This window comes from Nesoenas mayeri (genome assembly GCF_963082525.1).
Source record: "Nesoenas mayeri genome assembly, contig: SCAFFOLD_155, whole genome shotgun sequence".
Lineage (NCBI taxonomy): Eukaryota > Metazoa > Chordata > Aves > Columbiformes > Columbidae > Nesoenas > Nesoenas mayeri.
Genome location: NW_027659948.1, coordinates 1 through 57164, shown reverse-complemented (window position 1 = coordinate 57164; position 57164 = coordinate 1). Strand labels below are relative to the sequence as shown.

The 57164-nt window shown below is 63.4% G+C and overlaps 3 protein-coding genes and 2 long non-coding RNA genes across 6 annotated transcripts; all 5 read right to left on the bottom strand.

Annotated features, from left to right (window-relative positions):
* Positions 1-239: 239 nt before the first annotated feature.
* SCYL1 (SCY1 like pseudokinase 1) lies at positions 240-5753 on the bottom strand (the record flags this gene model as incomplete). The annotated part of the gene is made up of 5 exons (XM_080364703.1): positions 5473-5753; positions 3641-3781; positions 2547-2669; positions 1810-2015; positions 240-330 (listed from the first exon to the last, which is right to left on the bottom strand). Coding segments are annotated over exons 1-5 (702 nt in total), but the record flags the coding sequence as incomplete, so codon positions are not given.
* Positions 5754-8701: 2948 nt separating this feature from the next.
* Positions 8702-13528, bottom strand: LOC308052645. Its single transcript, XR_013923569.1, has 2 exons — positions 10714-13528; positions 8702-10623 (listed from the first exon to the last, which is right to left on the bottom strand). It is a non-coding gene; the product is annotated as an uncharacterized lncRNA (long non-coding RNA).
* Positions 13529-15424: 1896 nt separating this feature from the next.
* On the bottom strand, positions 15425-30236 carry FRMD8 (FERM domain containing 8). 2 transcript variants are annotated; one of them, XM_080364701.1, is made up of 10 exons: positions 30110-30236; positions 28883-29050; positions 26798-26899; positions 25011-25069; positions 23536-23702; positions 21075-21272; positions 20093-20213; positions 18639-18842; positions 17224-17434; positions 15425-15673 (listed from the first exon to the last, which is right to left on the bottom strand). In XM_080364701.1, the coding sequence occupies exons 1-10, from the start codon at positions 30153-30155 to the stop codon at positions 15573-15575; spliced, it is 1377 nt and encodes a 458-aa protein (XP_080220827.1). In that variant the 5' UTR covers positions 30156-30236; the 3' UTR covers positions 15425-15572. The 2 variants fall into 2 exon arrangements, with proteins under 2 accessions (XP_080220827.1, XP_080220828.1); XM_080364702.1 differs by lacking the exon at positions 26798-26899.
* A 1132-nt stretch (positions 30237-31368) lies between these two features.
* On the bottom strand, positions 31369-51669 carry LOC308052643 (neurexin-1-beta-like; the record flags this gene model as incomplete). The annotated part of the gene is made up of 7 exons (XM_080364700.1): positions 31369-31703; positions 36351-36429; positions 37098-37417; positions 39684-39773; positions 44121-44289; positions 47039-47220; positions 51600-51669. Coding segments are annotated over 7 exons (1245 nt in total), but the record flags the coding sequence as incomplete, so codon positions are not given.
* On the bottom strand, positions 32281-32874 carry LOC308052647. Its single transcript, XR_013923570.1, has 3 exons — positions 32828-32874; positions 32769-32797; positions 32281-32632 (listed from the first exon to the last, which is right to left on the bottom strand). It is a non-coding gene; the product is annotated as an uncharacterized lncRNA (long non-coding RNA).
* Positions 51670-57164: the final 5495 nt, after the last annotated feature.

The following is a 57164-nucleotide window of genomic DNA, read 5'->3' as shown; positions in this document are numbered from 1 at the left end:
TCCCTGACCTGGCGGGGGTCCCGGGGGGGGTTGGGGGGTATTGGGGGGGGTATTGGGGTCCCTGACCTGGCGGGGGTCCCGGGGGGGTTGGGGGGTATTGGGGGGGGTATTGGGGTCCCTGACCTGGCGGGGGTCCCGGGGGGGTTGGGGGGTATTGGGGGGGGTATTGGGGTCCCTGACCTGGCGGGGGGTCCCGGGGGGGGTTGGGGGGTATTGGGGGGGGTATTGGGGTCCCTGACCTGGCGGGGGTCCCTGAGCGCCGCGGGCCGGGGGAGGGGCCCGTTGAAGATCTCCCAGATGAGGCAGCCGAGGCGCCACATGTCGCCCGCCCTGCCCCCACACTCAGACCCACGGCTCGGGGGCACGGACCCACGGACCCATGGACCCACGGACCCATGGACCCACAGACCTGCCCCATAGACCCGCCCCACGGACCCACGGACCCGCCCCATAGACCCACAGACCCACCCCATAGACCCACCCCATAGACCCGCCCCATAGACCCGCCCCACGGACCCATGGGCCCGCCCCATAGACCCACAGACCCACCCCATAGACCCACCCCATAGACCCGCCCCATAGACCCGCCCCACGGACCCATGGGCCCGCCCCATAGACCCACAGACCCACCCCATAGACCCACCCCATAGACCCGCCCCACGGACCACGGACCCGCCCCATAGACCCACAGACCCACCCCATAGACCCACCCCATAGACCCGCCCCACGGACCCATGGGCCCGCCCCATAGACCCACAGACCCACCCCATAGACCCACCCCATAGACCCGCCCCACGGACCCACGGGCCCATAGACCCACCCCATAGACCCGCCTCATAGACCCGCCCCATGGACCCACAGACCCGCCCCATAGACCCACGGACCCAGAGACACACAGACCCATATCCCCCCATGTCCCCATTGTCCTCCCATGCCCCCCACTGTCCCCATATCCCCCATGTCCCCATGACCCCCCCCATATCTCCATATCCCCCCATATCCCCATGACCCCCAATGTCCCCCCCATGTCCCCCAATATCCCCCCATCCCCCCACACCCCCCCATGTCCCCCACTGTCCCCACAGCCCCCCATGTCCCCATGACCCCCATATCCCCCCATGTCCCCATTGTCCTCCCATGTCCCCCCATATCCTCCTACCCCCCCATATCCCCCATTGTCCCCATATCCCCACACTCCCCATGTCCCCATATCCCCCCATGTCCCCCATTGTCCCCCCATATCCCCATACCCCCCCCATGTCCCCATATCCCCCATTGTGCCCCATATCCCCATTGTCCCCATATCCCCATGTCCCCCATATCCCCATGTCCCCCCATATCCCCATTGTTCCCCCATATCCCCATATCCCCATGTCCCCCCCTATTCCCCTACCCCCCCATGTCCCCATATCCCCCCACTGTCCCAATGTCCCCCCATGTCTCCCCATCCCCCCATGTCCCCCATATCCCCTTTGTCCCCCCATATCCCCAATACCCCCCCATGTCCCCCATTGTCCCTCCATGCCCCCCCATGTCCCCATGTCCCCCCACATCCCCATGTCCCCCCATATCCCCATGACCCCCCACATCCCCCAATGTCCCCATTGTCCCCCCATATCCCCACACCCCCCATGTCCCCATATCCCCCATTGTCCCCCCATGTCCCCCATTGTCCCCATATCCCCCTGTCCCCCAATGTCCCCCCATCAATATGTCCCCCCCATGTCCTCCATTGTCTCTCCATGCCCCCCACACCCCCCCCATATCCCCCATGACCCCCCCCGCCCCCCCCGCCCCCCCCCCACTCACCAGGGCTCCCCGCGGCCCCGCGCGGGGTCCGCGCTCTCGGGTGGGTGGTGCGTGCGGGGGGGCGCGGGCGGCCCCGCCCCCTCCCCGGCGGGCGCCACGCGCTCCAGCCCCCCCAGCTTCCAGTCCCCGCCCGGGGCCACGAACACGGCGTCCAACCCCAGCGCGCCATGGGCCAGCCCGGAGCCAATCAGGAACTGCAGCGCCGTCTGGGGGCGGGGCCTCTGAGCGCGGGGCGCCCGCGCGCCTGGGTCCCTCCCGGACACCTGGGTCCCCTCCCGAACGCCTGGGTCCCCCTCTGAACGCCTGGGTCCCCCTGAAATCCTGAGTTCCCCTGGACACCTGGGACCCCTCCCGAACTCCTGGGTCCCTCCGCACTCCCGGGTCCCTCCCGCACTCCTGGGTCCCTCCCGCACTCCTGGGTCCCTCCCGAACTCCTGGGTCCCTCCCGAACTCCTGGGTCCCTCCTGGACGCCTGGGTCCCCCCCTGCACTCCTGGGTCCCCCTGAACTCCTGGGTCCCTCCCGAACTCCTGAGTCCCCCCGGACGCCTGGGTCCTCACCAGCAGCTGGTGCAGCCCCCAGGCCACCTCCTGCTGCCCCGTGTCCCCCCGCACTCCTGGGTCCCCCCGCACTCCTGGGTCCCCCCGGACGCCTGGGGTCCCCCCCGCACTCCTGGGTCCCCCCCGCACTCCTGGGTCCCCCCGGACGCCTGGGTCCCCCGGACGCCTGGGTCCTCACCAGCAGCTGGTGCAGCCCCCAGGCCACCTCCTGCTGCCCCGTGTCCCCCGCGGGCGGGCGCAGCCTCAGGTGGCTCCGCAGCGGCATCACCTCCTCGGTCACCACGTACAGACTCTGCTCCGTCTGGGGACAGCGGGGTCACAGGGGTCACAGGGGTCCCCAGTGTCCCCCCAGTTTACCCCGCATATCCCCCCATATCCCCAAGTCCCTCCCATTGCCCCCAATGTCCTCAATGTCCCCATTGTCCTCATTGTCCCCAATGTCCCCATTGCCCCCAATGTCCCCAATGTCCCCAATGTCCCCAATGTCCCCAATGCCCCCCATGTCCCCAATGCCCCCCATGTCCCCATTGCCCCCAATGTCCCCAATGTCCCCTGTCACCTCCAGGCTGTCCAGGAAGGTCAGCACGTTGGGGTGTCCCCATGTCCCCAATGCCCCCATCGCCCCCATTGCCCTCAATGTCCCCATTGCCGCCCATGTCCCCATTGTCCCCAATGTCCCCATTGCCCCCATTGCCCCCAATGTCCCCATTGCCCCCAATGTCCCCATCGCCCCCAATGTCCCCATTGCCCCCAATGTCCCCATTGCCCCCATTGTCCCCAATGTCCCCATTGCCCCCAATGTCCCCATTGCCCCCATTGTCCCCAATGTCCTCATTGCCCCCAATGTCCCCATTGCCCCCAATGCCCCCATTGCCCCCAATGCCCCCATCGCCCCCATTGCCCCCAATGTCCCCATCGCCCCCAATGTCCCCAATGTCCCCGTGTCCCGTGTCACCTCCAGGCTGTCCAGGAAGGCCAGCACGTTGGGGTGTCCCCAATGTCCCCATTGCCCCCAATGTCCCCATTGTCCCCAATGTCCCCATTGCCCCCATTGCCCCCAATGCCCCCAATGCCCCCATCGCCCCCAATGTCCCCAATGTCCCCGTGTCCCGTGTCACCTCCAGGCTGTCCAGGAAGGCCAGCACGTTGGGGTGTCCCCAATGTCCCCATTGCCCCCAATGTCCCCAATGTCCCCATTGCCCCCAATGTCCCCAATGCCCCCAATGCCCCCAATGTCCCCAATGTCCCCAATGTCCCCGTGTCCCGTGTCACCTCCAGGCTGTCCAGGAAGGCCAGCACGTTGGGGTGCCGCAGGCTCCGCAGCCGTTTCAGCGCCGCCCGGGCCAGCGCGGTGGCCTCGCTGTCCCCTGTCCCCAAACTGTGCACGAACACCGAGACCGGGACCCCGTCCGCCTGGACAAGGGACAGTGGGGACAGGGGGACAGTGGGACAGTGGGGGGATGGGGATGCGGGGACAGTGTGGGGACAGTGGGGACAGTGGGGACAGTGGGGACAATGGGGACATGGGGGACAGTGGGGACAGTGTGGGGACAGTGTGGGGACAGTGTGGGGACAGTGTGGGGACAGTGTGGGGATGGGGGGGCACAGGGGGACAACGGGGGGATGGGGTGCAGGGGACATAAGGGGACATAGGAGGGATTGGGGACACTGGGGGACATGGAGGGACATGGGGACATTGGGGGACATGGGGGGGGATTGGGGGACACTGGGGGGGACATGGGGGGATTGGGGGACATGGGGACATTGGGACATTGGGGGACATGGGGACATTGGGGACATGGGGGGGATTAGGGGACACTGGGATGTGGGGACAGGGGGACAGGGGGACACAGACACGGGGGGACACAGGGATGAGGGGACACAGGGGAACAGGGAGACACGGACACGGGGGGACAATGACATGGGGGGACATGGGGGGACAGAGGGACACAAGGATGAGGGGACACGGGGAGATGGGGGGACACAGGGATGAGGGGACATGGACACAGGGGGACAGGGACACGGGGGGACAATAACACGGGGGGACACGGACATGGGGGGACAGGAGGACACAGGGATGGGGGAACATGGACACATGGGGACAGGGACACGGGGGGACACAGGGATGGGGGGACACAGGGGGACAGGGACACGGGGGGACACGGGGGGACAATAACACAGGGGGACAATAACACGGGGGGACACAGGGGAACATGGACACGGGGGGACATGGACACGGGGGGGACAGGGACATGGGGGAATGGTGGGACACAAGGATGGGGGGACACGGGGAGATGGGGGACACGGGGATGAGGGGACATGGACACAGGGGGATAGGGACACGAGGGGACACGGGGGGACAATAACACGGGGGGACACGGACATGGGGGGACAGGAGGACACAGGGATGGGGGAACACGGACACAGGGGGACAGGGACACGGGGGGACACGGGGATGGGGGGACACGGGGGGGACAGGGACACGGGGGGGACAATAACATGGGGGGACAATAACATGGGGGGACAATAACACGGGGGGACACGGGGGAACATGGACACGGGGGGACAGGGACATGGGGGGACAGGGACATGGGGGAATGGTGGAACACAAGGATGGGGGGACACGGGGGGACACAGGGATGAGGGGACATGGACACAGGGGGACAGGGACACGGGGGGACAATAACACGGGGGGACACGGACATGGTGGGACAGGAGGACACAGGGATGGGGGAACACGGACACAGGGGGACAGGGACATGAGGGGACACAGGGATGGGGGGACACGGGGGGGCAGGGACATGGGGGGGACAATAACATGGGGGGACAATAACACGGGGGGACACGGGGGAACATGGACACGGGGGGACAGGGACACGGGGGGACAGGGACACGGGGGGGGCACAGGGATGGGGGGACATGGGTATGAGGGAACACGGGGGGACACGGACACGGGGGGACAGGGGGACACAAGGATGAGGGGACACGGGAACACGGGGGGACACGGACACGGGGGATGGGGGGACACGAGGGGACATGGACACGGGGGGACACAGGGGACACGGACACGGGGGACCCGCCCCGCCCCCCCCGCGCTGTCTCACCTTGCGGCGCCCCCGCAGCTGCCGCCAGAGCGGGGCCGGGGCCGGTTCCGCCGGGGCCGGTTCGGCCGGGTCGGGGTCGGGCTCGGGCGGGCCCAGCTCGAACGGGAAATCCCGGACCGGGTCCCGGGAGAACAGCCACATGGCGGGGCCGGGCGGGGCCCGGGGGGGCCGGGTCGGGTCCCGGGGTCCCCGGTTCGAGTCCCGGGGGGGCCGGTTCGGGTCCCGGGTTCGGGTCCCGGGGTCCCGGAGGCGGCGGCGCCGGGCGGGAGGATCCGCTGACGGACCGGGGGGCGGAGCCTGGGGAGGGGGCGTGGCCTGAAAAGGGGGAGGAGTCTGGGGCGGGGCTGGAGAACGGGGGGTGGGGTTGTGGGCGTGGCCTCGCGGGAAGCGGGGGAGCGAGAGGCGGGAAAGGGGGGTGGGGTTGGGGGCGTGGCCTCGCGGGAAGGGGGGAGCGAGGGGCGTGGCCGGGGGAAGGGGGGCGGAGCCGAAGGGGAGGATGAGGCGGTGGCGCCGCGGAGGGGGCGGGGCCGAGGTTGATGGGCGGAGCGAGGGGCGGGGCTGGGGGAGAGGGCGCCAGGCTGGCCGGAAGCGGTAGTGACGTCGCGGTGGGCGGTGGGAGCGGGGGGTGGAGCCTTCAAGCGGCGGAGCGAGAATGTGGGGCGAGAAAAGGAAGAAACGGGACTGGGGGGGCACATGGGGACACAGGGGGACAGGGGGGGGACATGGGGGGACAGGAGGACATGGGGGGGACAGGACATGGGGGATATGGGGGTGACAGGACATGGGGGGACAGGAGGACATGGGGGAATATGGGGGGACATGGGGGGGACAGGAGGGACATGGGAGGGACAGGGGAATATGGGGGTGACAGGACATGGGGGGACAAGAGGGACATGGGGGACAGGGGGACATGGGGGGATATGGGGGGACATGGGGGACAGGAGGACATGGGAGGGACAGGGGGACATGGGGGGACATGGCGGGGACAGGAGGACATGGGGGGGACATGTGGGATATGGGGGGTGACAGGACATGGGAGGACATGGGGGGATATGGGGGGACAGGGGGACATGAGGGACATGGGGGGACAGGAGGACATGGGGGGACAGGACATGGGGGGACATGTGGGATATGGGGGTGACAGGACATGGGGGGGACAGGGGGACATGGGGGGGACATGTGGGATATGGGGGTGACAGGACATGGGGGGGACATGGGGAGATATGGGGGACATGGGGGGACAGGAGGACATGGAGGACATGATGGGACAGGGGGACATGGCGGGACAGGACATAGAGGGGACAGGAGGACATAGGGGGACAGGAGGACATGATGGACATGGGGGACATGGGGGACGGGGAGGACATGGGGGGGACAGGGGGGACATGGGGGGGACAGGATATGGGGGGATATGGGGGTGACAGGACATGGGGGGGACAGGATGGGGGGGGGACATGGGGGGTACATGGGGGATATGGGGGGACATGGGAGGACATGGGGTGACAGGGGGATATGGGGGTGACATGGGGGGATATGGGGGTGACACCCACGGGTGACAGGGGGTCCCCACCCCCCCCAAGTAGGAACCACACGACACCGCTCAGGATTCGGGGGGTTTATTGGTCACGGGGTCCCCCGTCATGACTCGGGGTCCCCTGTCACAATGGGGGGTCCGGCACGACACGGGGTCCATCACGACACGGGGTCCCCGTCACAACTCGGGGTCCCTTGTTCCATTGTGTGTCCCATTGTTCTATTGTGTGTCGCATTGTTAATGGGGTCCCTATTGCGATATGGGGTCCCTATTGCGATATGTGGGTCCCATGGGGGTCCCCAATGCGATACGGGGGTCTCTGTCACGATATGGGGGTCGCGATACAAGGGTCCCTGTCACAATACTGGGGTCTCTGTCACGATATGGTGGTCGCGATACAGGGGTGGTGATATGGGGGTCCCCGTCATGATATGGGGGTCGCGATATGGGGATGGTGGTCGCGATACAGGGGTGGTGATATGGGGGTCCCCGTCATGATATGGGGGTCGCGATATGGGGGTCCCTGTCACGATATGGAGGTGGTGATACGGGGGTCCCTGTCACAACAGGGGGGGTCACAATATGGGGGTCGCGATACAGGGGTCCCCGTCACGATACCGGGGTTGTGATACGGGGGTCCCCGTCACGATATGGGGGTCACAATATGGGGGTCCCTGTCGTGATACGGGGGTCTTTGTCACGATACAGGGGTTGTGATACGGGGGTCCCAGTCATGATATGGGGGTCACGATACGGGGCTCCCTGTTGCAATATGGGGGTGGTGATTCAGGGGTCCCCGTCGCGATACGGGGGTCATGATACAGGGGACCCAGTCACGATATGGGGGTCGCAATATGGGGGGGTCCCCATCGCGATACAGGGGTGGTGATACAGGGGTCCCTGTCGCAATATGGGGGTCCCTGTCACGGTAACAGAGCTGGTGATATGGGGGTCCCTGTCACGATAGGGGGGTCACAATATGGGGGTCCTCGTCGCAATACTGGGGTCCCCATCGCAATATGGGGGTCCCCGTCACGATATTGGGGTCCCTGTCGCGATACGGGGGTCACAATATGGGGGTCCCGGTTGCGATACGTGGGTCGCGATATGGGCGTCCCTGTCACAATACGGGGGTCACGATGGGGGTCCCTGTCGCGATATGGGGGGGTCACAATATGGGGGTCCCTGTCACGATACGGGGGTCGTGATACGGGGGTCCCGGTCACGATACGGGGGTCGCGATATGGGGGTCCCCGTCGCGATACGGGGGTCACAATACAGGGGTCCCTGTCGCGATATGGGGGTCACGATGGGGGTCCCTGTCATGATATTGGGGTCCCTGTCGCGATATGGGGGTCGCGATACGGGGGTCCCTGTCGCGATATGGGGGTCCCTGTCACGATATGGGGGTCCCAGGCCGCGGGCGCCGCGGGGGCTCGAACCCCGCCCCGGGCGGGGGGTGCGTGTCCCCTCCCCCACCCGGAGGTGCCGCCACCGGCGCCTTTTGCTTTTTTTTTGGCCTTTTTTGGGTCCCCAGGAGAAAAAAGCAAAACCTGGGACGGCAGCGCCCCAGGAAAAGAAAAAACCTGCGCCCAAAACACCCAAAAACGCCCCAAACCACCCCAAAAAACGCCCCAAACACCACCGGGCTGGAACGGCCCCAAAAATGGCCGTTCTGGTGGTTCAAACTGCTGGAAAACGCCCCAAAAACGGCCAGAAACGGCCCCAAAAACGGCCGGGCCAGGGGTCCCGAACCGCCCCAAAACCAGCCCCAAAAACGGTCGGAAAACGCCCCAAAAACGGCTGGGCCAGGGGTCCAGAACTGCCCCAAAATGGCCGGAAACCACCCCAAAAACGGCTGAAAACGCCCCAAAACCAGCCAGGCTGGGGGTCCAGAACTGCCCCAAAACGGCCGGAAACCACCCCAAAAACAGCCCCAAAAGCAGCCGGAAAATGCCCCCCAAAACGGCCCCAAAACAGCCAGAAACCGCCCCAAAAACGGCCCCTAAACGGCCAGAAAAGGCCCCAAAATGGCCGGAAATGGCCCCAAAAGTGGCCGGGCCGGGGGTTCCAGAACCACTGGAAACTGCCCCAAAAATGGGGGTTTTCACTTCAAAAATGGGGATTTTGGGTCAGAGTCGTGTCCCGAGTGTGAAATGGGTTGAGAAATGGGGATTTTGGGTCAGAGTCGCGTCCTGAGTGCAAAATGGGTTAAGAAATGGGGATTTTGGGTCAGATTGTGTCCTGAGTGCAAAACGGGCTCAGAAATGGGGATTTTGGGTCAGAGTCGCGTCCCGAGCGCGAAATGGGTTAAGAAATGGGGATTTTGGGTCAGAGTTGCATCCCGAGTGCGAAACGGGCTCAGAAATGGGGATTTTGGGTCAGTCGCGTCCCAAGCGCAAAACGGGCTCAGAAATGGGGATTTTGGGTCAGAGTCGCGTCCCGAGTGCGAAACGGGCTCAGAAATGGGGATTTTGGGTCGGCCGGTACTTACTCCGCTCGCTCACCTTTCCTGCCTCACATTTTGGGGGTTTTTCCTACTTTTGAGCCATTTTGAGCCGCCAAATTGTCCATTTTTGGCACTGTGGGGGGGGGTGGGGGGAGGGGAGAGACCCCCCCGAGCCCCAAAACCGGCGTTTCTTGCCCCAAAATCGCGGCTGCTCCTCAACGCTGAGCGTTTTGGGGATAAAACCTGGGAAAAAGGTTAAAAGCCCCTCCCCCCAACCCCCTTGGGGGGAAATTTGGGTCGTTTTAACTCATTTTGACTCGTTTTCCCTTAAAACGGCAGCGGGGCGGGGGAGGGGCAGCAGCACCCACTGGGCCCTTTAGGGGGATTTTTGGGGTTAAATTGGGGGTTTTTGGGGGGAAAGTGGCACCGCCCCCTCCCCCCCCCCACCAAACCGACCCATTTTGGGTGAAAACAAGCAAAAATACCCAATTTCTCCATCCCTACGTGTTTCCGCAGCCCCAATTTCGGGGGGTTTTGCCCCAATCTGGTGGGTCGAGTCCGGGCGGGAAAACCTGCGAGACACAGCCCCTCCCCCCCCCCGGCCACTTTTTGGGGTGAAATCGCCCCAAAACGGTTGTCGCAATAATCACTGTTTTTGGCAATAATCACCGTTTCTCGCAATAATCGCCGTTTTTCGCCCGTTGTGGGGGAGGGTTGGGGGGGGGAGGGGCGAACGCGCCACATTCCGGGGCCCCCGCGCTCCCCTCCCCCACCCCCAAAACCGGCCGAATTCACCCCAAATCTGTGACCCCTCCCCCCACCCAACCCGCGCTGGGGGGAGGGGGGGGATGAGGTGGGGGGGAGGGGGACCCGTCACGACCCCATTTTGGGGCTTTTTCACCTAAAATCGCGTCCGGCCCCTCCCCCCACATTCTTCCACTTACGGCTCCTTTTTGGGGGGAAAAAGCCTAAATTTAAGTATCCTGCTGCTGTTTTGGGGAAAAAACCTGAAAACTGGTTATTCTCCCCCCTCCCCCCTCCGCGATTTGGGGGAATTTGGGGTTGTTTTTACATTTTTTTGGCTGTTTTCTTGAGATTCTTCAGCTTCGCTTTTTTGGGGTAAAAAAAGCCGGTTTTGGGGTCGGAATCCGCGCGGCCGCCGAAAAAGCTGCAAACGGCCCCAAAACACATCGCCCCCCCCACCCCCAAAACCAGCACAAACACCCCCAAAAATCCCTCAAATTCAAGAAAATCTTACGTCTGGCGATTTTAACCAAACCGGGGGGTTTTCTCCTCAAAATGTGACTTTTTTGAGCGTAGATTTGCCTTTTTTGGTTAAATCCTGCGATTCTCAGCAGTTTTGCCCGTTTTTGGCCGTTTTTGCTGCTTCTCTGAGGGGGAAAAAAACTCAAGACCCCCCAACCCCCCCAAAAGCACCAAAAACCATCATTTTCCCCCCATTTCCGCAACATTTCAACCCCCCCCCCCGGCCCATTTTTGGGTGAAAAAGCCGCGATTTGGTCACTTACTCAACGGCGACGCCAGGGGGGTGGGAAATGGGGTCATTTCACCGTTTTTGGCCGTTTTCGAGGCCAAAAAAGGCGGGAAAAGCCGCGGCGGCGGCGCCTGCAACGACAAGACCCCCCAAAACGCCCCAAAACCGCCCAAAATGCCCCAAATCCGCCCAAAATCGGGGCGGGAGGGGCCTCACCGGCTCCAAAGGCGCCGAATCCAACGCTTTTCCTGCCTTTTTTGGCCGTTCGGGCTTCGCCGCCTCAATTTTTCATCATTTTCCTCAATTCTTCCTCATTTTCCTCAATTCTTCCTCAATTTTCCTCAGTTTTCCTCAATTTTTCCACAATTTTCCTCATTTTTTCTTCAATTTTCCCAAATTCTCCTCATTTTGGCCTCGTGGTTCTCGGGCCCAAATTCCCCATTTCTGCCCCATTTTCTTCACCTTTTTTCCTCCGATTTTCCACCTTTTCCTCATGTATCCATTTTTCCGGGATGATTTTTGCCCGTTTCTGCCGCTTTTTGCCCCATTTTGGCTCCTCGGGCGCCATTTTTTCTCTTCTCCAATTTCCAGACGATTTTTCTCTATTTTCTGCTTTTTTTTTTTTCAATTTTTTATTTTTAAATTTCCTTTTTTCACCTTTTTTCTCTATTTTCTTTCTTTTTTCTATTTTCCTTCTTCTATTTTTTCCTCTTTTTCTATTTTCTTCTTTTCTGTTTCTTTTCTATTTTCTTGTTTCTATTTTCTCGTTTTTTGTTTTATTTTCTATTTTATTTTCCTTGGTTTTTCTATTTTCTTTGATTTTTTCCCCTTTTTTCCTATTTTTTTTTCTTCTGTTTTTCTATTTTTTTCTATTTTTTCCTATTTTCTCTTTTTTTCTATTTTCTTTTTTCCATTTTTTCTTTTTTTCTATTTTCTCTTTTTTCCATTTTTTTTTCTATTTTCTTTTTTTCCATTTTTTCCTTTTTCAACCTTTAATTTTTTCCTTTTTCTTTTATTTTTTGTTTTTTTTTCCTATTTTCTTTTTTTCCTCTTTTCTATTTTTCTTCTATTTTTTCTATTTTCTTTTATAAATTTTCTCTATTTTCTCCTTTTTTCATTTTTTTCTATTTTCTTATTTTTTCCATTTTCTATTTAATCTTCTATTTTCCTTTTTTTTCTATTTTCTCTTTTCCATTTTCTCCTTTTTTTCCATTTTTTCCTATTTTCTCATTTTCCATTTTCTCTTTTTTTTCCCATTTTCTCTTTATTTTCCATTTTCTTTTTTTTTGCATTTTTTCCTATTTTCTCGTTTTCCATTTTCTCTTTAATTTCCAATTTATCTTCAATTTTCTTCCTTTCATCCCATTTTCTCCTTTTCCCGTTTTGCCCAAAACCGCCGCTTTTCACCCCAAAATCAACTTCAAGAGCCTCAAACCCCCAATTTGGACCCAATTCGGGCCCTTTTGGAGCCGCCGCACCACTTTCAAAAATCGCTATTTTTCAAAGCGGCTTTTTGCGCCGTTTCCCCCTTTTTTGTCCTCAATCCCGCCGCTTTAGGAGCATTTTTGAGGTCAATTCCGCAGCTTTAGGAGCATTTTGGGGGAAAATCCAGCACTTCTGGGAGCATTTTGGTTACAAAACCTCCCGGGCCCGCCCGAGCGCCCAAATCGCCCCATTTCACCACTAAAACCACGAGAAAACGCCCTTAAGAGCTTCGTTTTCTCCACAAGAAGCGGCTTTTACACCTTTTTCCCTTAAATAAAGCGCATTATTAAAAAATAAAGCCATCAAATAGCATTTTAAAGAACAAAGCGGCTTTAAGAGCCTTTTTTCCGGCATCAAGCGGCTTTAAGAGCATTTTTTAAGGAACAAAGCGGCTTTAAGAGCGTTTTAAAACGAACCAGCAGCTCCCAGGCTCCGTTTTTTAGCCCAAAATGCGCCTTTTCCAGCAGTTTCGCCGCCGCTTGAGTCGACTCGGGGCCGTTCCGGGCGGTTCTGGGGCCGCTGCGGCCGCGGCGCCGCCTTTTAAAGGCGCGTGAAGCGACCGCGGAGATTCCTCCGCCAGGGAAAATAGTCCCTATAGACCCGCCCAGTAAAAGGGCGAAACTCCTCCGCCGGGAAAATAGTCCCGAAAATAGTCCCGCAAAGAGTCTCTCAGAACCACCAACAAAAAGCGAGACGCCTCCGCCAAGAAAAATAGTCCCTAAAAAAACCACCAAAAAAGGCGAAACGCCCCCAAAATTCGGCCCGTGCAGCGTGTAAAAAACCGCTCTTTCCTCCCTTTTTATGACTTTTTCCCTTTATTTGCCTTTTTTACCTCATAAATCGTTAGCAGCCCCCCCCCCCCCCCACCCCGGTGTGTTTTAATGTGAAAAGTGTTAAATTCAACACCCATTTTTGCCCCATTCTGGACACCCAACCCCCAACCTTCACCATTTTGGGTGAATTTAAAGCATTTTAATCGTTTATTTCATAGAATTATCAACGTTTTTGGCACTTGCTGAGTCACAGCACCAGGAACTGACAGAAAAGTCCCTTTTCACCCCAAAATTCCTGCGATTTTGGGCAAAAACCTCAACAATTCTTCACTTGACACCCCAAAAACCCCATTTCCCCCCTTTTTTCCCCATTTTCCCCCTTTTTTCCCTCATTTCCACCCAAACTGAATCATTTCAACACTTATTCAACCCTTCCCCAGCAAAACCTTTAAAGCACCATTTTTATTCACTTAAAAAACCCCCAAACGACCCGTTTTTCAAGGAAAATGCCCCCAAATCGCCGCTTTTCGCCACATTTTGGGGCCCCGCTGAGTCATTATTTTTAAACCCACAATTTTTGGGGCTTTTCCAGCAGGAAATTCCTCATCAAAGCAGCTTGTTCATTAAATCGCTGACGAAGCGAATTAACCCGAAACCTTTTTGTCCCAAAAACCCCTTTTCCGCTTATTTTTAATCATTTTCTTGCCTTTTCCCGCCGCATTTTTGGGGCGAAATCCCCCAAACCAAACCGCTGATTTTTGCCCCTTTCTGCCCATTTTAAAAGCCCTTTTAGGGCAATTTCAGCCGCTTTAGGACCCTCCACTCCAAGCAGCTTAAAAACCTCAATTTTCAGCTCTTTTTTAACCAAAAAGCCGCTTTTTGAGCCCAAAGGAGGCAGCTCCCCCCCCCCACTCTCCACGCGGTTTTGGGGTGAAACCCCCGAATTTCTGCCCTTTTTGAACCCATTTTTTATGAAAACGGCGCCTTTTGAGCTTTATTTCGCATTAAATCACCTCAGCGACGGCGGGGGGGGGGGGGAGGGACTATTTTACCGCCCCCTCCCCCCACCCAGCGCCCCCAAACCGCCGTTAAACGGCACAAAACCCTCCCTCCCCCACTTAAACGTCACCTTTGTTCGCTTTCCACGCCCATTTACGGCAAAAATAAGTTTAAAAATAGAGAATTTTGGGGCGTTCCCGGCGGGCGGAGGGATACGCGGCAGGCGGGGGCGGTGCTGCGGCCCGTGAGCCGGTTCTAAGCGGCGCAGGGACTGCGGGTGGCGCAGCGCGGAGCTGCGCATGCGCACGGTTGGCCACGCCCCCAACACCGCGTTTCTCCCCCACCCCCAGGAATGTCCCATTGTCCCCCGTGGGGGGGGACGACACACAAAACGCCCAAATATTGACTTTAATCAACGCCGTTTGCCAAAATATTGACTTTTGTCCCTAAATATCCACATTCCCCCCCGTTTCCAGCTGTGAACTCGCTCGGTTTCCCCGTGATATTCACCTAAAGCCGCGATAGGACTTGTAAACCCCCCCCCCACCTCCCCCCCAAATGAAGTTACTTGGGGCCGAGGCGGTTTTGCCGCAGAGCGTGGGGGGGGGGGCGGTATTTTTAACAAAAATGCGGCAAATTTGGTTAAAAACGGCGCCTGGATGGGTGTGGAAATGGGGTTAAAAAGCGCAGGAGCCGCCCGACCCGAACCCGCCTGGATTCGATCCAAAAAGGAGGCGCGGGGGCTCATTAGCGCTAATGAGGGGAGGCCATGCCCCCGGCATTGCCAACTATGGGAGGCCACGCCCCCGGCATTACCAACTATGGGAGGCCACGCCCCGCATTCCCAAATATGGGAAAGCGCCCCCGGCGCTGCCATCTATGGGAGGCCACGCCCACCATTTATCCATATATGGGAGGCCACGCCCCCGCATTCCCAAATATGGGAAAGCGCCCCGGCGCTGCCATCGCTGGGAGGCCACGCCCCCATTTATCCATATATGGGAGGGCAAATATGAGCGGTCACGCCCTCTATTTATCCAAATATGGGAGGCCACGCCCCCCGTAGAGCCAAATATGAGCGGCCACGCCCCTCCACAAAATGGCCGCCGTCACGTGGTGCCGCCATTTCGCAGCGGCCCCAAAAATGACCCAAAGTGCCCCGAATAGCCCCAAAAATGACCCAAATTGGCCCGAATCAGCCCCAAAACGAGGGGGGGGGACAGGGGGGGGGTGTGACGCTCACACCCGCGTCCCCATGCGGTTTATTAGTGTCTGTGGGTGGGTCCGGGGGGGGGTGCCCGGACGCCTGGGTCCCCGGGGTGGGGGGGTCCCGGACGCCTGGGTCCCCGGGGGGGTCCGAGGGGGTCAGCCCCGCTCCCCCCCCGGCACGGGCGCGGAGGAGCCGCCCCCCCGCGCGAAGAACGAGGCGGAGCGCCGGGGCGGCCTCACGCGCCGCAGCTGCTGCCCTGGGGGGGCACAGGGGTCAGTGGGGACCCCCCGGCCATTGGGGACAATGGGGACCCCCCCCCGTCATTGGGGACAATGGGACCTCCCTGTCATTGGGGACAATGGGGACCCCCCGGTTAATAGGGATATGGGGACCCCCCCGGTCATTGGGGACAATGGGACCCCCCGGTTAATAGGGATATGGGGAGCCCCCCGTCATTGGGGACATGGGGACCCCCCCAGTCATAGGGACATGGGGACCCCCCTGATTAATAGGGATATGGGGACCCCCCCTGGTCATTGGGGACAATGGGACCCCCCTTGGGTCATAGGGACAATGGGGACCCCCCCCAGTCATAGGAGACAATGGGACCCCCCCGGTCATAGGGACATGGGGACCCCCCCCGTCATAGAGGACAATGGGACTCCCCTGGTTAATAGGGATATGGGGACCCCCCCGTCATTGGGGACAATGGGGACCCCCCCGGTCATAGGGGACAATGGGACCCCCCCCTGGTCATAGGGACATGGGGACCCCCCCGGTCATAGGGGACATGGGGACCCCCGTGTCATAGGGGACAATGGGACCCCCCTGGTTAATAGGGACATGGGGACCCCCCCGGTCATTGGGGACAATGGGGACCCCCTGGTCATTGGGACAATGGGACCCCCCTGTTATTGGGGACAATGGGACCCCCCTGGTTAATAGGGATATGGGGACCCCCCCTGGTCATTGGGGACAATGGGAACCCCCTTGGTTAATAGGGACATGGGGACCCCCCCCAGTCATAGGGGACAATGGGAACCCCCCTGTGGTCATGGGGACATGGGGACCCACATGTCCCCCTGTACCCCCCATCCCCCATGTCCCCCCATGTCCCCCCATGTCCTGTCCCCCTGTCCCCCCATGTCCCCCATATCCCCGCCATGTCCGCTGTCCCCCCATGTCCCCCTGTCCCCCTGTCTCCCCATGTCCCCCTGTCCCCCCAATATCCCCCTATATCCCCCATGTCTCCCTGCCCCCTCATGTCCCCCCATCTCCCCCCATCTCCCCCATGTCCCCCATATCCCCCCATGTGCCCCTGTCCCCCCCATATCCCCCTATCCCCCCATATCCCTCATATCCCCCTGTCCCCCCCATATCCCCCATATCCCCCTATCCCCCCATATCCCTCATGTCCCCCTGTCCCCCCATATCCCTCATGTCCCCCCATGTCCTCATGTCCCCCTGTCCCCCCAATATCCCCCATGTCCCCCTGTCCCCCCCATATCCCCCATGTCCCCCTGTCCCCTCATGTCCTCATGTCCCCCCATGTCCCCCTGACCCCCATGTCCCCCCATCCCCCATATCCCCCATGTCCCCCTGTCCCCCCATGTCCTCATGTCCCCCCATGTCCCCCTGTTCCCCCATGTCCCCCTATGTCTCCATGTCCCCCATATCCCCCATGTCCCCCTGTCCCCCCATGTCCTCATGTCCCCCCATGTCCCCCTGTCCCCCCCATATCCCCTATGTCTCCATGTCCCCCATATCCCCCATGTCCCCCTGTCCCCCCATATACCCCCCCCGCACCGTCGCACACGTAGTCGATCGTGGCCAATCGCTGCGGGCGCGCGCGGGCGCCGCTCTCGTGCCGCCGCGCGGGGGGCGGGGCCTCGGCAGAGGGCGTGGTCTCATCGCGGGGCGGGTCCTCGTCGGTGGGCGTGGCCTCGTCCGGGGGTGGAGCCGGGGAGGCCCCGCCCAGCTCGATGCAGCACTCGATGAGCGCGCTCATCAGCTCCGCCTGGGGGCGGAGTCAGCGGCCGAGCGCGCGCCGAGACCCCAGCCCGGCCCCCCACGTGACCCCCAAGTGTGACCCCCAAGTGTGACCCCCAAGTGACCCCAGGGCCCCCAGAGACCCCCAAATGTGACCCCCAAGTGTGACCCCCAAGTGACTCAGGGCCCCCAGAGACCCCCAAGTGACCCCAAGTGTGACCCCCAAGTGTGACCCCCAAGTGACCCCAAGTGTGACCCCCCAAGTGTGACCCCCAAGTGACCCCTGTGACCCCCAAGTGTGACCCCCAAGTGACCCAGGGCCCCCAGAGACCCCCAAGTGTGACCCTCAACCACCTCCTGTGACCCCCAAGTGTGACCCCCAAGTGACCCCAGGGCCCCCAGAGACCCCCAAATGTGACCCCCAAGCGTGACCCCCAAGTGACCCCGGAGACCCCCAAGTGTGACCCCCAACCAACCCCAGTGCCCCCCAAGTAACCCCCAAGTGTGACCCCCAACCAACCCCAGTGACCCCCAAGTGTGACCCACAAGTGACCCCCAACTACCCCCAGTGACCCCCAAGTGTGACCCCCAAGTGACTCAGGGCCCCCAGAGACCCCCAAGTGTGACCCACAAGTGACCTCCAACTACCCCCAGTGACCCCAAGTGTGACCCCCAAGTGTGACCCCAGTGCCCCCAGCAACCCCCAAGTGACCCCCAACCAGCCCCAGTGACCCCCAAGTGTGACCCCCAACCACCCCCAGTGCCCCCCAAGTGACCCCCAAGTGTGACCCCCATAACCAACCCCAGTGACCCCCAAGTGACACCAGGGACCCCAGAGACCCCCAAGTGTGACCCCCAACCACCCCCAGTGCCCCCCAACCAACCCCAATGACCCCCAAGTGTGACCCCCAACCAACCCCTGTGACCCCCAACTGTGACCCCCAACCAACCCCTGTGACCCCCAAGTGTGACCCCCAACCACCCCCAGTGCCCCCCAACCAACCCCAATGACCCCCAAGTGTGACCCCCAACCAACCCCTGTGACCCCCAACTGTGATCCCCAACCAACCCCTGTGACCCCCAAGTGTGACCTCCAACCACTCCCAGTGCCCCCCAACCAACCCAAATGACCCCCAAGTGCGACCCCCAACCAACCCCTGTGACCCCCAAGTGACCCCAGTGCCCCCCAAGTGTGCCCCCCAACTCCCCCCCCCCGTGTCCGTGGGTCTGACCTGTGGGGAGAAGACCCTGAGCAGCCGGTTCACGGGCGCCCCCTCGTGCTCCCCATCGAACTCCAGCCAGAGCTGGGGGGGCTCCTGCCCCACAGCCCCGTCCTGCCCCACAGCGGCCCCATCCTGCCCCACGGCGCCGTCCTGCCCCACGGCGCCCACCAGCTCCCAGCACAGCTCGGGGTACGTCAGGCTCAGCAGCACTTGCTGGGGGACACGGGGGTCAGACCCACAGCGCCCCCCGCCCCACGGCTGCCCCACAGCGACCCCTGCCCCACAGCGACCCCTGCTCCACAGTGTCCCCATGGGCCCAATCCTGCCCCACAGCGCCCCCTGTCCCACAGCGCCCCCTGCCCCACATCGTCCCCATGGGCCCGATCCTGCCCCACAGCGCCCCCTTGCCCCACAGCAGCCCCATGGGCCCGATTCTGCCCCCCCTGCCCCACGGCTGCCCCATAACTGCCCCTTGGGCCCGATTCTGCCTCACAGCGCCCCCTGCCCCACAGCGCCCCCATGGGCCCGATCCTGCCCCACAGCATTACCCTGCTCCACAGCGTCCCCATGGGCCCGATCCTGCCCCCCAGTGCCCCCATGGGCCCCATCCTGCCCCAGAGCGCCCCCTGCCCCATGGCTGCCCCACAGTGTCCCCATAGGCGCGATTCTGCCCCACAGCGCCCCCTGCCCCACAGCGACCCCATGTGCGCGATCCTGCCCCACAGCATCCCCCTGCCCCACACTGCCCCCATGGGCCCGATTCTGCCCCCCCTGCCCCATGGCTGCCCCACAGCGCCCCCCTGCCCCACAGCGCCCCCTGCCCCACAGCGCCCCTATGGGCCCGATTCTGCCCCCCCTGCCCCACAGCTGCCCCATTACTGCCCCTTGGGCCCGATTCTGCCCCACAGTGTCCCCTGCCCCACAGTGCCTCCATGGGCCCGATCCTGCCCCCCCTGCCCTACAGCATCCCCATGGGCCCGATTCTGCCCCACAGCTCCCCCTGCCCCACAGCGCCCCCTGCCCCACAGCGCCCCCATGGGCCTGATCCTGCCCCACAGCGCCCCCCTGCCCCACAGCGTCCCCATGGGCCCGATTCTGCCTCACAGCTCCCCCTGCCCCACAGCGCCCCCTGCCCCACAGCGCCCCCATGGGCCCGATCCTGCCCCACAGCGCCCCCCTGCCCCACAGTGTCCCCATGGGCCTGATCCTGCCCCACAGCGTTTCCCTGCCCCACAGCGCCCCCATGGGCCCGATCCTGCCCCACAATATCCCCATGGGCCCAATCCTGCCCCACAGCAGCCCCATGGGCCCGATCCTGCCCCCCCGCCCCACGGCTGCCCCACAGCATCCCCTGCCCCACAGCGTCCCTGTGGGCCCGATCCTGCCCCACAGCGCCCCCTGCCCCACAGCTCCCCTGCCCCACGGCTGCCCCACGGCTGCCCCACAGCGCCCCCCCCCCTCACCTGCTGGCGGGGGTCGATGATGGTGACGCCGTCCAGCCCCACGGCCACGCGCACGGGGCGCAGCCCCCGGCCCAGCAGCCCCGCGGGGGGGCGCTCGATGGCGCCCGCGAAGAACGCGCAGCTGCGGACCGGACGCCTGGGTCCCCGGACGCCTGGGTCCCTCCCGGACGCCTGGGTCCCCATCCCGAACTCCTGGGTCCCTCCCACACTCCTGGGTACCCATCCCGAACACCTGGGTCCCTCCCGGACGCCTGGGTCCCTTGGGGCACTCCTGGGTCCCTTGGGGCACTCCTGGGTCCCCTCCCAAACACCTGGGTCCCTTGGGCACTCCTGGGTCCCTCCCGCACTCCCAGTTCCCTCCGAGGTCCCTTGGGGCACTCCTGGGTCCCCGCCTTGGGGCACTCCTGGGTCCCGGGGCACTCCTGGGTCCCTTGGGGCACTCCAGGGTCCCTCCTGGGTGCCCCCCTTGGGGCACTCCTGGGTCCTCCCACGCTCCCAAGTCCCTTGGGGCACTGCCGGGTCCCTTGGGGCACTCCTGGGTCCCGGGGCACTCCTGGGTCCCCCCACACTCCTGGGTCCGTCCCAGTCCCTTGGGGCACTCCTGGGTCCCCCTCTTGGGGCACTCCCGGGTCCCGGGGCACTCCTGGGTCCCCGGGGCACTCCTGGGTCCTCCCACGCTCCCAAGTCCCTTGGGGCACTCCTGGGTCCCGGGGCACTCCTGGGTCCACGGGGCACTCCTGGGTCCCTCTTGGGGCACTCCTGGGTCCCTTGGGGCACTCCTGGGTCCCTGGGGCACTCCTGGGTCCCTCTTGGGGCATTCCTGGGTCCCTTGGGGCACTCCTGGGTCACTCCCTTGGGGCACTCCTGGGTCCTGGGGCACTCCTGGGTCCCTCTTGGGGCACTCCTGGGTCACTCCCTTGGGGCACTCCTGGGTCCCTTGGGGCACTCCTGGGTCCCTCCTGGGGCACTCCTGGGTCCTCACCCGTAGCAGGGCAGGCGGTGGCAGCTCCGCAGGAAGTCCCGGCAGAGGCGCGCGGGGGGGGCGGGGCCGGGCGGGGTCCGCGCGAACGCCGCGCGCAGCTGCTCCTCGGGGGCGGGGCCGCGCGCGCCCCGGCGCAGCAGCGCCCCCCAGCGGCCCCCCCGCGCCCGCGCGCGCGGCAGCAGCGCCCCCAGCAGCGGCCTGGGGGCGGGGCCAACGTCAGACCGCGGGGCGGGGCCGGGGGCGGGGCCTCCGTCAGACCGCGGGGCGGGGCCGGGGGCGGGGCCTCCGTCAGACCGCGGGGCGGGGCCGGGGGCGGGGCCAACGTCAGACCGCAGGGTGGGGCTGGGGGCGGGGCCAACGTCAGACCGCAGGGCGGGGCTGGGGGCGGGGCCAACGTCAGACCGCGGAGCTGGGCCGGGGGCGGGGCCAACGTCAGACCGCGGGGCGGGGCCGGGGGCGGGGCCTCCGTCAGACCGCGGGGCGGGGCTGAGGGCGGGGCCAACGTCAGACCGCGGGGCGGGGCTGGGGGCGGGGATAGGGGGCGGGGCCACAGTCAGATGGCGGGGCGGGGCTGAGGGGCGGGGCCACAAGTCAGGCTGCAGGGCGGGGCTAGGGGGCGGAGCCACAGTCAGACCGTGGGGCGGCGCTGGGGGCGGGGCTAGGGGGCGGGGCCACCGTCAGACCGCGGGGCGGGGCTGGGGGGCGGGGATAGGGGGGCTAGGGGGCGGAGCCACAGTCAGCGGGTGGAGCAGGGCTAGGGGGCGGGGCTAGGGGGCAGAGCTAGGGGGTGGGGCTAGGGGGCGGAGTCACGCGGCAGCCGGCGGGGTGGGGCTAGGGGGCGGGGCTAGGGGGTGGAGCCACGGGTCAGGCTGTGGGGCAGAGCCAGGGGGCGGAGCTATGGGGCACAACCTATGGGCCAGTCTATGTGTCTCTATGTGTCTCTATTGGTCAGTCTATGGGTCAATCTATGGGTCAGTCTATGGGTCTCACCGCAGCGTCTGTGCCGTGTGCCGCTGTGGGTCGAAGGGCCCCAGGGGCTGTGGGGCAGTGTCTATGGGTCTCTATAGGTGTCTATGGGTCTCTATGGGTCTCTACGGTCTCTATGAGTCTCTATGGTCTCTATGGGTCTCCATGGGTGTCTATGGGTCTCTATGTGTCTCTATGTGTCTCTATGGGTCAATCCATGGGTCTCACCGCAGCGTCTGCGCCGTGTGCCGCTGGGGGTCGAAGGGCCCCAGGGGCTGTGGGGCAGTGTCTATGGGTCTCTATGGTCTCTATGGTCTCTATGGGTCTCTATGGTCTCTATGGGTGTCTATGGGTCAATCTATGGGTCTCTGTGGGTCTCACCGCAGGGTGTCGGCCGTGTGCCGCTGTGGGTCGAAGGGCCCCAGGGGCTGTGGGGCCGTGTCTATGGGTCTCTATGGGTCTCTATGATCTCTATGGGTGTCTATGTGTCTCTATGAGTCTCTATGGTCTCTATGGGTCTCCATGGGTGTCTATGGGTCTCTATGTGTCTCTATGTGTCTCTATGGGTCAATCCATGGGTCTCACCGCAGCGTGTCGGCCGTGTGCCGCTGTGGGTCGAAGGGCCCCAGGGGCTGTGGGGCCGTGTCTATGGGTCTCTATGGGTCTCTATGATCTCTATGGGTGTCTATGTGTCTCTATGTGTCTCTATGGTCTCTATGGTCTCTATGTGTCTCTATGGTCTCTATGGTCTCTATGTATCTCTATGGTCTCTATGGGTGTCTATGGGTCAATCTATGGGTCTCTGTGGGTCTCACCGCAGGGTGTCGGCCGTGTGCCGCTGTGGGTCGAAGGGCCCCAGGGGCTGTGGGGCAGTGTCTATGGGTCTCTATGTCTCTCTATGTATCTCTATGGTCTCTATGGTCTCTATGGGTGTCTATAGGTCAGTCTATGGGTGTCTATGGGTCAATCTATGGGTCTCTGTGGGTCTCACCGCAGGGTGTCGGCCGTGTGCCGCTGTGGGTCGAAGGGCCCCAGGGGCTGTGGGGCAGTGTCTATGGGTCTCTGTGTCTCTCTATGTATCTCTATGGTCTCTATGGTCTCTATGGGTGTCTATAGGTCAGTCTATGGGTGTCTATGGGTCAATCTATGGGTCTCTGTGGGTCTCACCGCAGGGTGTCGGCCGTGTGCCGCTGTGGGTCGAAGGGCCCCAGGGGCTGTGGGGCAGTGTCTATGGGTCTCTATGGGTCTCTATGTGTCTCTATGGGTCAATCCATGGGTCTCACCGCAGCGTGTTGGCCGTGTGCCGCTGTGGGTCGAAGGGCCCCAGGGGCTGTGGGGCCGTGTCTATGGGTCTCTATGGGTCTCTATGATCTCTATGGGTGTCTATGTGTCTCTATGTGTCTCTATGTGTCTCTATGGTCTCTATGGTCTCTATGTGTCTCTATGGTCTCTATGGGTGTCTATGGGTCAATCTATGGGTCTCTGTGGGTCTCACCGCAGGGTGTCGGCCGTGTGCCGCTGTGGGTCGAAGGGCCCCATGTCCAGGCGGCACAGCAGCGCCCCCAGCTGGACGCTCTGGGGCGGCTCCAGCGCCCAGCGCCCGGACACCAGCTGCTCCCGCGCCGCCCCCACCAGCAGCCGCAGCAGCGCCTCCTCCTGCACCTGTGGGGCACTATGGGTCACTATGGGTCACTATGGGGCACCATGGGGCTCTATGGGTCAGTATGGGGCACCATGGGGCTCTATGGGGCTCTATGGGGCACCCCCACCAGCAGCCGCAGCAGCGCCTCCTGCTGCACCTGTGGGGCACCGTGGGGCACTGTGGGGCTCTATGGGGCACCATGGGGCTCTATGGGGCACTATGGGTCACTATGGGGCTCTATGGGGCACCATGGGGCTCTATGGGTCAGTATGGGGCTTTATGGGTCACTATGGCCGCCCCCACCAGCAGCCGCAGCAGCGCCTCCTCCTGCACCTGTGGGGCACCGTGGGTCAGTGTGGGTCACTATGGGGCTCTATGGGTCACTATGGGGCTCTATGGGGCTCTATGGGCGCCCCCACCAGCAGCCGCAGCAGCGCCTCCTCCTGCACCTATAGGACACTATGGGTCACCGTGGGGCTCTATGGGGCTCTATGGGTCACTATGGGGCTCTATGGGTCACTGTGGGGCTCTATGGGGCTCTATGGGTCACTATGGGGCTCTATGGGTCACTATGGGCACCCCCACCAGCAGCCGCAGCAGCGCCTCCTCCTGCACCTATAGGGACACTATGGGTCACTATGGGGCTCTATGGGGCACCATGGGGCTCTATGGGGCTCTATGGGTCACTATGGGGCTCTATGGGTCACTATGGGCGCCTCCACCAGCAGCCGCAGCAGCGCCTCCTCCTGCACCTGTGGGGCACCGTGGGGCACTGTGGGTCAGTGTGGGGCTCTATGGGGCTCTATGGGTCAGTATGGGGCTCTATGGGTCACTATGGGGCACCATGGGGCTCTATGGGTCACTATGGGGCTCTATGGGTCACCATGGGCGCCCCCACCAGCAGCCGCAGCAGCGCCTCCTCCTGCACCTATAGGACACTATGGGTCAGTATGGGTCACTATGGGGCACCATGGGGCTCTATGGGTCAGTATGGGGCTCTATGGGTCAGTATGGGGCACCATGGGGCTCTATGGGGCTCTATGGGGCACCCTCACCAGCAGCTGCAGCAGCGCCTCCTGCTGCACCTGTGGGGCACTGTGGGTCACCATGGGGCTCTATGGGGCACTATGGATCACCACACTTTGGGGTCTCAGCCCCATCCCTTGAGGTCCCAGCCCCACACTTGGGGGTCTCAGCCCCACCCCTTGAGGTCCCAGCCCCACACTTGGGGGTCCCAGCCCCACCCCCTGTGGTCCCAGCCCCACCCCCTGGGGTTCCAGCCCCACACATGGGGGTCCCGCCCCACACTTGGGGGTCCCGCCCCACACCTCCAGCTCGCGGCTCTTGGGGAAGAACACGCTCCGGCGCAGCTGCAGACACGGCTCGTCTGGGGGGAGGGGTCAGGGGGGACCCCAAACACATGGGGACCCCCCGACCCCCAGAGACCCCCAGAGTCCCCCAGGGACCCCCCCGAACCCCCAGGGACCCCCCGACCCCCAGAGACCCCCAGAGACCCAGAGACCCCCCTGAACACACGGGGACCCCCGGGGACCCCCCAAACACACAGCGACCCCCAAACTCCCAGGGACCTCCAGGGACCCCCAGAGACCCCCCCAAACACAGGGGGACCCCCAGAGACGCCCCAGAACCCACAGGGCCCCCCCCAAACACACAGGGATCCCCCATGGACCCCCAGAGACCCCATGGGTACCCCCAAAACCCCCATGTCACCAGTGTCCCCAGTGTCACCCCTGGTGATGTCCCCATGTCCCCATATCCCCCCACAGTGTCACTCACCCCTGGCAATGTCCCCATGTCCCCATGATGTCCCCATGTCCCCACATCCCCACGTCCCCACGTCCCCATATCCCCATATCTCCATGTCCCCATGTCCCCATGTCCCCATGCTGTCCCCATGTCCCTTGTCCCCCTGTCCCCATGCTGTCCCCATGTTGTCCCCATGCTGTCCCCAGTGTCACTCACCGCGGGCGATGTCCCCCTGTCCCCATATCTCCATGCTGTCCCCATGTCCCCCCCCATTGTCACTCACCGTGGGCGATGTTCCCATGTCCCCATGTCCCCATATCCCCATGCTGTCCCCATGTCCCATGTCCCATGTCCCCTGTCCCCATGTCCCCTGTCCCCATGTCCCCATGCTGTCCCCATGCTGTCCCAGTGTCACTCACCGCGGGCGATGTCCCCCTGTCCCCATATCCCCATGTCCCCATGTCCCCTGTCCCCACTGTCACTCACTGCGGGCGATGTCCCCATGTCCCCATGTCCCCTGTCCCCTGTCCCCATATCCCCATGCTGTCCCCATGTCCCCTGTCCCCGTGTCACTCACCGCAGGCGATGTCCCCATGTCCCCATATCCCCATGTCCCCCGTCCCCCTGTCCCCTGTCCCCTGTCCCAGTGTCACTCACCGCGGGCGATGTCCCCCTGTCCCCATATCCCCGTGTCCCCATGTCCCCTGTCCCCATGTCCCTATGTCCCCGTGTCCCCATATCCCCATGTCCCCATGTCCCCTGTCCCCGTGTCACTCACCGCGGGTGATGTCCCCATATCCTCATGTCCCCATGCTGTCCCCATGTCCCCATGCTGTCCTCATATCCCCATGCTGTCTCACTGTCCCCTGTCCCCGTGTCACTCACCGCGGGCGATGTCCCCATGTCCCCATGTCCCCATGTCCCCATGTCCCCATGTCCCCATGTCCCCATATCCCCATGTCCCCATATCCCCTGTCCCCTGTCCCCGTGTCACTCACCGCGGGCGATGTCCCCATGTCCCCATGTCCCCATGTCCCCATGTCCCCATGTCCCCATGTCCCCATGCTGTCCCCATGTCCCCATGCTGTCCCCTGTCCCCTGTCCCCGTGTCACTCACCGCGGGCGATGTCCCCATGTCCCCATGTCCCCATGTCCCCATATCCCCATGCTGTCCCCATGCTGTCCCCATGCTGTCCCCATGCTGTCCCCTGTCCCCTGTCCCCGTGTCACTCACCGCGGGCGATGTCCCCATGTCCCCATGTCCCCATGCTGTCCCCATGTCCCCATATCCCCATGCTGTCCCCATGTCCCCATGCTGTCCCCTGTCCCCTGTCCCCGTGTCACTCACCGCGGGCGATGTCCCCGGCGCTCCCGGTGCTGAATCGCAGCAGCAGCTCCGGCCATTGCCGGGCCAGGCGCAGGGGGCGGTGCCGCGGCTTCAGCTGCACCTCTGGGGACATGGGGACATCATGGGACATCATGGGGACATGGGACAGCATGGGACAGCATGGGACAGCATGGGACATGGGGGCGGTGCCGCGGCTTCAGCTGCACCTCTGGGGACATGGGGACATCATGGGGACATCATGGGGACATGGGACAGCATGGGACACATGGGGACATCATGGGACAGCATGGGACATCATGGGACATGGGACACATGGGACATCATGGGACATCATGGGACACATGGGACATCATGGGACACATGGGGACATCATGGGACATCATGGGACATCATGGGACACATGGGACATCATGGGACACATGGGGACATCATGGGACATCATGGGACACATGGGACATCATGGGACATCATGGGACACATGGGACACATGGGACACATGGGACATCATGGGACACATGGGACACATGGGACACATGGGACATCATGGGACACATGGGGACATCATGGGACACATGGGACATCATGGGGACATCATGGGACATCATGGGACATCATGGGACATGGGGGCGGTGCCGCGGCTTCAGCTGCACCTCTGGGGACATACATGGGACATGAGACATCACGGGACATCATGGGACATCATGGGACAGCATGGGACACATAGGACATCATGGGACAGCATGGGACATCATGGGACACATGGGACACATGGGACATCATGGGACAGCATGGGACACATAGGACATCATGGGATAGCATGGGACATCATGGGACACATGGGACATCATGAGACATCATGGGACATCATGGGACAGCATGGGACACATAGGACATCATGGGACATCATGGGACACATGGGACATCATGGGACATCATGGGACATCATGGGACACATGGGACAGGACACGGGGGCGGTGCCGCGGCTTCAGCTGCACCTCTGGGGACACATGGGGACATCATGGGACAGCATGGGACAGCATGGGACACATGGGACATCATGGGACATGGGACATCATGGGACATCATGGGACATGGGACATCATGGGACATGGGACATCATGGGACATCATGGGACACATGGGGACATGGGACACATGGGACATCATGGGACATGGGACATCATGGGACATCATGGGACACATGGGGACATGGGACACATGGGACATCATGGGACATGGGACATCATGGGACACATGGGACAGGACATGGGACATGGGACAGGATATGGGACAGGACATGGGACATGGGGACATGGGACAGGACATGGGGACAGTGACACAGCTTCAGCTGCATCTCTGGGACATGGGGACACATGGGACATGGGACATCATGGGACATGGGAACCCATGGGGATGTAGGGAGAACCACAGGGACATGAGCACCCACAGGGACACGGGGACCCATGGGCACCCCCAGGGACACGAGCACCCATGGGGACACGAGCACCCACAACCACCCACGGGGACACGGGCACCCATGGGGACACAGGCACCCATGGGGACATGGGCACCCATGGGGACATGGGCACCCATGACGACCCATGGGGACACGGGGTCCCACAGGGACATGGGGACCCACAGCCACCCACGGGGACACAGGTACCCACGGGGACACGAGCACCCATGGGGACATGGGCACCCATGGGGACACAGGCACCCATGGGGACACAGGCACCCATGGGCACCCATGGGGACACGAGCACCCACAGGGATATGGGCACCCACAATCACCCACGAGGACACAGGCACCCACGGGGACACGGGCACCCACGGGGACATGGGGTCCTACAGGGACATGGGGACCCACAGCCACCCATAGGGACACAGGGACCCACAGCCACCCACGGGGACACAGGCACCCACAGCCACCCATAGGGACACGGGCACCCGTGGACACTCACGGACCCACGGGCATCCACAACCACCCCACGGGGACCCACGCGCACCCACGGGACACGCGCACCCCCCGTCGCGCGCCGGCCGCCTCGCCGCGGCGGGGTCTCGAACCCTGGTCCCCCGGTCTCACCCAGCAGCGGCGAGCTGAGCCACAGCGCCAGCGCCTCGGCGGCCACGGGCGGCAGCAGCAGCGCCCCCTGCAGGCGGCGCAGCAGCTCCCCGGCCGTGGGGCCCGGCGGCGGCTCCAGCGGCAGCGGCACCGCCGACCCGCCCGGCAGGAACAGCAGCGCGGGGGGGGCTGCATGGGGGGAGGGGGGGTTAGTGGGACCCCCGGGACCCCCAGAGCCACCGGGATCCCCCGGGAACCCCCGACCCGCCCGGCAGGAACAGCAGCGCGGGGGGGGCTGCATGGGGGGGGGGTTAGTGGGACCCCCGGGACCCCCCCACAGCCACCGGGACCCCCCACAGAACCACCGGGACCCCCCACAGAACCACCGGGACCCCCCCGACCCGCCCGGCAGGAACAGCAGCGCGGGGGGGGCTGCATGTTGGGGGGGGGGGTTAGTGGGACCCCCGGGACCCCCCCACAGCCACCGGGACCCCCCACAGAACCACCGGGACCCCCCCGACCCGTCCGGCAGGAACAGCAGCGCGGGGGGGGCTGCATGGGGGGGGGCGGGGTTAGTGGGACCCCCGGGAGCCCCCCAGAACAACCGGGACCCAGCGGGACCCCCCCACAGCCACCGGGACCCCCCGGGACCCCCCCGACCCGTCCGGCAGGAACAGCAGCGCGGGGGGGGCTGGGGGTCAGCGGGACCCCCCCCAGACCAACGGGACCCCCCAGGGAACCCCCAGAACCACTGGGACCCCCCCCCAAAACCACCGGGACACCCCCAGACCCACCGGGACCCCCCCACAACCACCGGGACCCCCCTGAGCCAACGGGACCCCCCCCCAAACCACCGGGACACCCCCAGAACAACGGGACCCCCCAAGGGACCCCCAGACCCACCGGGACCCCCCGGGAACCCCCAGAACCACTGGGACCCCTCGGGACTCCCCTGAACCACCGGGACCCCCCAGAACAACCGGGACCCCCCCCAAGGGTCCCCCAAGAACCCCCAGGACCCACCGGGACCCCCCGGAACTCGGGGTCCGCCCCCGCAGCCCCTCCCGCAGAGGGACCCAGGCGTCCGGGCCCCCCCCAGACCCACCGGGACCCCCAAGAACCACCGGGACCCCCCGGAACCCCAAGAACCCCCGGGACCCACCGGGACCCCCCGGAACTCGGGGTCCGCCCCCGCAGCCCCTCCCGCAGAGGGACCCAGGCGTCCGGGCCCCCTCCCCCCCCCCTCACCGTTAGCGCCGGGGGCGCCGCTCGCCCCCTCCCCCTCCCCCTCCATGCCCGGGGTCACGGCGGGGTCACCGCTGCGGGGTCACCGCGGGGTCACGGCACCGGGGGCTCCGAGCGCCCGTTCCCGCCGCCGGGCGGAAGAGCCGCGGGTCGAGGGGGCGGAGCCACGGCGAACCACGTGACCCCACACCTCTCAAGCCACGCCCCTCCCTGCCGAGGCCGCGCCCCCTGGCGGCGGGGAGGGGGCGGAGCGGCGGGGACTCCTCCAGGGGTCCCGGGGCGGGGGTTGGGGGTCCCGGGGGGGGTTTGGGGGTCCCGGGGGGGTTTTGGGGTCCCGTGGCGGCGCAGGAAGAGGCGGAGCCGCTGTACGAAGTATAGAACCGTGTATTCCTCTGTGCGCGGCGGAGGGGGGGCCCGAGGGGGGGGGCACACACAGAATTGGGGGCGCCCCGAGTTTTGGGGGGGCGAAGGGGACACCCGGAGCGGGGGGGGGGGGGCGGAGGGGGGGGGGGATCCCGACCCCATGGGGGGCTTCAAATTAAAAACCGAACCCAAACAAAGACCCGGGGGGGGGGGGGAATGGGGGGTATTTTGGGGGGGGGGGAGGGGGGGGTGTGACTGTGTGTGTTCCCCCCCCGCCCCGTTGCTTTGGGGACACACGCGGGACCGCGATGGGGTCACCGATGGGGTCACCGATGGGGTCACCGCGGAGGTCACCCGGGGTCACCGATGGGGTCACCAGGGGTCACCAGGGGGGTCCCCGAGGGTCACCGGGGGGGGTCCCCGGGGGTGTCACCGCAGAGGTCACCTGGGGTCACCGATGGGGTCACCGGGGGTCACCAATGGGGTCCCCAGGGGTCGCCGGGGGATCCCCGGGGGTGTCACCACGGAGGTCACCCGAGGTCACCAATGGGGTCACCGGGGGTCACCAATGGGTTCACCAGGGGTGTCCCCGGGGGTCACCGATGGGGTCCCCGGGGGTCACCGATGGAGGTCACCCGGGGTCACCAATGGGGTCACCGGGGGGTGTCACCACGGAGGTCACCCGAGGTCACCGATGGGGTAACCGGGGGTGTCCCCAGGGGTCACCGGTGGGGTCCCCGGGGGGTGTCACCGCGAGGTCACCGGTGATGTCACCGCGGGGTCACCGATGGGGTCCCCGGGGGTCACCGGGGGGGTCCCGGGGGTGTCACCGCGGAGGTCACCGGGGGTCAGCGCTGGGGTCACGGGGGGTCACCGGGGTGTCCCCGGGGTCCCCCCCCTCACACATAATACTCCTTGTCCTTGTTCCGCCGGCCCCTCCCGGGCGCTTTGGCGGGTGCGGACGGCGCCACTTTCTCCTTGGGGGGGACCCCCGCGGCGGCCCCGCCGCTCGTTTGCGGGGCTGCGGCCGCTCCCGCGGGGCCGGGGGCGCCGTTTCCCGCGAAGCGGCCGCGGGGGGGCTCTCCGGGGAAGGAGCCGTCGTCCCGGTTGCGGTACTTGTACATGGCGTAGAGCAGGATGAGGATACAGAGCGCGGCGGCCGCCACGATCCCGACCACCATGCCGGTGGTGCCGCCCGCCTCCCGCACCACCTCCACGGCGCCAGGGGGCGCTGCTGTGGGCACAAGCGCGGGGCGGGGCGTCACCACCGGCGGCGTGACGCGGGGGCGCCCGCCTAACCCCACCCCCCCCGCACCCCCCGCCACCCCCACCCCCCCCCCCTCCCGTGGGTGCCGTTCGCCCGCCGGTAACAACCCCGGCAACGCCACCGCTACGGTGGGGGGGGGGGGCTCGGTGAGCACGGCGCCGCGCTGCCGCGGCGCCGCCATGTCCCCCCCCGCTCCTCCCTCTATGGTTTCGCCCGGGCCGCGTTGCCCGCCAAAATCCTCGTCGTCCGCGGGGGGAGCGTTGGGATCCGCCGCCGCCTCCCCGGACGCGAAGCCCGAAGGCTCCTCACAATCCGGCCCGCACGTTGCGACCCCCGCTTTGACGGGGGGGGGCGGCGGAGACGGGGATAACGCGGGGGGGGCCGCGGGGACGCCCCCCCCGGCCGGCGGGGCCGCGGGCAGCACCAGTTCACCGCCTGTGGAGACACAACGGGGCGGGAAAGGGGGGGGGGGGGGGGGAGAGGGGGCTCGCGTCACCCCCCGCCGGGCCCCCCGGCCCCCCCCGACCCCCCCGCGCTTCATTAGCGTAATGAGCTGTTAATTAAGCCCTTTTTTTTTTGCGCTTCTCGTCGCCGGTTGAACTTACATCGCGGGGCGGGGCCGGGTGATTTTAGCGTGGAGGAGAAAAAGGAAAATTGCAGGAAGGAAACGGGAAACGGAGACGAGAAAAGGAAAAGGAAACGGAACGGAACCAAAGGGAACAGAAAGAAATCGAAAACAAACAAAAAAAGCACAAAAAAAGAACGAAAATGGAGAGAAAAAGGAACAGAAAAGGGAAGAAGAAAAAGACACTCGGTGAGACGGCGCCGCGGGGAGCGGGGGAGGGGCCTGGCCGGCCGGCCCGTGACCTCTGACCCCTGGCTGGCTGTCCCGTGACCTCTGACCCCTGACCGTCTGTCCCATGACCTCTGACCCCTGGCCGTCTGTCCCCGTGACCTCTGACCCCTGGCCATCTGTGCCCATGTCCCCCTGTCCCCATGTCCCTCTGATCCGTGTCCGTCTGTCCCCATGACCTCTGACCCCTGTCCGTCTGTCCCGTGACCTCTGACCCCTGGCTGTCTGTCCCCGTGACCTCTGACCCCTGTCTGTCTGTCCCGTGACCTCTGACCCCTGACCGTCTGTCCCGTGACCTCTGACCCCTGGCTGTCTGTCCCCGTGACCTCTGACCCCTGGCTGGCTGTCCCGTGACCTCTGACCCCTGGCTATCTGTCCCGTGACCTCTGACCCCTGACCGTCTGTCCCATGACCTCTGACCCCTGACCGTCTGTCCCATGACCTCTGGCCCCTGGCTGTCTGTCCCATGACCTCTGACCCCTGGCTGTCTGTCCCCGTGACCTCTGACCCCTGGCCGTCTGTCCCCATGTCCCCCTGTCCCCATGTCCCTCTGATCCGTGTCCGTCTGTCCCATGGCCTCTGACCCCTGGCCCTCTGACCCCTGTCCGTCTGTCCCATGGCCTCTGACCCCTGGCCCTCTGACCCCTGTCCGTCTGTCCCCATGTCCCTCTGTCCCCATGTCCCTCTGTCCCCCTGTCCCTCTGTCCCCATGTCCATCTGTCCCCATGTCCCTCTGACCCCTGTCCGTCTGTCCTCATGTCCATCTGACCCCTGTCCATCTGTCCCATGGCCTCTGACCCCTGTCTGTCTGTCCCGTGACCTCTGACCCCTGTCAGTCTGTCCCCATGTCCCTCTGTCCCCGGGACCTTGGACCTCTGACCCTCTGACCCCTGTCCATCTGTCCCCATGTCCCTCTGACCCCTGTCTGTCTGGCCCCGTGACCTCTGACCCCTGTCAGTCTGTCCTCATGTCCCTCTGACCCCTGTCCATCTGTCCCATGTCCCTCTGACCCCTGTCCGTCTGTCCCCATGGCCGCTGACCCCTGGCACTCTGGCCCCATGTCCCTCTGATCCGTGTCCGTCTGTCCCCATGACCTCTGACCCGTGTCCGTCTGTCCCGTGGCCTCTGACCCCTGTCCGTCTGTCTATGTGTCCCCATGGGTCTGTCTCCATGTCCATCTGTCTCCATGTCCGTCTGTCCCCGTGACCTCTGTCCCCATGTCCCTCTGTCCCCATGTCCCTCTGGCCCCTGTCAGTCTGTCCCCATGTCCATCTGACCCCCGGCTGTGTGTCCGTCCATCCCTCTGTCCCCTGTCAGTCTGTCCATGTGTCCCCATCCATCTGTCCCCCTGTCCCTCTGACCCCTGTCAGTCTGTCCCCATGTCCCTCTGTCCCCTTGTCCCTCTGTCCCCTGGCTGTGTGTCCTGCTGTCCGGCTGTCCCTCTGTTCCCTGTCAGTCTGTCCCTCTGTCTCCCATCCGTGTGTTCTGCTGTCCCCTTGTCCATCTGTCCATCTGTCCCTCTGTCCCATGTCCATCTGTCCTGCTGTCCCCTTGTCCATCTGTCCCTCTGTCCACGTGTCCCCCTGTCTTTCTGTCCCTCTGTTTCCTGTCCATGTGTCCTGCTGTCCCCTTGTTCCTCTGTCCCCTGTCTGTCTGTCCCATCTGTGTGTCCTGCTGTCCCTCTGTCTCTTGTCCCTCTGTCCCCTGTCTGTCTGTCCCTCTGTCTCCTGTCCCTCTGTCCCCATCCATTTGTCCCTCTGTCCCTGCACCTCGTCCATCTGTCCTGCTGTCCCTCTGTCCGGCCATGGGGTGTCCATCTGTCCCTCTACAAACCCGTCCCTGATCCTTCATCCGTCCCTCTGTCTGTCTGCCCCCGTGTCCATGCAGCCCCGTGTCCATCTGTCTGTCCCCGAACCCGTCCTGGATTCCATCCGTCCATCTGTCCATCCTCCCGCCCTTCACTCCATCCACGTGTCTGTCTGTCCGTCCATCCATTCGCCCACCATCACGCTTCCCGCCTGTCCGTCTGTCCATCCCTGAACCCATCACCTGTCTGTCCGTCTGTCCATCATCCACCTGTCCCTCCATCCACCATCTGTCTGTCTGTCTGTCTCTTCTCCCCTTGTCCATCATCTGTCTGTCTGTCCGTCCCCCTCTCAGCCCTTGGGGGACCCAGGCGTCCGGTGGACACCTGTGGGTGCTGGGAGGACCCAGGCGTCCGGGGAGGGACCCAGGCGTCCGGGAAGGACCCAGGAGTTCAGGAGGGACCCAGGCGTCCGAGTAGGACCCAGGAGTTCAGGAAGGACCCAGGAGTTTGGGGAGGGACCCAGGCGTCCGGGAAGGACCCAGGAGTTCAGGAGGGACCCAGGAGTTCAGGAAGGACCCAGGCGTCCGGGGAGGGACCCAGGCGTCCGGGAAGGACCCAGGAGTTCAGGAGGGACCCAGGAGTTCAGGAGGGACCCAGGAGTTCAGGAGGGACCCAGGAGTTCAGGAAGGACCCAGGCGTCCGGGGAGGGACCCAGGCGTCCGGGGAGGGACCCAGGCGTCCGGGAAGGACCCAGGTGTCCAGGGAGGGACCCAGGTGTTCAGGAGGGACCCAGGTGTTCAGGAGGGACCCAGGCGTCCGGGGGACACCCGTGGGTGCTGCGCGTGGGGGGAGGGGCAGGGGTGTGACGGCTTCGCACGTGGGGGTGACACCCGGACGCCGGGGTCCCCTCCCGGGCTGTCTGTCCGTCTGTCTGGGGGGGACGGGGGGGGGGAGGGCGGGGCTTGCACGGGGCACACGCGTGTGCGCGGAGTGGGCGGGGCCGTGGGCGGGGCGTGCAGGGGGCGGGGATGCGCACAAGCGTGTGCGTGTGACGGCTCTTGTGCACACGGGGGTGAGTGTGAGTGTGTGTGTGTGTGTGTGTGTGTGTGTGTGTGACCCCGTGTCACCCGACACGCGGGTGTGAGGGGAAAAACGGGGAGTGGGTGTGTCAGTGGGTGTGTCAATGGGTGTGTCAGTGGGCGTGTCTGGGTGTGTCTGGGTGTATCAAGGTGTCTGTTGCTGGGTGTGTCAGTGGGTGTGTCAATGGGCGTGTCAGGGTGTGTGCAGGTGTCAGTGGGTGTGTCAATGGGTGTGTCAGTGGGTGTGTCAGTGGGTGTGTCAATGGGTGTGTGCAGGTGTGACTGGCTGTGTCCAGGTGTCAATGGGTGTGTGCAGGTGTCAATGGGTGTGTCAATGGGTGTGTCAATGGGTGTGTCAGTGGGTGTGTCAGTGGGTGTGTTAGTGGGTGTGTGCAGGTGTGACTGGGTGTGTCCAGGTGTCAATGGGTGTGTCAATGGGTGTGTCCAGGTCACTGGGTGTGTCAATGGGTGTGTCAGTGGGCATGTCCAGGTGTCAGTGGGTGTGTCAGTGGGCGTGCCCGGGTGTGTCAGTGGGCGTGTCAGTGGGCGTGCCTGGGTGTCAGTGGGCATATCTGTGGGTGTGTCAGTGGGCGTGTCTGGTGTGTGGGCGTGTCCGGGTGTGTCAATGGGCGTGCCCGGATGTGTCAGTGGGCGTGCCTGGGTGTCAGTGGGCGTGTCAGTGGGCGTGTCAGTGGGCGTGTCCGGTGTGTGGGCGTGTCCGGGTGTGTCAGTGGGTGTGTCAGTGGGCGTGTCCGGGTGTGTCAGTGGGTGTGTCAGTGGGCGTGTCCGGGTGTGTCAGTGGGCGTGTGAGTGGGCGTGTCCGGGTGTGTGAGTGGGCGTGGCCGGGGGTCCGGTGGCGGCGGGGCCGCACCCACCTGTGCCGGGCTCGCACTCCTCCAGGTCCTCGTCGTCACTGGGACACTCGGCCGAGGCCACCAGGAGATCGTCCGTGTTCTGGGGGGGGGCGGCACTCACCCCGGGACCCAGGCGTCCGGGACCCGCCGCGGACCCCCCAGGGACCCAGGCGTCCGGGATCCCCCAACCCCCCAGGGACCCAGGCGTCTGGGACCCTCCGGGGACCCCCCGACCCCTCCCAGGGACCCAGGTGTCCGGGACACCCCCACCCCCCCCACACACCCTCCTGTCTCCCCCATGTCCCCCCATGTCCCCATATACACCCATATCCCCCAGTGTCCCCCATGTCTCCATATCCCCCAATGTCCCCCATGTCCCCCCATATCCCCCATGTCCCCTAACGTCCCCCATGTCCCCATATCCCCCAATGTCACCCATATCCCCCCATATCCCCCATGTCCCCATATCCCCCAATGTCACCCATGTCCCCATATCCCCCATGTCCCTATGTCCCCCCATGTCCCCCCATATCCCCCCATGTCCCCATATCCCCCAATGTCCCCCATGTCCCCACATCCCCCCATATCCCCCAGTGTCCCCCATATCCCCCAGTGTCCCCCATGTCCCCATATCCCCATGTCCCTCATATCCCCCCCATGTCCCCATATCCCCCCCCATGTCCCCATATCCCCCAGTGTCCCCCATGTCCCCCATATCCCCATGTCCCCCATATCCCCCCCACGTCCCTGCCCCCCCCGCGCCCCCACCTGCGCCACGGTGTCCCTGAGGGTGGGCGAGCGCCCCCTGCGGGTGGTGGTGGTGGCCATGGTGGTGGTGGTCTCCATGATGGTGGTGGCCATGTCGGGCGGGGCGGGCGTGGCGCCGGGCGGGGCGGGGGGCGGGGGCGGCTCCCCCACCAGGCGCAGGTCGCCCTCCAGCCGCACCCTTGGGTGCCCCTCGGCCGCCAGCGCCAGCAGCTTCAGCCCGTTGTAGTAGAGCCCCGAGAGCTGCCCCTGGAACGGGCGCCCGCGCTCGCCGCCCCCGACCCGCACCAGCGCCTGGCTGTTGAAGATGGTCAGCTGGCGGCCTGCGGGGGGCGGGGCCGGTCAGGGACACGCCCACTGTGGGACACGCCCACCATGGGACACGCCCACCCTGAGCCATCAAACACCCCCCATGCACCAGCGCCTGGCTGTTGAAGATGGGCAGCTGGCGGCCTGCGGGGGGCGGGGCCGGTCAGGGACACGCCCACTGTGGGACACGCCCACCATGGGACACGCCCAGATCCACTGACCCCACCCAGACCACACCCTGAGCCATCAAACACCTCCCATGCACTGGGGCAGCCTAAGGGGGGCGGGGCAGGTCAGAGACACGCCCACTATGGGACACGCCCACAATGGGACACGCCCACTGTGGGACACGCCCACCATGGGACACGCCCACCCTGAGCCATCAAACAACCACCATGCACCAGCGCCTGGCTGTTGAAGATGGGCAGCTGGCGGCCTGCGGGGGGCGGGGCCGGTCAGGGACACGCCCACAATGGGACACGCCCACAATGGGACACGCCCACCCTGGCCCCGCCCAGACCCTCTGACCCCACCCACATCAGCGCCTGGCTATGAACTGGGGCAGCCTAAGGGGGGCGGGGCCGGTCAGGGACACGCCCACAATGGGACACGCCCACAGTGGGACACTCCCACTATGGGACACGCCCACTCTGACCCCACCCAGCCCCACTGACCCTACCCAGCCCCCCATGCACATGGTGGTCTGGGGGGGGTGAATGGGGGCAGCTGACGGCCTGCAGGGGGCGGGGCCGGTCAGGGCCACGCCCACTGGTGGCCACGCCCACCCTGGCCCCGCCCAGACTCACTGACCACGCTCTGACCCCACCCAGACCCATCAACCAACCCCCCCCCCATGCACCAGGGGCTGGCTGGTGTAGATGGGGGCGGGGCCAAGGTGGGGTTATGGCCCCTCCCACACGTAGCCACGCCCCCTCAGGCCCCGCCCATCCCCGCCCACGGCGGTCTGCAGGGGGCGGGGCCAAGCCAGGGACACGCCCACCCCGCCCATGGGTTCAGGGGCCCCACCCCCCGTGTGGCTCCTCCCTGGGCCAATCAGTCGCTAATTAGTGGGGGGTTAATTGGCCGTTAGCGGGTTTAGCGGGTGGGGGGGGCTCGCTCGTTAGGGGGCGGTTAATGGGGGGTTAACGGGGTTATGGGGGTTCACGGAGCGGGGGGGGAGGGCGGGGCCCGGACGCCTGGGTCCCTCTGGATGCCTGGGTCCCTGGACAGGGAGGTCCTAGGGATGGGGGGGCCCGGACGCCTGGGTCCCCAAGTGGCTGGGACCTCAAACATCTGGGTCCAGGACTCCTGGGTCCCCATAGATCTGGTCTCCAAACATCTGGGTCCTGGAACCTCGGGGACCTGAACATCTGGACCCCAAACATCTGGGTCCCAAACAGCAGGGTCATTGAAGCATCTGGATACTGGGAACATCTGGGTCCTGGAGGCCCAAACATCTGGGTCAACAATTGTCCAGGTCCTCCAGTACGTGGGTCTCAGACACCAGGGACCCAGAACATCTGGATCCATGAATATCCAAGTCCCAAACATCTGAGTCCCAAACATTGGGGTCCCAAACATCTGGATCCCTGGAATATTCGGGTTCCAAACATTGGGGTCCCTGTACATCTGGGGACCAGACATCTGGATCCCTGAGCATCTGGATCCACGAGCATTAGGGTCCCACATATCCAGGTCCCAAAACATCTGGATCCACAAGCATTTGGGTCCCAAACATCCAGGTCCCCTGAGCATCCAGGTCTCAAACATCTGGATCCATGAGCATCTGCTCCTTGAACATCTGGGTCCCAAACATCTGGACCCAAGAGCATCTGGATCCATGAGCACCCAGATCCCAAACATCTGGACCCATGAGCATCTGGATCCTTGATCCTCAGGGTCCCAAACATCTGGATCCACGAGCATCCGGGTCCCAAACATTTGTGTCCCAAACATCCATGTCCCTGAGCAACCGAGTCCCAAACATCTGGACCCCTGAGCATCTGGAACCCTGAATGTCTGGGTCCCAAACATCTGGATCCCGACGGTATGAATCCCAAACATCTGGACCCATGAGCATCTGGATCCTTGAACCTCAGGGTCCCAAACATCTGGATCCACGAGCATCCGGGTCCCAAACACTTGGGTCCCAAACATCCAGGTCCCTGAGCATCCGGGTCCCAAACATGTGGCCCCATTGAGCATCTGGATGGCAAAGCTGCGGGACCCAGGCGTCCGGGCGCGGTGGGCGGGGCGGGCGCGGTGGGCGGGGCCCGTTACCTTTGTCCAGCAGCCATTCGTCCACCACCCGCCCCAGGCGGAAGGGGATTCGCTGCCGCGCCAGCGCCAGCCGCTCGCTGTCCCCGCTGCCTTGGGAGGGAGGAGGACACAGTCACGCCCCGCCCACCGGGACACGCCCACTCGGGACACGCCCACTCGGGGACACGCCCACTTGGGGTCACGCCCACTCGGGGACTCGCCCATGGACATGGGCACACGCACCGATTGGCCCATGGGCGTGCCCAGGGACACGCCCACAACATGAGCACGCCCACTCGGGGACACGCCCATGGACACGCCCATGGACATGGGCGCACCCACTGATTGGGCCATGGGCATGCTCAGGGACACGCCCACAACATGGGCACGCCCACTCGTGGACACGCCCACGGACACGCCCATGGACATGGGTGCACCCACTGATTGGCCCATGGGCATGCCCAGGGACACACCCACTAGAGGACACACCCACTAGGGGACACGCCCATGGACACGCCCACGGACATCGGCGCACCCACTGATTGGCCCATGGGCATGCCCAGGGACACACCCACTAGAGGACACACCCACTAGGGGACACGCCCATGGACACGCCCACGGACATCGGCGCACCCACTGATTGGCCCACGGGCGTGCCCAAGGACACGCCCACAACGTGGACACGCCCACTCGGGGACACGCCCACGGACACGCCCACCAGGGGGCATTGTGGGGGTGGGGGGGCACCGCAGTGGCAGCGGGACACGGTGATGTGGGCGTGATGTCACTGTGATGTCACTGTGATGTCATCAGCAGGGTCACCGTGATGACGCTGGGATGTGGGTGTGATGTCACTGTGATGTCACTGTGAGGTGAGCGTGATGTCACTGTGAGGTCACTGCAGCGTTACCAGCAGCGTCACTGTGATGTCATTGTGATGTCATTGTGATGCCACTGCAGCATCACCAGCAGCGTCACTGTGATGTCACGGTGATGTCACTGTGATGTCACTGTGATGTCACCGCGGCATCACCAGCAGTGTCACTGGGATGTGAGCGTGATGTCACTGTGATGTCATTGTGGTGTCACTGTGATGTCACCAGCAGAGTCACTGAGATGTGAGTGTGATGTCATTGTGGTGTCACTGTGATGTCACCAGCAGAGTCACGGTGATGTCACTGTGGTGTCACCAACAGTGTCACCAAAATGTCACTGTGATGTGAGTGTGACGTCACTGTGATGTCACTCTGATGTCACTGTGACGTCACTGACGCATTACCAGCAGTGTCACTGTGATGTCATTGTGATGTCGCTGTGATGTCACCAGCAGTGTCACTGGGATGTCACTGTGATGTCACCATGATGTCACCACTGGTGTCACTGTCACGTGGCCGTGACGTCACTGCAACGTCACTGCTGGTGTCACCACAGTGTCACTGTGACGTCATCAGGACACCACTGTGATGTCACCGTGTCGTGATGTCACCGTGATGTCACCGCGGCCTCACCCCACGTGTGTCCCCGTGGGCGTCCCCAGGGCGTGGCCGTGATGTCACCGGTGGGCGTGGCCATGATGTCACCGGTGGGCGTGGCTGAGATGGGCCCAGTGGGCGTGGCCAGGACGTCCCCGGTGGGCGTGGCCGGGGGGGGGGAGGGGGGTTATGGGGCCTTTATGGGGCCGTTAGGGGGGCGGGGGAGGGGCAGCTGCCCTTCGTTAGTGCCCTCGTTAGGGGTCGGTGTTTAATTAGTGCCTTCATTAGCGGGGGAGGGGCAGCCGAGGTTGGGGCTATGGGGGCCTATGGGGCTATAGGGGCCTATGGGGCACCCATGGGTGCCATGGGGCAGTCTCTGGGTATGGGGGCACCTATGGGTTCTGTAGGATCGCTGGGAGGTATCTATAGATGCTATAGGGTCGCTATGGGGTGTCAGTGTCTATGGGGCCATAGGGGGCACGCGGGGGGTCTCCGGGCCCTGTGGGTGCTATGGAGGGTCCCTATGGATTCTATAGGGGGCGCTGCTCATGCAGGGGGCTCTGGGTGCTATGGGGTGATCCTATGGGTGCTATGGGGTACATAAGGATGCTATAGGAGTACATATGGATGCTACAGGGTGCCATAGGGTTGTCTATAGGGGTGTCTATAGGTTTCCATAGGGGTGTCCATAGGTGTCCATAGGTGTCTATAGGTGTCCATAGGGTACCTGGGGGGTATCTCTCGTGCACGGCGCCCCCGTCCACCTGCAGGGTGGCTCTCTAGGGGTGTCTATAGGTGTCCATAGGGGTGTCTATAGGTGTCTATAGGGTACCTGGGGGGTATCTCTCGTGCACGGCGCCCCCGTCCACCTGCAGGGTGGCTCTCTAGGGGCGTCTATAGGTGTCCATAGGGGTGTCTATAGGTGTCTATAGGTGTCCATAGGGGTCCATAGGGTATCTATAGGGTACCTGGGGGGTATCTCTCGTGCACGGCGCCCCCGTCCACCTGCAGGGTGGCTCTCTAGGGGTGTCCATAGGTGTCCATAGGGGTGTCTATAGGTGTCTATAGGTGTCCATAGGGGTCCATAGGGTATCTATAGGGTACCTGGGGGGTATCTCTCGTGCACGGCGCCCCCGTCCACCTGCAGGGTGGCTCTCTAGGGGTGTCCATAGGTGTCCATAGGGGTGTCTATAGGTGTCTATAGGTGTCCATAGGGGTCCATAGGGTATCTATAGGGTACCTGGGGGGTATCTCTCGTGCACGGCGCCCCCGTCCACCTGCAGGGTGGCTCTCTAGGGGTGTCCATAGGTGTCCATAGGGGTGTCTATAGGTGTCCATAGGGGTGTCTATAGGTGTCTATAGGTGTCTATAGGGTACCTGGGGGGTATCTCTCGTGCACGGCGCCCCCGTCCACCTGCAGGGTGGCTCTCTAGGGGTGTCCATAGGTGTCCATAGGGGTGTCTATAGGTGTCCATAGGGGTCCATAGGGTATCTATAGGGTACCTGGGGGGGTATCTCTCGTGCACGGCGCCCCCGTCCACCTGCAGGGTGGCTCTCTAGGGGTGTCCATAGGTGTCCATAGGGGTGTCTATAGGTGTCCATAGGGGTGTCTATAGGTGTCTATAGGTGTCTATAGGTGTCTATAGGTGTCCATAGGGGTCCATAGGGTATCTATAGGGTACCTGGGGGGTATCTCTCGTGCACGGCGCCCCCGTCCACCTGCAGGGTGGCTCTCTAGGGGTGTCCATAGGTGTCCATAGGGGTGTCTATAGGTGTCCATAGGGGTGTCTATAGGTGTCTATAGGTGTCCATAGGGGTCCATAGGGTATCTATAGGGTACCTGGGGGGTATCTCTCGTGCACGGCGCCCCCGTCCACCTGCAGGGTGGCTCTCTAGGGGTGTCCATAGGTGTCCATAGGGGTGTCTATAGGTGTCCATAGGGGTGTCTATAGGTGTCTATAGGTGTCCATAGGGGTCCATAGGGTATCTATAGGGTACCTGGGGGGTATCTCTCGTGCACGGCGCCCCCGTCCACCTGCAGGGTGGCTCTCTAGGGGTGTCCATAGGTGTCCATAGGGGTGTCTATAGGTGTCCATAGGGGTCCATAGGGTATCTATAGGGTACCTGGGGGGTATCTCTCGTGCACGGCGCCCCCGTCCACCTGCAGGGTGGCTCTCTAGGGGTGTCCATAGGTGTCCATAGGGGTGTCTATAGGTGTCTATAGGTGTCCATAGGGGTCCATAGGGTATCTATAGGGTACCTGGGGGGTATCTCTCGTGCACGGCGCCCCCGTCCACCTGCAGGGTGGCTCTCTAGGGGTGTCCATAGGTGTCCATAGGGGTGTCTATAGGTGTCCATAGGGGTGTCTATAGGTGTCTATAGGTGTCTATAGGGTACCTGGGGGGTATCTCTCGTGCACGGCGCCCCCGTCCACCTGCAGGGTGGCTCTCTAGGGGTGTCCATAGGTGTCCATAGGGGTGTCTATAGGTGTCCATAGGGGTCCATAGGGTATCTATAGGGTACCTGGGGGGGTATCTCTCGTGCACGGCGCCCCCGTCCACCTGCAGGGTGGCTCTCTAGGGGTGTCCATAGGTGTCCATAGGGGTGTCTATAGGTGTCCATAGGGGTGTCTATAGGTGTCTATAGGTGTCTATAGGTGTCTATAGGTGTCCATAGGGGTCCATAGGGTATCTATAGGGTACCTGGGGGGTATCTCTCGTGCACGGCGCCCCCGTCCACCTGCAGGGTGGCTCTCTAGGGGTGTCCATAGGTGTCCATAGGGGTGTCTATAGGTGTCCATAGGGGTGTCTATAGGTGTCTATAGGTGTCCATAGGGGTCCATAGGGTATCTATAGGGTACCTGGGGGGTATCTCTCGTGCACGGCGCCCCCGTCCACCTGCAGGGTGGCTCTCTAGGGGTGTCCATAGGTGTCCATAGGGGTGTCTATAGGTGTCCATAGGGGTCCATAGGGTATCTATAGGGTACCTGGGGGGTATCTCTCGTGCACGGCGCCCCCGTCCACCTGCAGGGTGGCGTTTCCGCCGCTGCGCGTGAACCGAACCACGTGGAACCGCCCGTCGCTCACGGGGGCCGGATCCTGCAGCGCAATGTCCTCGGTGCCCACGTTGAACAGCACCCCCAGCATCCCCTGCACCTGCGATGGGGGGCAGACCCATAGATCAGAGCCTGACCCACAGACTGACCCACAGACTGACCCACAGACTGACCCACAGCACCCCCAGCATCCCCTGCACCTGCAGGATGGGGGGCAGACCCATAGATCAGAGCCTGACCCATAAACTGACCCATAGATCAGAGACTGACCCACAGACTGACCCACAGCACCCCCAGCATCCCCTGCACCTGCGATGGGGGGCAGACCCATAGATCACACACCGACCCATAGACTGACCCACAGACTGACCCACAGACTGACCCACAGCACCCCCAGCATCCCCTGCACCTGCGATGGGGGGCAGACCCATAGATCACACACCGACCCATAGACTGACCCACAGACTGACCCACAGCACCCCCAGCATCCCCTGCACCTGCGATGGGGGGCAGACCCATAGATCAGAGACCAACCCATAGATCAGACACTGACCCATAGACTGACCCACAAACTGACCCACAGATCAGAGACTGACCCATAGACCGACCCATAGATCACACACTGACCCATAGATCACACACTGACCCATAGACTGACCCCCATTCCTCACTCACCATGTGCAGCTGCAGGAAGGTCCCCAGGCCCCAGTGTCCCCATGGCCCATGTCCCCATAGTGTCCCATCATGTCCCCATGTCCCATGTCCCATGCTGTCCTATGATGTCCCATGTCCCATGTGTCCCCATGATGTCCCCTGAAGTCCCCATGATGTCCCATGATGTCCCATGATGTCCCATGTCCCATGATGTCCCATGTGTCCCGTGATGTCCCCATGTCCCATGTCCCCATGGTGTCCAATGTGTCCCATGTCCCCTGATGTCCCATGATGTCCCCATGTCCCATGGTGTCCCATGTCCCCATGATGTCCCATGTCTCCATCATGTCTCCATGTCCCCATGATGTCCCATGGTGTCCCATCATGTCCCATGATGTCCCATGTCCCATGTCCCCATGGTGTCCCCGCACTCACGATGTGCAGCTGCAGGAAGTCCCCCAGCCCGGTGGTGCTGTCCACGCGCAGCACCACGGTGTCCCCATCATGTCCCATGTTCCCATGATGTCCCATATCCCATGATGTCCCATGATGTCCCCATGTCCCCCTGACGTCCCATGTCCCATGATGTCCCCATGTCCCATGTCCCATGATGTCCCCATGATGTCCCATGATGTCCCATGATGTCCCATGGTGTCCCATCATGTCCCATGTCCCATGATGTCCCATGTCCCCCATGATGTCCCCCGTGGTGTCCCATGTCCCCATGTCCCATGTCCCCTGTGACTCACGATGTGCAGCTGCAGGAAGTCGCCCAGGCTGGTGGTGCTGTCCATGTGCAGCACCACGGTGTCCCCATCATGTCCCATCATGTCCCCATGTCCCCATGACATCCCATGTCCCCATGGTGTCCCATGTCCCATGTCCCATGATGTCCCATGTCCCCATGTCCCATGATGTCCCATGTCCCCATGTCCCCATGATGTCCCCATGTCCCATGTATCCCATGATGTCCCATGTCCCCATGATGTCCCATGTCCCATGATGTCCCATGATGTCCCATGTCCCCATGTCCCCATGATGTCCCCATGTCCCATGTATCCCATGATGTCCCATGTATCCCATGATGTCCCATGTCCCCATGATGTCCCATGTCCCATGATGTCCCATGATGTCCCATGATGTCCCATGTCCCCATGATGTCCCATGGTGTCCCATCATGTCCCCATGTCCCCATGTCCCATGTCCCCATGATGTCCCATGTGTCCCGTGTCCCATGATGTCCCATGATATCCCATGCTGTCCCCATGTCCCCATGATGTCCTATGTCCCCATGTTCCATGTACCCCATGATGTCCCATGATATCCCATGATGTCCCCATGATGTCCTATGTCCCCATGTCCCATGCCCCCCATGATGTCCCATCATGTCCCCATGGTGTCCCCATGTCCCATGTCCCCCGTGCACTCACGATGTGCAGCTGCAGGAAGTCTCCCAGCCTGGTGGCGCTCTCCACGCGCAGCACCACGGTGTCCCCATCATGTCCCATCATGTCCCATCATGTCCCCATGTCCCATGATGTCCCATGTCCCCTGATGTCCCATGATGTCCCCATGTCCCCATGTCCCCATGATGTCCCATGTCCCCATGATGTCCCATCATGTCCCCATGTCCCCATGATGTCCCCACATGTCCCATGTATCCCATGATGTCCCATGTCCCCATGATGTCCCATGATGTCCCATCATGTCCCCATGTCCCCATGATGTCCCATGTCCCCATGATGTCCCATGTCCCTATGTGTCCCCATGTCCCCATGTCCCCATGATGTCCCCACATGTCCCATGTCCCCATGATGTCCCATGATGTCCCATCATGTCCCCATGTCCCCATGATGTCCCATGTCCCCCGTGCACTCACGATGTGCAGCTGCAGGAAGTCCCCCAGGCCGGCGGCGCTCTCCACGCGCAGCACCACGGTGTCCCCATCATGTCCCATCATGTCCCATCATGTCCCCATGTCCCATGATGTCCCATGTCCCCTGATGTCCCACGATGTCCCCGTGTCCCCATGTCCCCATGATGTCCCATGTCCCCATGATGTCCCATGTCCCTATGTGTCCCCATGTCCCCATGATGTCCCCACATGTCCCATGTCCCCACGATGTCCCATGTCCCCATGATGTCCCATCATGTCCCCATGTCCCCATGATGTCCCATGTCCCCCGTGCACTCACGATGTGCAGCTGCAGGAAGTCCCCCAGGCCGGCGGCGCTCTCCACGCGCAGCACCACGGCCTCATGCTGCCGGGTGCTGAGCCCCAGCGCCAGGCGGTCCATGCGGGTGCTGGGCCGCTCGTTGGGCGGCCACGTGTACGTGATGGACGCGCCGCCCTTGCCGAAGATGAACGTGGTGCCGGCTGCGGGACACGGACACGTCAGGGACAGGGGACACGTCAGGGACATGGGACACGGGACATGGGACACGGGACATGGGGACACGGGACATGGGGACACAGGACATGGGGACACGGGACATGGGGACACGTCAGGGACATGGGACACAGGACATGGGACACGGGACACGGGACATGGGGACACGTCAGGGACAGGGGACACAGGACATGGGGACACAGGACATGGGGACACGTCAGGGACATGGGACACGGGACATGGGACACGGGACATGGGGACACGGGACATGGGGACACGTCAGGGACAGGGGACACAGGACATGGGGACACAGGACATGGGGACACAGGACATGGGGACACGGGACATGGGGACACGTCAGGGACATGGGACACAGGACATGGGGACACAGGACATGGGGACACAGGACATGGGGACACGGGACATGGGGACACGGGACATGGGGACACATCACGGACATGGGACACAGGACATGGGACACGGGACATGGGACACGGGACATGGGGACACGGGACATGGGGACACGTCAGGGACATGGGACACAGGACATGGGACACGGGACATGGGGACACAGGACATGGGGACACGTCAGGGACATGGGACACAGGACATGGGACACGGGACATGGGACACGGGACATGGGGACACGTCAGGGACATGGGACACAGGACATGGGGACACAGGACATGGGGACACAGGACATGGGGACATGTCAGGGACATGGGGACACATCAGGGACATGGGGACACGTCAGGGACAGGGGGACACGGGACATGGGGACATGGGGACACGTCAGGGGACAAAGGACATGGGGACACATCAGGGGACATGGGGACACATCAGGGACATGGGGACAGGGACACATCTGGGGACACGGGACATGGGACATGGGGACATATCAGGGAACACAGGACATGGGGACATGCCAGGGACACGGGACATGGGACATGGGGACATGTCAGGGGACATGGGACAGGGACATAGGGACATGGGGACATGGGACAGGGACACGTCAGGGGACATGGGACAGGGACATAGGGACATGGGGACATGGGACATGGGGACACGGGACATGGGGACACAGGACATGAGGACACATCAGGGGACACGTCAGGGACACAGGACAAAGGACACGTCAGGGACACGGGGACATGGGACATGGGACATGGGACACGGGACATGGGGACACGTCAGGGACATGGGACATGGGGACACGTCAGGAACAGGGACACGGGACATGGGGACACGGGACATGGGGACATGTCAGGGACACGGGACCTGGGACATGGGGACACGTCAGGGGACACGGGACATGGGACAGGGACATGGGGACATGGGGACATGGGGACACATCAGGGGACATGGGACATGGGACATGGGGACACGGGACATAGGGACACGTCAGGGACACGGGACATGGGGACATGTGAGGGGACATGGGACACGGGACATGGGACACGTCAGGGAACACGGGACATGGGGACACGTCAGGGGACACAGGGACATGGGACACGTCAGGGACAGGGACATGGGACATGGGGACATGTCAGGGACATGGGGACATGGGACATGGGACATGGGGACACGGGACATGGGACATGGGGATACGTCAGGGGACATGGGACATGGGGACACGGGACATGGGGACAGAGACACAGGGACACATCAGGGACATGGGGACAGGGACACGTCTGGGGACACGGGACATGGGACATGGGACATGGGGACACGGGACATGGGACAGGGACATACGGACATGGGGACATGGGGACAGGGACATGGGACACAGGACAGGGACATGGGGACACATCAGGGGACACAGGACATGGGACACGTCAGGGGACATGAGGACAGGGACACAGACATGTCAGGGGACATGGGGACACATCAGGGGACATGGGGACAGGGACATGTCAGGGGACACGGGGACACATCAGGGGACACGGGACATGGGACATGGGACATGGGACATGGGGACAGGGACACGGACAGGGGACACAGGACATGGGGACAGGGACACAGGGACAGGGACACATCAGAGGACACAGGACAGGGGACATGGGGACATGGGGACACATCAGGGGACATGGGACATGGGACATGGGGACACATCAGGGACACGGGACAGGGGACATGGGGACGTGGGGACATGGGACAGGGACACAGGACACGGACATGTCAGGGGACACGGGACATGGGGACACAGGACATGGGGACATGGGGACACAGTGAGTGGGGACACAGGACATGGTGGGGACAGGGGACACGGGTCAGTGGGGGGGGACACACAGGACAGGTCACGGGGGTCACGGGGGTCACGGGGGTCACAGGAGTCACAGGGTCAGGGACACAGAGCAGGTCACAGGGGTCACAGGGGACATGGGACAGGTCACCAGGGCTGGGGACGGGGGGGACAGGTCACAGGGGTCACGGGGGTCACGGGGGTCATGGGGGTCATGTGACAGAGGTGCCACCCGCATGGGGCCGGCTGGGGACATGGGGTCAAAGGTCAGAGGTCACAGGGGTCAAGGGGACCTCAGGGTTGGGGACAAAGGGGGGGGACCCAGACATGGGGGGAGGGGCCCAAACTGGGGCCTCGCACGAGGGATCTGGGGTTTGCACGAGGATCTGGGGCCTTGCACGAGGATCTGGGGTTTGCACGAGGATCTGAGGTTTGCACGGGGGATCTGGGGCCTTGCACGAGGGATCTGGGGTTTGCACGAGGATCTGGGGCCTTGCACGAGGGCTCCCCCCTCCCCCCCCCGCCGTGGGGCACACGTGGGTCTTGCACACTCATCCACCCCCACACGCGCGTGTGCATGGAGGGGGGGGGCACGGACACCCCCACACAGACCCCGCCCCTCCCCCCCCAATCCGCCCATCCCCCCCCCATTTCCCACTCATCCCCCCAACCTGCCCCTCCCCCCCCAACCCCGGGGGTCCCAGAGGGACGGGGTGGGGGGGGCGGGGGGTGGGGGAGGGGAGGAAAATGGGGGGGGGGAGGGCGGGGTCTGGAGGGGGAGGGGGAGGAGGAAGAAGATGGGGGGCGGGGACCCCAGGGTGGGGAGGAAGAGGATGAGACCATGAGGAGGAAGAGGAAGAGGAAGAGGAAGAGGAGGAGGAGGAAGAGGAGGAGGAAGAGGAAGAGCAGGAAGAGGAAGAGGAAGAGGAGGAGGAAGAGGAGGAGGAAGGCAGCAAAGAGGAGGAGGAGGAAGAGGAGACCACGGGAAGGAGGATGATGAGGGTGAGGAAGAGGAGGAGGAAGAAGAGGAGGAAGAGGAGGAGGAGGAAGGCTGGTGGGTCCCCAAGGAGGAAGAGGAAGGGCCGTGAGGATGAGGAAGATGAGGATGAGGAGGAGGAGGAAGAGGAAGGTCGGTGGGTGTCTGAGGAAGAGGAGGAAGGTGAGGAAGGGGAGGAAGAGGAGGCCATGAGGAGGAGGAGGAAGATGAGAAGAGGCTGAAGATGAGACCATGAGAATGAGGAAGACGGCGAGGAAGAGGAGGAAGAGGAGGAAGAGGAGGAGGAGATGACCATGAGAAGGTGAGGAAGAGGAGGAGGAAGGCAAAGAAGAGGAGGAAGAAGGCGAGGAAGAAGAGGAGGAGGAGGAAGAACAGGAGGAGATCACCATGAGGAGGAGGAGGAGGAGGAAGAGCAGGATGAGGAAGAAGAGGAAGAGGAGGAAGAGGAGGATGAGGAGGAGGAGACGACCATGAGAAGGTGAGGAAGAGGAGGAGGAGGAGGAAGGCAAAGAAGAGGAGGAAGAAGGCGAGGAAGAGGAGGAGGGTGAGGAGGATGAGGAAGAGGCGGAAGAGGAGGATGAGGAGGAAGAGGAGGAAGAGGAAGAGGAGGAAGAGGAGGATGAGGAGGAAGAGGAAGAGGAGGATGAGGAAGGTCGCACCAGGATGTCCCCGGGTGAGGAAGGTGAGGAAGAGGAAGGATGTGAGCAGGAAGAGGAGGAGGAAGAGGAAGAGAAAAGATGAGGAAGAGGAGGAAGAGGAAGGTGAGAAGGACAATGAGGAACAGGAGACCATGAGGAGGAAGAGGAGGAGGAGGCTGAGGAGGAGGAGGATGAAGAAGGAGGAAGAGGAGACCACGAGGAGGAAGAGGAAGGTCCGTGGGCACCTGAGGAAGAGGAGACTGAGGGGGAGGAAGAGCAGGATGATGAGGATGAGGAAGAAGAGGATGATGAAGGTCTCACTGTGGTGGCCCCGTGTGAGGAAGGGTGAGGAGAGGAAGAGGAGGAGGAAGAGGATGAAGAAGAAGAGGAGGAAGAAGAAGAAGAGGAGGAACAAGAAGAGGAGGAAGAGGATGATGATGATGAGGACGACGATGATGATGATGAGGATGATGATGATGAAGGTCTCACCATGGTGTCCCCGTGTGAGGAAGGGGAGGGGGAGGGGACGATGATGATGATGAGGAGGATGATGAGGGTCCTACCGTGGTGCCCCTGTGTGAGGAAGGGGAGGGGAGGATGAGGATGATGATGATGATGATGATGATGAAGATGAAGATCTCACCGTGATGTCCGCATGTGAGGAAGGGGAGGGGGGGGGAGGGGAGGATGATGATGATGATGATGATGATGATGATGATGATGATGATGATGAAGGTCTCACCGTGGTGCCCCTGTGTGAGGAAGGGGAGGGGAGGATGAGGATGATGATGATGATGATGATGATGAAGATGAAGATCTCACCGTGATGTCTGCATGTGAGGAAGGGGAGGGGGGGGGAGGGGAGGATGATGATGATGATGATGATGATGATGATGATGATGATGATGATGAAGGTCTCACCGTGGTGTCCCTGTGTGAGGAAGGGGAGGGGAGGATGAGGATGATGATGAGGATGATGATGATGAAGATGAAGATCTCACCGTGATGTCCACATGTGAGGAAGGGGAGGGGGAGGGGACAATGATGATGATGATGAGGATGATGAAGGTCTCACCGTGGTGCCCCTGCATGAGGAAGGGGAGGGGGAGGGGATGATGATGATGATGATGATGATGAAGGTCTCACCCTGATGTCCCCGCGTGAGGAAGGGGAGGGGGATGATGAGGATGATGATGATGATGATGATGAAGATCTCACCATGGTGTCCCTGTGTCAGGAAGGTGAGGGGGAGGGGAGGGTGATGATGATGATGATGAGGATGAAGGTCCTGCCATGGTGCCCCCACCTGAGGAAGGAGAGGGGGAGGGGGAGGGGAGGACGATGATGATGATGATGAGGATGATGATGATGAGGGTCTCACCGTGGTGCCCCCGCGTGAGGAAGGGGAGGGGGGGGAGGGGAGGGTGATGATGATGATGATGATGATGAGGGTCTCACCGTGGTGCCCCCGCGTGAGGAAGGGGAGGGGGGGGGGATGATGATGATGATGATGATGATGATGAGGGTCTCACCGTGGTGCCCCCGCGTGAGGAAGGGAGGGGGGGGGAGGGGGAGGGGATGATGATGATGATGATGAGGATGATGATGATGAGGGTCTCACCGTGGTGCCCCCGCGTGAGGAAGGGGAGGGGGGGAGGGAGGGGTGATGATGATGATGATGATGATGAGGGTCTCACCGTGGTGCCCCCGGCGTGAGGAAGGGGAGGGGGGGGGGAGGGTGGTGATGATGAGGGTCTCACGTGGTGCCCCCGCGTGAGGAAGGGGAGGGGGGGGGATGATGATGATGATGATGATGGTGATGATGATGAGGGTCTCACCGTGGTGCCCCCGCGTGAGGAAGGGGAGGGGGGGAGGAGGGGGGAGGGGTAGGGGATGATGATGATGATGATGGTGATGATGATGAGGGTCTCACCGTGGTGCCCCCGCGTGAGGAAGGGGAGGGGGAGGGGGGGAGGGTGATGATGATGAGGGTCTCACCGTGGTGCCCCCCGCGTGAGGAAGGGGAGGGGGGGGGAGGTGATGATGATGATGAGGGATCTCACCGTGGTGCCCCCGCGTGAGGAAGGGCGCGCGGTTGATGGCGATGGGGCCCCCCCCCGGCCGCGGGGGTGGAAATGGTGCACGTGGTGGGTGGTGGACAGGCTGGAGGACACGCGGGCGGGGGCCGCGGGAGGGGGGGCCAGCAGCGCCAGGGCCAGCAGGGGCGCCAGCAGGGACCCCCCCGGGCACCGGGGACCCCCCCCCGGGGGCGCCGGGGACAACAGGGACCCCAATGACGCCACCAGGGACCCCAATAACGCAACCAGGGACCCCAGTGACGTTCCAGACAGGAGCCCCCCCAGTGACCGGGCTGGGGACACCAGGGACACCAGTGACACCCCCCGGGGACACAGGGACACCAGTGACACCCCCCCGGGGACACCGGGACACCAGGGACCCCAATAATGCAATCAGGGACCCCAATAATGGCACCGGGGACCCCAGTGACGTTCCAGACAGGAGCCCCCTTAGTGACCGGGCTGGGGACACCAGTGACACCAGTGGGGACACCAATGACACCAGTGACCCCCCCCGGGGACACAGGGACACCAGTGACACCCTTTGGGGACATGGGGAACCCCACCCCGGGGACACCGGGACACCAGGGACCCCAATAATGCAATCAGGGACCCCAATAATGGCACCAGGGACCCCAGTGACGTTCCAGACAGGAGCCCCCTCAGTGCTTGGGCTGGGGACACCAGTGACACCAGTGGGGACACCAGTGACCCCACTAATGGCACCAGTGACACCAGTGACCTCCCCCAGGGACACAGGGACACCAGGGACCCCAATAACACAATCAGGGACCCCAGTGACGTTCCAGACAGGAGCCCCCCCAGTGACCGGGCTGGGGGACACTGGGGACACCAGTAACACCAAGTGGGGACACCAGTAACACCAGTGGGGGACACTAGTGACACCAGTGACCACAGACACACCCCCCAAATGGGGCCACCCGGGGTGGCACCAGTGACACCAGTGACCCCAGTAACCCCAGTAATGGCACCAGGGACCCCAGTGACGTCCCAGACAGGAGCCCCCTCAGTGCCCGGGCTGTGGGGACACTGGGGACACCAGTAACACCAGTGGGGACACCCAGTAACACCAGTGACCACAGGGACACCCCCAAATGGGGCCACCCGGGGGGCACCAGTGACACCAGTGACCCCAGTAATGGCACCAGTGACACCAGTGACCCCCAGTAACCCCAGTAATGGCACCAGTGACGTTCCAGACAGGAGCCCCCCTCAGTGCCCGGGCTGGGGACACTGGGGACACCAGTAACACCAGTGGGGACACCAGTAACACCAGTGACCACAGGGACACCCCCAAATGGGGCCACCCGGGGGGCACCAGTGACACCAGTGACCCCAATAATGGCACCAGTGACCCCAGTAACCCCAGTAATGGCACCAGTGACGTCCCAGACAGGGAGCCCCCCTCAGTGCCCGGGCTGGGGGACACTGGGGACACTGGGGGACACCAGTGGGGACACCAGTGGCCCCAGTGGCACCAGTGGCCCCCCCGGCTCCCGGCCCCCACGTCCCCCCATGGGCCCCTCAGTGTCCCCCCCCCCCATCGGTGGGGCCCCCGGAGCGGGGGAGGGGCGACCCCCCAAAGTGGGGGGGAGGGGAACGAGGCCCCGATTGGGGGGGGGGGGGGGAGACCCCAAAGTTGGGGGGGGACGGGGGGGGATGGAGTCCCCGAATGGGGGAGGGAACCCCCAAAATGGGGGGGGGTGGGGAGACCCCAAAAAAGGGGGCAGGGAGACCCCCAATAGGGGGGGGATGGAGACCCCACAAAGGGGGGGGGGTAGACCCCAAAATGGGGGGGGAGACCCCAAAATGGGGGGGAAGACCCCACAAAGGGGGGGAGACCCCAAAAGGGGGGGAGACCCCACAAAGGGGGGGGTGGAGACCCCACAAAGAGGGGGGGAGACCCCAAAAGGGGGGGGGAGACCCCAAAGAGGGGGGGAGACCCCAAAAAGGGGGGGGAGGGGGTTGTGCCCCAAAAAAATGGGCTATGGGGGGGGGGTTCACCCCAAAATGTGGGGTGGGGGGTGTGTGGGGAGTGACCCCCAAATGGGTCCTGAACCCCCAAAAGTGGTTTTAATGGGGGGGGGTTTGTCCACAAAATGGGGCCGGGGGGGTCGAACCCAGTCAAGTGGTTTTAATGGGGGGGGTTGTGCCCCAAAATGGGGGCCGGGGGGGTCACGAGCCCCCCAAAAATGGGGCTGGAGGGGTGGGGGAGCCCCAAATCCCCCCCCCCACAAAGGGCCCGGGGGGGGTCCCCGAATTCCAACCGCCCCCCCCCGGCTGGGGCTTGAAAGGCCCAAAATCCGCCCCCCCCTGGGGGTGGGGGGAGGGGCCCGAGTTCCCCCCCAAATCTGCCTCAAAGGGGGCGGGGGGGGGCAGAGACCCCCGATGTGGGGCCGGGGGGGGTGGGAGGGACAGAGACTCCCAATGTGGGACTGGGGGGGGGGTCAGAGACTCCCAATGTGGGGCTGGGGGGGGTCAGACACCCCCGATGTGGGGCTGGGGGGGTCCCGCCCCCCCCCGGGCAGGGGGGGTCCCGATCCCCCCCCCCGGGGCTCAGCGCATGCGGGGGGGGGGGCGCGGGGGGGCCCCGGGGCGGGGGGGGGCCAGGGCGGGGGGAGGGGCGCGGGGGGGGCTCAGAGGGGGTCGAGCATCGTCCGGAAGGGGGGGGGGGAGGGGATGGGGGGGGGGGGATGTGGGGCTGGGGATGCTGTGGGGCAGAGGATGTGGGGCTGGCGATGGGGGGGTGGAGGGATGGAGGATGGGGGGTGATATGGGGCGGGGGTGGATGTTGTGGGGCTGGGGATGGAGGATGTGGGGCTGGGGATGCTGTGGGGCAGAGGATGTGGGGCTGAGGATGCTGTGGGGCTGGGGATGGAGGATGTGAGGCTGGGGATGCTGTGGGGCAGAGGATGGAGGATGTGGGGCTGGAGATGCTGTGGGGCAGAGGATGTGGGGCTGGGGATGCTGTGGGGCAGAGGATGGAGGATGTGGGGCTGGGGATGCTGTGGGGCAGAGGATGTGGGGCTGGGGATGCTGTGGGTCAGAGGATGGATTCCGTAGGGTGGGGGATGGAGGATGTGGGGCAGAAGATGGAGGATGTGGGGCTGGAGATTGCTGTGGGGCAGAGGATGGATTCCGTAGGGTGGGGGATGGATGCTGTGGGGCTGGGGGTGGATTCTATGGGGCGGAGGATGGAGGATGTGGGGCTGGGGATGCTGTGGGGCAGAGGATGGATTCCGTGGGGCGGGCGTGATGGAAGTGGGGGAGCGGACGATGCTGTGGGGCGGGGGATGGATGCTGTGGGGCGGGGGATGGATTCCGTGGGGCGGGGGATGGATTCCGTGGGGCGGATGAAGATGCTGAGGATGAGGATGAGGATGAGGCCGGGGGGCTCTGGCCTGGGGCGGGCGGCTCCGGCCGTGGGGCGCGGGTGGGTCCGGCCGTGGGGCGCGATGGGGCGCGATGGGGCGCGATGGGGGCGCGATGGGGCGCGGCGGCTCCGGCCGTGGGTCCGGCCGTGGGTCCGGCCGTGGGTCCGGCCGTGGGCGGCGGCGGCGGCGGCTGCTGCAGCGGGAGGGGCGGGGGAGGGGGGAGGGGCCGGGGAGGGGGGAAGGGGGGAGGGGGGGGCGGGGGAGGGGCGCGGGGTTGGGGGGAGGGGCCACGGGCGCGACCCACACGGTGGGGGGTGGGGGGGGAAGCCACGGGCGCCCCACGGGTGGGTGGGGAGACCCACAGAGACCCACAGCAACCTATAGAGACCCACAGCGACCTATAGAGACCCACAGAGACCTATAGAGACCCATAGAGACCCACAGAGACCTATAGAGACCCATAGAGACCCACAGAGACCCACAGCAACCTATAGAGACCCACAGCGACCTATAGAGACCCACAGAGACCTATAGAGACCCATAGAGACCCATAGAGACCCACAAACACCTATAGAGACCCA

Coding starts and splice junctions, on each gene's coding strand:
- FRMD8 (XM_080364701.1), bottom strand. CDS start 30,155: ATGGAGGGGGAGGGGGAGGGGGCGAGCGGCGCCCCCGGCGCTAACG. Junction 29,051..30,109: donor CGGCGCCCCCGGCGCTAACG/GTGAGGGGGGGG, acceptor CCCCCCATGCAG/CCCCCCCCGCGCTGCTGTTC. Junction 18,843..20,092: donor TCATCGACCCCCGCCAGCAG/GTGAGGGGGGGG, acceptor CGTGTCCCCCAG/CAAGTGCTGCTGAGCCTGAC.